Raw genomic sequence first — 63,286 nt, forward strand, 5'->3', positions numbered from 1 at the left:
CCCCCCGACAGGTAGGTCTGAATTGCCTCCAAATTGAGGGGTAGCTATCATGTTTTAGTCCATTCACAAACTAAAAAAGGACTGCATGGTTCTAAATTGCCTCTCCAGCCTGCATCCATCATCAGTTTGCAGTGCTGCTCATGCCTTCTCTTTACCTGTAGGAAAAACAATGAATCTTTTTAGCTTTTTGTGGTTGAAAAGTTGCCATACAAAAGTAGTCTATTATGCATTTTTGTTATGATTTTGTTGCCTGATGTTTTACAAAAAAATGCATTTGTAGGGGAAAAAGACCATGGATTTGAATCAGTTTCCTTCAGAAGTTGATTTTGATTTCCTGGATGCTGTTAATACAAGTCCTTCCTACCGCACTCAAGTACCTTTGGTTGATGCAAGTTTAGAAGGTGATGAGCACAATGGCGTTGACAATCCATCAAATGCTGACGCTACAACCCAAAATGCAGATGGTTGTCCGCTTAACAACCAAGAATCTACTATTGTTACAAAAGAGGTTGTGGAAGATATTTGGTTGACACCACCAGTGCCATACACAAGGCAAGCATTTTCCACTAAACAGGAAGCAAGAGAGTTCTACAATTCATATGCAAAGAGGATTGGTTTTTCTGTTCGTACTAGTACTACACGGCTATCAGGGGTGACCAGAGAGCAGAACAAGGTTCAGTTCGTCTGCAACAAAGAGGGGCGACAGAGGAAAACGAAGGAAGAGCAACCAGTTGCTGAAACTGATGATAGCAATTTTGATGAAGATTCAGATCCTAATGATTGCGATGAGGGAGCAGAAAAGAAGAAGAAGTTGGATGGCGGCAAAAAGAGAAAGAGGGAAAAGATGATGCATACAGACTGTAAAGCCAAAATGGTTGTCAAACTGATTGCTGGCAAATGGCATGTGATAAACTTTGTGCCAGATCACAACCATGACCTTGTTTTGAAGCCATCACTGAAAAAGTTCCTAAGGTCTCACAAGGGGATACCTAAAGAGGAGAAGGATTTCATTGCATTGTTGCATGGGTCCAACTTGCACACTGGTCGTATAACGCAACTTATGAACGAGTTTTATGGCTCTGCGCAGCTAGTTCCATATGAAGGAAAAGATGTTAGCAACTTTCATTCCACCATTAGGAAAGATGAAAAGTACAAAGATGTTCAGGAGACCTTGGACTACTTTAAGGAGCTAGAAGATCAAGATGCTGAATTCTTTTACAAGATAAAGCTTGACGAAGATAGCAGAGTTGAATGCCTGTTTTGGGTTGATGGAGCTGCAAGGCATGCCTACATTGAATTGTACAATGATTTGGTGTCTTTTGATGCTACCTATATGACAAACATGTATGATATGCCCTTTGCTCCATTTATTGGGATCAACAAGCATGGGCAGTCGTTCATGCTGGGGTGTGGCTTCATAAGAGATGAAAAAACCCCTAGCTATGTGTGGCTGTTTGAAACATTCCTAGAAGCAATGCAGGGCAAAGCGCCTGTGAGCATAATAACTGACCAAGATGGTGCTATGAGGTGTGCAATCGCGCAGACATTTCCAAATACAAATCACAGGAACTGTCGGTGGCACATAATGGACAAATTTACTGGAACAATAGGCCCTATCCTTGATAAAGATGAAAAATTGGAAGATGACTTCAAGGAATGCATGAACTACACCGTTAGTCCAGATGAATTTGAAGTAAAGTGGTCTGCTATGATCAGCAAATATAATTTGCAAGAGAATGTTCATTTCCAACGTCTTTATGCAATTCGTAGCAGTTTTGTGTCAGCTTACTACATGCATTGTTTTTACCCGTTCTTGCAATCGACTCAGAGGAGTGAGGGGTTTAATGCTGTGCTGAAAAAGTATGTGAACCCAAACATGTCGATTCTGCACTTTGTTAGGCAGTACTCAAAGATTCAAGACAAGTGCTTGGTGGCTCAAGATGGGCAGGACTTCAGAACTGATGATAAGGAGAGGAGAAGGTGGTCTAGATACCCAATTGAGAAACACGCGTCAACTGTGTACACTAAGAACCTATTCTATAGATTCTCAAAAGAATTTGAGAAAACTGCTGAATATGAGGTGACGCCTGAAGGTCAGTTCCAATATTTGCTTGTGCCGAACAACAATTTTGTCTACGGCTATGGAAAAAGGACATATCTTGTGACAGCCGTGGTGGAGGAAGAAAGTTCCTACTGTGAGTGCAGCAAGTTTGATAGGGATGGGATGCTTTGTTGCCATATAATGAAGATCTTAACAAGATTGGGAGTGAAGAATATACCACAACGCTACATATTGAAGAGATGGACGCAAGAAGCAATTCAAGGGGGTGAGAATGCTGAGCCTAATGCACATGTGCCTGCTGAATTCATAGCCCGTGGCATGCCTCTCAACACCAAAAGGACTTTGTGGTTCACCAATCTATCTACAGCTTTTGCAAGTTTAGCAGTTGAGGGGTGTGTTTCGAAGGAGACCTACACTGTTATGGGCAATCACATAAAGTTGATGCAAGCTGAAATTGCTGAGATCAAACAGAGGAAAAAAAGCAATGCTCGAAAGGCACGGGGCGCTAATCGAGCAAGGTCTGTCAACGCAGATGGGTCTAATGGTGCTGCTAATATGGGTATAATTGGTTCAACTGATACACATGTTGTGTTTGATCCTATGGTGCAAAATATTTCAACGCACCATGAAGCAGGTGTGACTGAAGACACAGGTGGTTTGGCCCCTCTCCCAGCAGGTGCATTTTTTGCTGCAGCAAAAAAGACATTTTTTATGTCTGCTATCCTATTAAAAAGGGGAGTTTATATCTGTAAATGGAAACCTTGTTTTTATTTTCAGGTGATGCCCCTGTTACCATCTATGGTGATTTTGATGGCGCTAGTGCAATGACTACAGGTGTCGGCAACCCCCCAAGATCAAAAGTCAAAGGGTGCAAGAAGGGGAAAAGGTTTAAAAAAGGGATGAATGCTGGATCAAAAAGAAAGAACAAGTGCAGCCTTTGCAAAAGCACTAACCATAATGCTGCAAAGTGCCCAACGAAAGAGAGAGAAGGTGTGGTGTTAGGATCTGTTGCTGTGGAATAGGCTTTTTTTTAAGAGAATGGAATCAAACAATAGCTTGGTGGTGCCTAAAATAGTTGCTTAAAATATTGCTTCAGTACAGCCCTGATACTATTACGGCATTATGTATTTTTTTCATATGCTAAAAAAGGACTGGGGGAATGTGTTCAATTGCCTAGTGCTTACAACTGAAATGCTATTGATAATGTGAGAAACTGCATACATACCCTTGAGTGTCATTTCCAGGTTTAGCATCTCTTCCCAGTCTGTGTCATTTTCATCATAGGTCACCCACTTGTGTGTCAAAATCTTTCGAATCCTGGGCATGTCACCCTCTTGGATATTGCACACTGTGCGCCCATCATAATACTCTGCGTTCATCAGCATGTGGAACCCGCAATCGTGGCTGAGTGTTGTCATAAAAAAATGACAAGAGGGAGCATGTAAGTTTTGCGTGTGTTGGGAGGGGGTGTGGGGTACATGTACAGCAGGCATGAAAAGGAAAAAAAAGAGTTACTTACTTGTTTGTCTGTTTTGGGATTGAAATATCCACAATTTCGTATTTGTTGATTGGGTTTTTTGCGTCAGGATAATATATCTTCCACAGAGATTTTATTGCATTGGTGATCTTGTTACAACATTCAGCCAGCTTCCCGTTTTCCAGATTCCTCATAGAGTCCAACACTTCAAACCTTTTATTGCGCAAATTAAGCACAATCAGAAAGTAATGTCCGGAATGTTCATCAGACTATACTAGCTTTTGTAGAACTGGGAAGAGAATCTGTAAAAAAAATATGTCCAGCATCATGCAAAAAATTCACCATTGCAGAGAAGGGCAGGTGTGGCAAAAAAAAAGGAAATAATGTGCAGAAAAAAGCAAAACACATAGATGATTTAGCTAAACACATAGATAATAGTGTGTAGTGTTATATACCAGTTGTCTGTGGTCCAGGTGGTTTGTATCCTTCTTAAACACTTGTGTTACGGCTGTCATCCCACTTTGGTTGTGCTGCAGAAATGTCTGCATTGGCATGTGATATTGCAAATAAGTTGCCTTCCTAGAGAAACAAAAATGCCTTCAGAACATTACTAAATTACTCGGGTGGGGGGGGGGGGGGGGAGGGGCTCACTGAAACGTGAAGTGGTAGAACATGTCTTGTGGCTCCCCTTTTCTTCTTGCCATTAATGACATAGATGCCGATCTCTGCGACAGTATTCTTTAGCTTCCCACCTGGTTTAACTGAGTCCGCAAGATGGCCCAATGAAGCGAAGTTGAACATGTAGTTTATTATGGGTTGCCTGTAAAAAAAAATCAATGTTGTAGATCATATTTTGTGGGCTATAAAAACTCTGTAAATAGGGATCAGAAAGGGGAGTTTACATACTCGCTGCTCTTCGACCTGGTGGACCTTCTAGCAAACATGCAAACGGCATCATATACCTTGCACACTTCCTTGCTGCACTTGAAGGGCATTCTCCTCGGATCAATCGGAACGTACGGGGATTGCAATGCTGCACCCAGTTTGAATGCTCTTCTCGGTGGAGGAACACACAAAGGTGTGATAGAAGAATCACCCTCTACTGATGCAGCAGCAGTTATCCCCGCTACTTGTGGGGTTGGTGCTGCATGCATTGTTGGCTTGTTGTTTGGTGCTGAAATTGGATTGTAGCACTTGTTTCTTGTAGGGTCTTCTATGCTTTGTGAGTTTGATGTTGAGCCTTTGCTTTTGCTTTGCTTTTGCTTGTTCATGAACCCGAATAGCTTCCGCTTCCCATAATAAATATTCCTCGTCAGGTAGGCCGTCCAGTGTTCATCTAGAATCTGAAAAACAAATAAAAAGGGAGGGCAAATATGTTAGCTGTGTTACAACATTGTTGCCTACTAACTTTAATTAGTTTTTCTACATATATAATCACCATAATTGCCCCCCCCCGCCAAACAAGTGTTAATCATTTTGCTTTCCTCCAATGTTTCCTACGGTGTCTCTACTTTTATTTGCAGGCAACTTAAACTAATCTAACAAGCAAATTGGTCTGTTAGGTTCAGCATTTTTGTGTTTAAACTTTAGCAATAACAGTATGAGGATCCATCAAAAAATGGGAATGCATCATGCTACTTAGTGCATTTATCGAGGCGATAATGTGTTAAGAACATGGCAAATTCAGTGTATTTGTCTAGATAAAACTTCTGAATTTTCAGATATGCAACTCAATATGTATTAACAGTCCGTAAAAAATTGAGTGTGTTTCTTGACCTGAACTTACTGGTCTTGCCGGTAGGAGGTGTGGGTGGGCAAGTCTCAAGGGGTGTGGCCTCTTCAATTGACTTCATGATATCAAACTCAGGGACGTCGACAGGGAAGTCCCAGGGGCGGACCTTGGAGCTGCTTGCTGACTCTAGTACAACATTAGCTCTCGCTTTATCCATCCCAGGTGTGCTGCTGGATTGTTTTGTGGTGTTATTGTTCTTGTCATCTTGAACTGCATTAGTTCTTGGAGTGGTAATGTGATGCTTGCTGACTGTTGGCACACTCTCCTTGGAGCTGCAACCTTTGTCAGTTGCAACATTGTTCTTGTCAGCTTTAGCTGCACTAGTTGGGATGTCTGGCAGCTTTAGTTTTGCATGTCTGGCATCAATGTTGCCTAGTTTCTGCACTACTGGAGACTTCTCTGGTGGTAAACATTTAGCTATTCTTTGAGGTGCTGCTGCAAAACTTCCTTGTACATTTTTTGTTGCAATGGACTGAAACCTTTTTAGCCTTGTGCTGAGTGGAACGAGATCTTCATTTTCTTCTATATATGGGGCATCCCCAGGTGCATCTACACCAGCAGGTTCATCCTCAAGGGGCGGTCCTGTGCTTCCATCATCGCTGTTGTCCTCCATACCATCTTCTTCACTGTAGTATGAATCCTCGGATTCTTCCTCTGTCTCATCTTCTTTGTAGTCTGGATCCTCAGATTCTTCTTCTTCATCATCGTGTTTCAATACCCTCCTGCGCTTGGGTCTACTAGTACTTGCTCCAGCAGTTTCTTCTGCGGCACACAAATCTTGGATGAATGTGCCTAGAATCTCTGTGACACCGCTGAGGGCTTTGCTTACAGCTTCGCAGATTTTCTTTTTCTTCAGCAAAAAAGAAAAGGTTGGATGAAATCATCAAGCTGCGTTCCCGTGCTGCATTAACCTACATAGACTATGAGCTTGGGAGTGTGGGGATGCTGCATTCCATTCTAAAATAATTGCTTTACTTGTAGCAGTAACCTACACAGACCTTGACATGTAACAAAAAATAGATAGATATTGGCTTGTCACACATACCGCTGCTGCTAGCTGTCTTGGCACTTTTGAAGTTACAAATCTGCTAATGTCATCCATCTGCAGACTGAAACCTGCCCCAACTGAATGATGAGATTGTTTCAACTGAACAAGAAAAGAAAAGGTGATTATTCAGTTTGGCACGTAATGCAGTGGTGTGTGTGGAAAAAAAGAGTGATGGAAGTGTAGCAGCACCGTCCAAATTAAACCGACTTAAATGCACTAACCATCATCTTAATACTTAATCAAGTTACTGTGCACTTAAAACGGTGTAACCTGACAGGCTGTCGGGTAAAATCCCGATTAAACTACTGTACTCCAGGATCACAATTGCACTTAGACCCGTACGAAGACGAGCACAGGTGTTACCAGCAACAGAAAACTTCAAATTAATTTACAACACCAGTTTTACATAAAAGTCTTAAATACAAACAACAGAGTTCAAACGCACAGCGGAAGTTTAGAACTGAGTTCGAAATACAATACGATAGCTACGACGACGATAAAAGGTGAGCTCCACATCCTGCCCACCGATGTGATGCCAACCTGCCCAATCTTCACGGGGAAGACGGGGCCCACTCGACGGTCCAACCCGGAGGAAGCGGCTGTCCAATCCAGGACGCACAGATCTCCTCGAAGTCCGCCGGGACACAACCTGCTCAGAGGGGTTACAACAACAACCCTGAGTATACTAATACTCAGCAAGGCTTACCCGACTCTGGGTATACTTAGCCCATTACCTAGACATGCAAAGCTTTTTGGCTCTGGAGTTCTTTTGCTGAAAAGCTGCTAGAAGTGAATCCTTACTTTCAATATTTTAGCTCCATTTAGTATACCAAGTATTACTAAGTTCGCCTATTCATCTAAAACACCCATGGTGGAACAGATTATCTTTTAACAACTTCCAAACCAGTCTTTTCCATTCCGTTTTCATTCCACTTTCTTACTACGATGTGACAAAGAGATCAAGGCTCTCTTAACCGCGAGTCACGGCGAATCGATCCGATTTAACCTTGCAAGGTGGACCTAACTCACACGACACAGGCAAGCCCCGTCGGGCCACTCGCGTCAACTGTTTCCACATTACCACGGCATCTGAACTACGCCTGCTAAAACCCAGGTGATGGGCCCCTCGCAGTGAACTCCCGGAGAACCCGGAGGCGGCATCCTATCCAACACCCACCAACTCCCACGCCCAGCGTAGCATGGCGGAATTCAAATCACCGCTGTAAGGTGGTACACAGCTTACCGGTTTCGACTACCTCCTACTTCCGGTATGTGGTTAGTATTGTTCAATCCTCGATCAGCACTGCCAACAACGGAACGGTCCTCAATCGACACAGGCGGAGCTAACTTTCCATCCATTCCATACCAAACCAACTCATTTCCGCCCGGTCTCCATTTCTCTTTACTCAACAATTCATTTCAAGCCAAAGCTAAGGGATCAAGATCCTAAACTCGCGAGTGACAGCAATCACTCGACTTCTACCGAAATCCTATTTAGCAAAGCATATCTATCGACACCTGCATACTAGTATAGGCCCACGGTACCTAGGGAAACATGCATACTATGGTTCCATTCAACTCCTAGAACATAAATGCACAATACTTAAATAAACATTGAATAATTTAAATTATGGTTATGCTCCGGGGCTTGCCTTGTAGGTCAGCGGGGTTAACTAGGTCTCCGGGGGCGTGCTCAATGACGTCCTCCTGCTGCGCTCCTGCTCGTGGCTCCTGGACCGGCTCAGCAACTAGCTCGTGGACAGCGTCGGTCGTGGCGTCTACATGAATAAAATATGTCATGCAACAGATAGGACACAGAGCAATGCATAAGTGTTTACGATGCGAAACCAAAGCTCAACATTTAGCATGCAGTGATTCTTCCCAAAACAGCTACTAACTTTAAAATAAATAAAAGAGCATGGCAAGGGCAAACTACAAGCAAAACCCTAACTTGCAAACATGATCTAGCAACACAATTTAACAGCGTAACGCGAAGACAGTAAAGCATGCCACGGAATTTTTCCGACAAAGAACGACGATCGAAAGCATTTGTCTTAACCCTAGAAAAGCAATTAAACAACAATTAGATTCACACACTTGCGTAAAGAACAAGCACCTGAAACTTTTTCAGTGAACAACACATACCAAGAGTAAGCTACTGCAATTTTTTCATAATTTTTAGAGCAACAGACAAAGCGGTAATAAATAAACTAGCTTAAGCACAAAACAAATATTAACAGGGGTGACAGTGACAAAGTGCATGTTCAAGAATTTTTCCTCTGAAGATCAAGATTTTAGAAACCTAACAAAATTGGTTTGGTATTTTTCGCATTTTTCTGTGAATTTACATGGATTTTTATAGTTCAGCTAAAACAAGAAAATGGAAAACATCTTTAAGGGGGGGGCTGACAGCCGGGGTCCACCCGTCAGCGACCCGGCCCACCCCCCTTCCTCTGCTTCGCACCCGCACGCGCGGGGCGCGGCCGGGTGGCTCGCGGCGGCGCTCCCCGCCGGCGGGGCGGACCGGCGGCGGCGCGGCGGGGCTGCAGGCGAGGCGCGCCTGCGGCTAAGGCGGAGCGGGGGCGCGTGCGGGGCTGAGCGCAGGGCGCGCGCGGGCAGCAGGGCGGCGGCGCACACGGGACAGGGCGGCGGCGCGCGTCGGCGGCGGCGTTCCGCCGGCGGCGGCGCAGGGCGGCGGCGGGAGCGGGCGGCGGGAGCACCAGGGGGCCAGGGCGGCTCTAGGGCGCGCGGAGGCGGCGCACGGGGAGGCGCAGGGGCGGCTGGCGGCGTCACGGGCGGCGGGCGGCGCGTTCTGCGGCAGCGCGACGGCGCTTCGACGGCGGCGGCCGCGGATTAGGGTGGGGAAAAGGCCGGTGAGCGAGGGGAGGTCGTATGGGTGCTCACCGCGGTTCAATTTGAAGCGGAGGACGGCCGGAAGGTGGTCGTCGACGAGAGGGGCGAAGCTCGGAGCGGAGCTTCAATGGTGGACGGTGGTCTGATGCGTGATTTCGGCCGGGTAGGGCTCGGCCGCGCTCGTGGAGAGATGGACGAGCTTCGGGGCGAGGTGTAGTGGGTTGGAGCGCGATGAATCGAAGCGGGGCGGCGAGCCGTGGCCGGCGCGACGAACGGCGGCGACCCTGCTCGGTTCTGCCCGCTTGAGCTCGACCTAGCTCCGAGGAAGAAGAATGGGGAACGGAACGGGAAGCTTCGGGCGTCCACGAGGATAAGGGCGCCGACGCCGAGGTCGGGCGCGATTGCCGACGCGTGGAGCGGCGCCGACGAGCACAGTCGCCGGTATGGCCGGCGAGCGCACAGTGCCGAGCACTGGAGCTGCACTGTTTCTTCGTTTAATGATTTTGGCTCGAATTTGACAAGTTGAAACTCAAAATTTCATATGGGAACATGAAATTTGGCCAAAACAAAAGTTGTAGAGGAAAAGAAGATCTACAACTTTCGTTTTGGGCGAAAGTTGATTTGGAGCTCGGAACAAGGACAAAAACGAGATCGAACACAGCTAAGTAGCTGTTTAATACGCGAACGTGATTAGCGTTAACGACGAATTCGAGTCCATGATTAGCGAGTTAACTCATGCTTAGCGAGACGATTAACACAGGGGTGTTACAGCCTTCCCCCCTTAAAAGAATCTCGTCCCGAGATTCAAGCATGAGAGAATTCAAACAAGCGGAAAGGGTTCGAAGATGTAGTACCTGGATGAGCGTTTAAGAACTCCGGATACTTGGATTTCAGAAATTCCTCCTTCTCCCAAGTCGCTTCATCTTCGGAGTGATTACTCCATTGAACTTTGTAGAATCGGTTGGTTGTGCGACGAGTAACTCGATCCTTGCGATCAATGATCTTGATAGGATGCTCAGGATAGGTGAGATCAGACTCTAATTGAATCGAGTCACTTGCCACAGCTTCAGTCGGAACTCTAAGGCACATTCTGAGTTGCGATACATGGAAGATGTTATGAACTGCAGAAAGATTCGCTGGAAGATCCAACGGATAAGCCACAGGACCGCATCGTTCCACAATTGGATATGGACCGATGTAGCGGGGAGCTAGCTTTCCCTTTATTCCAAACCTTTGCACACCTTTCCAAGGTGATACTTTGAGATAGACGTGGTCACCGACCTTAAAGACGAGTGGATCTCTTCTTTTATCTGCATAGCTCTTCTGTCGAGATTGCGCAATCTTTAAGTTGGCTTGGATAAGGCGAACTTGTTCTTCAGCCTCTTGAACCATGTCAGGCCCAAATATTGTTCTTTCTCCGGTTTCAGACCAATTGAGAGGTGTACGGCATCGACGACCATACAGTGCTTCGAATGGTGCCATTTTGATGCTCTCTTGATAACTATTGTTATAAGAGAATTCAGCTAACGGCAAGCATTGATCCCATTTCTGTGGATAGGTCAAAACACATGCACGAAGCATATCCTCCAAAATTTGATTTATCCTCTCCGTTTGGCCGTCTGTTTGAGGGTGATATGCAGAGCTACGAATAAGATGCGTTCCCAAGCAAGCATGTAATTGCTCCCAAAAACGAGCAACGAACTGAGTTCCTCGATCGGAAATGATAGTCTTTGGCACACCATGTAAACATAGTATGCGATCCATGTACAATTCCGCATATTGTTTGGTCAAGTACGTCGTCTTAGCTGGGAGGAAATGTGCCGACTTGGTTAATCTATCCACTATAACCCAAATAGAGTCGTAACCCTTTTGAGTTCGAGGTAAGTCGACGATGAAATCCATACTTATATCTTCCCATTTCCATTCTAGAATATTCAAGGGTTGAAGAGTCCCAGCTGGTCTGAGATGACTGGCTTTAACCATCCGACAGATATCACACTCCGACACATACTTGGCTATTTCCCTTTTCATCCGAGTCCACCAAAATCGTTGCTTCAGGTCTTGGTACATCTTGTTGCTACCCGGATGAATTGATAATCGTGACGTATGAGCTTCATCAAGGATCTGTTTTCTGAGTCCAAAATTCTTAGGCACCACTAATCGGTTCTTGAACCATAATACATTCTCAGTATCCTGGTGGAAGCAATTCACTTTAGGGTCTCCTTCTGATAGTCTTCTCTGAATTTCCTTCACCCCTTTATCTTGCTTTTGTGCCGCTATGATGAGATCGCGAAGAGTAGGAGTAAGCTCTAGATGAGCCAATGTGCCATGTGGTACGATACTCAAATTCAGCTTTTCCATTTCAAAGCAAAGAGATTCGCTTAATGGTATAGCTGAGATGCAATGACAGTGAGCTTTGCGACTCAGCGCATCGGCAACTACATTTGCCTTGCCAGGATGATAATGCACTTCGAGCTCATAATCTTTAATCAACTCAAGCCATCTTCTTTGACGCATGTTCAAATCAGCTTGAGTGAACAGATATTTGAGGCTCTTGTGATCGGTATAGATGTTGCACAATGAACCTAAAAGATAGTGTCGCCAGATCTTCAGTGAATGGACCACAGCTGCTAATTCAAGATCATGAGTGGGATAGTTTTCTTCATGACGCTTGAGTGATCGAGATGCATAAGCAATCACTCGGTTCTCCTGCATCAGAACACAGCCAAGTCCTGTGCCCGAGGCATCACAGTAGACATCGAATGGTTTTGTAGTATCTGGTTGGGCCAAGATTGGAGCAGAAGTGAGAAGTGTCTTCAATTTCTGGAAAGCTTCCTCACATTGATTACTCCAATAGAACTTGACACCCTTTTTCAGAAGTTCAGTCATCGGCTTCGCAATTCGGGAGAATTCTGGAATAAATCGTCGATAATACCCAGCTAAACCCAAGAAACTGCGGATTTCAGGAACTGAAGTGGGAGCTTCCCAATCGAGTACATCCTGTACTTTACTGGGATCCACAGAGATGCCCTCAGCAGATATGACGTGACCGAGGAATGGTACTTCCTTCAGCCAGAAGTCACACTTGCTGAATTTGGCATAAAGTTGGTGCTCTCTCAGACGCTGAAGTACTATATGAAGATGCTGGGCATGTTCTTCCTCATTCTTGGAGTAGATCAAGATGTCATCAATGAAGACCACGACGAACTTGTCTAACTCCGGCATGAATACCGAATTCATGAGGTACATGAAATACGCTGGAGCATTGGTTAATCCAAAGGACATCACCAAATACTCGTATAACCCATAACGAGTAGAGAATGCTGTTTTTGGTATATCCACCGGTCTGATTTTTATCTGATGATAGCCAGATCGAAGATCTATTTTTGAGAATACCTTAGCTCCGGCTAGTTGATCAAAAAGAATATCGATACGAGGAAGTGGATATTTGTTTTTGATGGTCACTGCATTCAGAGGTCGGTAATCCACACATAGCCTCAGCCCGTGATCTTTCTTCTTTACGAACAGAGCCGGGCAACCCCAAGGTGAGGTGCTCGGTCGGATATAGCCTTTATCCAGCAACTCTTGTAACTGGATTTTTAATTCAGCTAACTCATTCGGAGTCATTCGATATGGCCTTCGAGATATAGGCGCTGTGCCAGGTTGTAACTCAATGACAAACTCAATATCCCGATCGGGAGGCATGCCTGGCAAGTCCTCCGGAAACACATCGGGGTATTCACAAACCACTGGAATTACCTCTAGGATTTTCCCCTCAAGATGGTATATGACAGTGGCTGGAATTGCATGCTGGGAAAGATGAATTTCCATAGAACCATACATGGAAGAGTTGAACTGAAGAACACGAGAAGATGTATTGATGATAACGCCATGCTTCTTCATCCAATTCATTCCAAGTATGATATCTATCCCCTGGCTTGGAAGGACAATGGGAGTGAGTGGAAAATTTTTCCCACCCAAGCTAAGGGGAACATTTCGAACTACTTGGCCAGCATTTAATCGATTGCCAGGTGTCTGAATAATGTAGGGTTTCTCTAGGCATGTTACTTGTAAGTGAAGTCGTGCCACACATGCTTCACTGATAAAATTATGAGATGCTCCAGAATCAAATAGCACAGTAACAGAGCAGTGATTAACGGAGAATGTACCCGCCATCACTTGAGTGCCCTCCGGGACTTCCTCCAGAGTGGTGTAGTTCACACGACCAGTCTTGGCAGGTACAACCTTCTTTTTCTGATCTTTCTGGCTGGAACCTTGACTCAGCGCAGGAGTCTTGTAGTTATTCTGCCGAGGTGGCAGACGGCAGTCACGTGCAAAGTGCCCCAGGTTACCACAATTGTAACAAGGGTAGTTGGTGGGGCGTGGAGCTTGTAGCATTAGGGGCCTCTGCTGCTGTGTCGGGAAACGAGGTACCCACGGCTGCTGTTGCTGGGGTGGCCTAGCGACCCAACGGCCCTGCTGTGGAGGACGGTTTGAAGCCTGCTGATTCCCTGTCTGAACCAGCTTGTATCTCTGGGGTGCATTGCTGGAGGATCCAGCAGGTGCCTTTCTCTTCTTGTCAGCTTTGTGTGCCATTGTGGCATCTTCCTGCGTGATGGCCTTATTAACCAGATCAGTAAAGTTGTTGCATGTGGTGAGAGCTAGCTTGTCCTGAAGCTTTGTGCTGAGTCCCCTTCTGAAGCAATCCTGCTTCTTCTCATCAGTATCCACATGAAAACCGCCGTACTGAGATAGCTGATTGAAGGTTTGAGCATATTGCAGCACGGTGTTAGTCCCTTGTTTCAGGGCTAGGAACTCTGCCATCTTTCGCCTCATTAAGCTCGTAGGGATGTGGTGAGCTTTAAACGCTGCCACAAACTCATCCCAAGTGAGACGTGTACCAGCGGGAAGTAGAGCCTTATGATTGACCCACCATATTTTCGCAGGTCCTCGCAGCTGTTGCGCTGCAAAGGCGGCTTTGTCCAACTCTATGCAATTGAGGATACTGAACTTATCCTCAATGGTGCGAATCCAGGCATCAGCCTCAAGGGGATCATCGGCCTTATGGAACAGAGGTGGCTGGGTGGCCAGAAAACCGACATAGTCAGTTTCTGCTGGTGCTAGTGGGGGAGCATGTCGACCTCTGCCGGCATTGACCTGGGCTTGCACCAGTTGCCTTATCAACTCCGTCTGCTCATTGCAGTCGGCGATAAGAGCTGCAACAGCTTGAGCCAAAAAGGGAGGTTGTTGGGGCAGTGCCTCGTGATTGTCATTGTCATGGTTATCACCCATCTGCAAAAATAATCATTCCCCTGGTTAGCCATTTTGCTAGCAAGACTAATCCATGCAAGTAAAGAATGTGCATATATATTATGAACACACGGCATGAATCATTTCTCTCGCGAGATGGTTCACCAAGGGAATTAAATTTAATTGCTTCGGTTGGAACCGTCTCAATCAACAATTTCCGTCCAGAGTAGTTCTAACGTATGCAAAACTAACCTCGCTCAACAATGTTTCAGATTCGAAGACGATCAAAACACAACTCAAGGCTGAAATTTCACACAGTGACAGAAACGATCATTACGGGAGTAAAATTTTACAATAAGCAGCCACGCTGCTTCAGCTGGAATAAGGTTCAGTACAACCCAAGCCGTGCTACGGCAACAAACTAACATGGGAGAAAGGTTCACAAACGACCCTACAACACACCACTACGGGGTCTTACACGACCCGGCTACACACCACACTAGGAGGGTTATCCTACATGACTCGAACTACTGAGCCACAAAAGAATTCTCAACCCAAGGTTAGCCTAAAGCTCTATGTTGGTCATCCTACCCAACTATCCTACAGTGAGGCTGCACTGCAAGGGGAGAATCAACACTATCCATCCACGTCCTCACGGAGTCCCAGGTCCAGACTCGACTCCAGACACTCCCTCGATCTCCTCAGGGTCCTCTTCCTCTTCTTCTTCTTCTTCTGGCTCCTCCTCGGCTGCCTCGGCCTGCATATCTGCTGCTGCCTGCACCTGAGCCTGGGCGTCCTCAATCCACTCCTGGGCCTGCTGAAGCTGCCCCTCAAGGTGCTGCACCATCTGAGTCCTGTTCTCTAACTCCTCCTGCAACTCCTGAATCCTGATCTTCCTTGCTCTAGACTTGGCCTTCAGGGTCTTGATCTTGTCCTGGGTACCAATCATGTGCTGCTCATGGAGGTGAGCCTCTCGAGCCTTGCTCCTGCATATCGCATTTTCCTCGCGAAGCTGCTCATACATGTTGCTCAAAGCTGAGGAGTAGCTGAACGAGAGTGCTGTCCTGACGCTGTAGTCGGGCATCATGATGTTCAGGTTGCGGTTCACCCGATCTGTATAGGCCTGAGTAGTCTCATCCCTCAGAGGAAACACACTGTAAGGAGTATCTATCACCTCTGCATTATGCTTCTCTGAGAACTCCTCAATAGCCTTCCTAGCTGCAATCTCCCAGGAGTCTGCCAGCTTCCTACCATAGACAGTGAGCTGCCACGAGTCCCAATCCAAGCGAGCGGGGCAAGCAGGAATCTTCACGATCATCTGACAGCGCTCGGTGCCCAGCAAGCTAGACTCGTGTCCAGAGTACTGTGGGGGCTCAGTGTAGTCAAACGCCCTGAGCATCTGCCACAGCAGACGAGGAAAGTGGCCGGTGTGGAGGGCACTGGAATGCGCCCAACCCTCAGCGTCCACGATCACGTGCGTGAAGCTAGCCATCTGTAAGAACACATAGCACTAACGTAAGTCACAGTTTTCAAAAGAAACAGGTTTAAACTTGATAACGCAACACAAATAAATTTTTAAGAACACATAGTAAAAACATGGTGATCCAAATAAATTTTTTTGTGAAGCGCAACCGAAGGTAACAAAACAAACACACAACTCAGGAATACAAGATGCATGCCACGTTCTAGCGTTTCTCACCCAAACAAGTACCAAAATATGGTATACGAGAGCAATCGGTGGCACAATTACGTTCTCTCCCTATATATAGACTAGTCGTTCCTACGATCAAGGATTTTATAACGCGCTTACGGAGTTAGTTTCCTGCAGAAGAACACAGAGACAGATATAATATCCATTTCTGGACCCTTCGTGCCAGCACACACGAACGGCCCCCATGTGTCCTACGCCACACGGGTAACGCATATGCAGTTTCCCACATATTCATACATACATTACCATCCACTATAGAGATGGCACTCAGACGTTCGACGCTGAATGGGCAGCGCTGCATACGTCATAACAACGTATTCACTTCCCGTACACTCGCCTTACGGGACATCCAAGGGTAGACGTGTCCCAAGGGTCACGGTCATGGCCAACCGCATGACAGGTTTACATCTCGTAACATTGCCTTACGAAATGGCCGTGATCACAATCACACGACATGAAATCCGCACTCCATATCAGGCGGCAGATAGCGACAGGCTCGTTTGAATCGAGTCTTATCACCTCCTCGTATGCTCAACATACGGGACCCGCGCACGTATGAAACACGTGGGCTATTCTAAGGACTACCAGAATGCTTACCTTGCTTACCTCAGCGTAGGTGCGTCGTTACCGAAATAAGGTTTAACAAAAAGGAAAAGCTGGAAGTGCTGGAATAAAATAGATACTTAGTTGCCACCTAACTTATACAACATAATTAGGGCATACGAACTATCTATTCTATTCCTTAGCGCATCTAGCGTCAACTTTTCGAAAACCCGAAATCGTTGCAAGGTAGTCACCCCAGTGCAATTTAGAGCTCTGATGCCAGCTGTAGCAGCACCGTCCAAATTAAACCGGCTTAAATGCACTAACCATCATCTTAATACTTAATCAAGTTACTGTGCACTTAAAACGGTGTAACCTGACAGGCTGTCGGGTAAAATCCCGATTAAACTACTGTACTCCAGGATCACAATTGCACTTAGACCCGTACGAAGACGAGCACAGGTGTTACCAGCAACAGAAAACTTCAAATTAATTTACAACACCAGTTTTACATAAAAGTCTTAAATACAAACAACAGAGTTCAAACGCACAGCGGAAGTTTAAAACTGAGTTCGAAATACAATACGATAGCTACGACGACGATAAAAGGTGAGCTCCACATCCTGCCCACCGATGTGATGCCAACCTGCCCAATCTTCACGGGGAAGACGGGGCCCACTCGACGGTCCAACCCGGAGGAAGCGGCTGTCCAATCCAGGACGCACAGATCTCCTCGAAGTCCGCCGGGACACAACCTGCTCAGAGGGGTTACAACAACAACCCTGAGTATACTAATACTCAGCAAGGCTTACCCGACTCTGGGTATACTTAGCCCATTACCTAGACATGCAAAGCTTTTTGGCTCTGGAGTTCTTTTGCTGAAAAGCTGCTAGAAGTGAATCCTTACTTTCAATATTTTAGCTCCATTTAGTATACCAAGTATTACTAAGTTCGCCTATTCATCTAAAACACCCATGGTGGAACAGATTATCTTTTAACAACTTCCAAACCAGTCTTTTCCATTCCGTTTTCATTCCACTTTCTTACTACGATGTGACAAAGAGATCAAGGCTCTCTTAACCGCGAGTCACGGCGAATCGATCCGATTTAACCTTGCAAGGTGGACCTAACTCACACGACACAGGCAAGCCCCGTCGGGCCACTCGCGTCAACTGTTTCCACATTACCACGGCATCTGAACTACGCCTGCTAAAACCCAGGTGATGGGCCCCTCGCAGTGAACTCCCGGAGAACCCGGAGGCGGCATCCTATCCAACACCCACCAACTCCCACGCCCAGCGTAGCATGGCGGAATTCAAATCACCGCTGTAAGGTGGTACACAGCTTACCGGTTTCGACTACCTCCTACTTCCGGTATGTGGTTAGTATTGTTCAATCCTCGATCAGCACTGCCAACAACGGAACGGTCCTCAATCGACACAGGCGGAGCTAACTTTCCATCCATTCCATACCAAACCAACTCATTTCCGCCCGGTCTCCATTTCTCTTTACTCAACAATTCATTTCAAGCCAAAGCTAAGGGATCAAGATCCTAAACTCGCGAGTGACAGCAATCACTCGACTTCTACCGAAATCCTATTTAGCAAAGCATATCTATCGACACCTGCATACTAGTATAGGCCCACGGTACCTAGGGAAACATGCATACTATGGTTCCATTCAACTCCTAGAACATAAATGCACAATACTTAAATAAACATTGAATAATTTAAATTATGGTTATGCTCCGGGGCTTGCCTTGCAGGTCAGCGGGGTTAACTAGGTCTCCGGGGGCGTGCTCAACGGCGTCCTCCTGCTGCGCTCCTGCTCGTGGCTCCTGGACCGGCTCAGCAACTAGCTCGTGGACAGCGTCGGTCGTGGCGTCTACACGAATAAAATATGTCATGCAACAGATAGGACACAGAGCAATGCATAAGTGTTTACGATGCGAAACCAAAGCTCAACATTTAGCATGCAGTGATTCTTCCCAAAACAGCTACTAACTTTAAAATAAATAAAAGAGCATGGCAAGGGCAAACTACAAGCAAAACCCTAACTTGCAAACATGATCTAGCAACACAATTTAACAGCGTAACGCGAAGACAGTAAAGCATGCCACGGAATTTTTCCGACAAAGAACGACGATCGAAAGCATTTGTCTTAACCCTAGAAAAGCAATTAAACAACAATTAGATTCACACACTTGCGTAAAGAACAAGCGCCTGAAACTTTTTCAGTGAACAACACATACCAAGAGTAAGCTACTGCAAATTTTTCATAATTTTTAGAGCAACAGACAAAGCGGTAATAAATAAACTAGCTTAAGCACAAAACAAATATTAACAGGGGAGACAGTGACAAAGTGCATGTTCAAGAATTTTTCCTCTGAAGATCAAGATTTTAGAAACCTAACAAAATTGGTTTGGTATTTTTCGCATTTTTCTATGAATTTACATGGATTTTTAAAGTTTCAGCTAAAACAAGAAAATGGAAAACATCTTTAAGGGGGGGGGCTGACAGCCGGGGTCCACCCGTCAGCGACCCGGCCCGCCCCCCTTCCTCTGCTTCGCACCCGCACGCGCGGGGCGCGGCCGGGTGGCTCGCGGCGGCGCTCCCCGCCGGCGGGGCGGACCGGCGGCGGCGCGGCGGGGCTGCAGGCGAGGCGCGCCTGCGGCTAAGGCGGAGCGGGGGCGCGTGCGGGGCTGAGCGCAGGGCGCGCGCGGGCAGCAGGGCGGCGGCGCACACGGGACAGGGCGGCGGCGCGCGTCGGCGGCGGCGTTCCGCCGGCGGCGGCGCAGGGCGGCGGCGGGAGCGGGCGGCGGGAGCACCAGGGGGCCAGGGCGGCTCTAGGGCGCGCGGAGGCGGCGCACGGGGAGGCGCAGGGGCGGCTGGCGGCGTCACGGGCGGCGGGCGGCGCGTTCTGCGGCAGCGCGACGGCGCTTCGACGGCGGCGGCCGCGGATTAGGGTGGGGAAAAGGCCGGTGAGCGAGGGGAGGTCGTATGGGTGCTCACCGCGGTTCAATTTGAAGCGGAGGACGGCCGGAAGGTGGTCGTCGACGAGAGGGGCGAAGCTCGGAGCGGAGCTTCAATGGTGGACGGTGGTCTGATGCGTGATTTTGGCCGGGTAGGGCTCGGCCGCGCTCGTGGAGAGATGGACGAGCTTCGGGGCGAGGTGTAGTGGGTTGGAGCGCGATGAATCGAAGCGGGGCGGCGAGCCGTGGCCGGCGCGACGAACGGCGGCGACCCTGCTCGGTTCTGCCCGCTTGAGCTCGACCTAGCTCCGAGGAAGAAGAATGGGGAACGGAACGGGAAGCTTCGGGCGTCCACGAGGATAAGGGCGCCGACGCCGAGGTCGGGCGCGATTGCCGACGCGTGGAGCGGCGCCAACGAGCACAGTCGCCGGTATGGCCGGCGAGCGCACAGTGCCGAGCACTGGAGCTGCACTGTTTCTTCGTTTAATGATTTTGGCTCGAATTTGACAAGTTGAAACTCAAAATTTCATATGGGAACATGAAATTTGGCCAAAACAAAAGCTGTAGAGGAAAAGAAGATCTACAACTTTCGTTTTGGGCGAAAGTTGATTTGGAGCTCGGAACAAGGACAAAAATGAGATCGAACACAGCTAAGTAGCTGTTTAATACGCGAACGTGATTAGCGTTAACGACGAATTCGAGTCCACGATTAGCGAGTTAACTCATGCTTAGCGAGACGATTAACACAGGGGTGTTACAGGAAGGCCGCCCAATATTGCTGTTATTCTTTTGGTATACCTTCAGTTTGCCGAAAGAGCCATTGTGATTTCTGTCCAGCTTGATGACCTAATCAATAAGTGTCCTCGTCCAAACAGAGACCCTTGAAGTACTAGTGGGGACTTGTATATTAGGAAGATCTAGTGAGTCTGCATACAAAATCTGAAAAAGAAAAAGAAAAAAATAGATACAATGAGACTTCGTGCATGTATTAACTACAATAAATCTAGTGAATCTGCGAAACACGTATTACTGCAGGTGGAAAACAAAGTGAAACTTACAACAAGTAGAAGAATGCAACCCCTCACAAATTTTTTGTTGTTGATCTTTATAGCTGCATCCTTCAGCTGATTCACCACGGACTCACACCAGTTCAACTTCTTCACAACTGAGAGGACGACTAAGGCAGGGTAGCATCGAGGGCTTATTGCCAAGCTGGTCGGTGGGCACAAGAATGTTGAAATAGCTATCATCAGCCAGCCTCTCAGGTAATCTTCGTCTGCAGTCTTGCTGTTTTTCAGCATCTCCATTATTTGTTCAATCTTTGGTGCTGATCATTGAATGGTGTCACACTTACTCTGTATGGAGTTTATTGCGTCAACATCAAGCTCATACATCACCTTCCCCCCTTTATTTGGCAAATTGAAAATACGAGCAACCGAATCTGGTGTGACGGGAATTCTACCACATCCTGGAAACACTAACTCTGAAGCTTCGGGATCAAAACACTCAACAAAAAGCCAGTTTGCAAACTCAGCTGGTATTGTGGGGCATGGGATGTTAAGTAGTCCACCAAAATTGATATCGCATATCATCTTGCGCTGGGGTTCACTCATCCATACATCTAGTTTGACGAGTCTAGCGGGTGATGCCCTGTTCCTTGGAACCTTCACATAAATAGATAATGTTTTAGTGTTTATGAAAGACATATTCAATGAACTTTGCCCCTCCCCCCCTAAAAATGAAAATAATGCATGAATATGACTGCTAAATGAAAAAGGTTTAGAGACGTATTCAGTAGATTTTGCCGAAATCTAATGAACAAAAAAGCCTCTGCTAAAAAGTATTTTGCCTAATGAAACACAAGAATGTGACTCATGCTGAAGTGCTAAAAGAATTGGTATTGAAAACACAGTGCTAAATTGGAGTTGAATAATTACAAAACTACTTGTACGTCAACTTAAAAATGATAGAACTATAGAAAAATACAACTGCTGGTAGTTTGTATGTGCATGAATATGAATAATGATGAAAAAACAGTTGAGAGATATATTCAATGGATTTTTGCTTAATCTAATGAACAAAGATGCCTTTGCTGAAAAGGTATTTTGCCTAATGAAATTAATGAATATGCCTCCTGCTGAAAAAAAGTACTGAATTGGTATTGAGTAATCACAGAACTGCTTGCATATCAAACTTAAGAAAAAGATGCTGGGAAAAATACAAGTGATGTTAGTTGTATATTACCTAGTACTTTGCATGGTTCAGAAAATCATATTATTGCATAAGTCGGGATCATGTTATTGCCTAGTGGTGGAGATTATTTTTGCCTAATCAAAGTGCCTGAAAATGGATACTGCTGATAAAAACAACATGAAAACAGAAAATGCGAGGGGCATACAGCGTCAGATGATGGCGCGCGACCTTGTTTCTTCCTTGGCATTGTGATTGTCTTGGAAAAATAAGAGTTCCCTAGGGGTTCTGTACTTTACAAAGGAAAAAAGGGGTTAGTAGCTGAATCTATGATTTATTTTTACAAACATGATATATAGATATGTGAATCATACAGACATGATATGCAGATATGTGAATCATACAGATATGAAGAACAAAATATAGTTGCGTCTATGATTTCTTTTCACCAACACCACAAAACACACAACCGCTACAAAAGGGAAGGCCTGATTCAGGTGAGAATATCTACCTAATCCAGGAACCTATAGAACTGGATCCCCTCCCCCTACCCTGAAAAAAGCCCCCATGCCAAATGCTACTCATTCGCCTATCTGATTTTACTACATCCCCTCCTCCTACAGGAATCTAATAAAAAACGTTGCATCATGAACTTGATTCCTATCTAAGCAAAAAAATAGAGTCAAACTCGATTCCTATCTGATTATGAACTTGATGATTTTCAGATGGGGGAGGGGGCACACGTGTTTGCCTGACTCTGAACCAGCACAAACTGGCCTAGATCTCCCCCCAAAAAAGCCCCCACACCAAAATGTTACTCTGTGGATGACATCCACCAACAAAAAAATAGAGGTGAACTCCATCCCCACCCCAAAAGCCCTCCCCTGATCTTATCCCCCACAACAGATGCTGCTATATCCCGTGGATGCACTCACCTATCTGATCTACACTTCCGCAAGTTCGTTAACCCCCTGCGGAAAAATCAAATGCAAAAACAGAGACGACACCACGCTCCTCCGCTCCATCCCATACCAAAATACTACAGATCATAGATGCAATCGCTAAGGAGAGATGCTCCCCTTGATTCTTATCAGTCTCCTCCCTCCCCGCGCGGATTCCCATTTGCTTGGCTTGATAATCTCCACCAAAAACAGCCACGCAATCCCCGAAAAATCATCTCGTCGTGAAATCGAAAATGATGCGACGATAGCTGAAGAACAAGAGGGAAACTGACCTGAGATTTGTCTCCGATTGAGAATCCTGCTGATTCCCCGCTGAGGATCTGAGCTTGATCTGCGATGGGTAGGTGAATCGAGCGGTGATTCGAGAGGATAGAGGGGATAGAGAGGAACCCTAGAGAGAGAATGAGGAAGACGAAATGACCGGCGCGAGACCCGATGTTTTGAATAAAATTCCTCGCCGATTGTATAAGGTAGGGCCAGCCTGTCAGGGGCACGTGTGGCGCGCGCGACGCGTGATCGTTGGATGGCGACTAGGCGGTGGATTAAACCGGCCGTCCGAGCGGACGAAAAAACAGCCGGTCGGTATGAAGTCATTACCTAGGTAATAATATTGCAAAAAAGAAAAGAAAAGTGGAGATCCTGATGGCATTTGGCAACCAATCAGGTTGTGTGGCTATAGGTAATAATATTGCAAAAAAAGAAAAGTGGAGATCCTGATGGCATTTGGCAACCTGTTTAAGCTTCCTCGAAGAAGAGCTTCACTGTCGCGCCAGTGTCGGCAAGTACTGCCCCGAGGACCATGTAACGGGTCCTACGATGTCCTGGTGTATGTGTCCTGTTGGTGGTACGGTGAGTCGGTGACTCACCCACGACGGGACGCGTAACATGAAGGTTAATAGTGGTATCTGCGTTTTGGGAACCGACCGATGGGCTCATCGCGGTCACGGAGCGCTCGGGTGGCAGGCCCACGTCAGTGGCGGAGGTAGGATTTTGAGGTTGGGTATTCCCGGTATAAAATGTGTAGATACAAAATATATGAACAATGTAAATTTTAATGTAGTTTATACTATACTATACTATAGATATCTCACTAATTTAGAGTATATAGTATGCTAAGGGGTTTATAAACAATAAATTTTAGCCCAACACAAACTACACAAATGTACATACCTTATATATACTTGTTCTTTGACAAAATAAGTTGGGTATTCCTGGGAATACGGGGAATACCCCTGGCTCCGCCCCTGGCCCACGTATCCCGTCGGCTGACCGCTGGGCCTGGCACGCCACGCGCCCACGCCAGGCTGGCACGACGAGACGCGACGCGCACGTGTACGGGCAGCTAGCTGCGCGCGGGCGCGGGTCGGATCAGGGTGGCAGGTACGGGCGGATCGAGCGACGGGGACGGGATGTCCGCCCGCCTGCTGCCGCCGCGCCGCGCCGGGTCCGGCGCCGTACGGCGTGGTCCTCCGCCGGCCCCGCGGAAGACACCCCCCCCCCCCCCCCGATCGCACGGCAGATCTCGGCCGGCCCGTCGTGCCAGGCCCATCCGTCCGTCCGCCGGATCGCGAGGTCGATGGGCGCGCGTCTGGTCAGCTGGCGTCGGCTCGTGACGCGCGCGCACACGTACGCCCGCGCCGGCCTGCTGCGGCGTGCACATGACCACGCACGCACGTAGTACGTGTTACCAGTAGCCCAACAACAGCACGCACGCCGTCGTGGTCCGTGTACCACACCACCATGGATCGGAACAGGGTCTTTGTACTCTCGCTGTCTCGCAGATGGTACGACCGTACAACACGTACTGCCTTGAGCTGGACCCGGACGCGCAGTGTACGCTTCGTACGAGGTGGCAATTATGACCCGGGCCGCCGGCTGCGGGCTTGCCTCGCGCGGGCTCTCGATCGGAACGGATTGATGATGGATGGAGCCGACGAGCCGTCGGCCACAGGGGTGAGGAGGTGTGGTGGACGGACGGGAACTGTGGCCTGTGGCTGTGGGGGTGGACGAGAGCGACCGCGCCCCCCGAAAAGCCAGGATAGACGGAGCGGCCCGGGGAGGAAATCAGGGAAGGCGCACGTTGCGCGCGGCAGGCAGAGGCAGCTGTGGGCAGGTGCGGGCGCGCAGCGCCAACAGGGCACGCAACTGCCGCTCTGCTCACCTGCTCAGCGGGGCTAGGACTCACCACTGCACCGGTGGCCCTGCTTGCCAGTGCTAGCGGCTCTGTTTGTTTCCCCTGTCATACCATAACACACAATTTCCGAGAAAAAAATCTCACATGTATGGAGTACTAAACAAAGTTTATTTGCAAAATTTTTTCACGGATGGGTGTAACTTTTCACGACGAATCTAATGATAGTAATTAATCGATGATTGGCTACAGTGATGCTACAATTGTGGAGTAGAGCAAAGTTGTGGAGTTAGTTTTGTAAATTAACTTTATTTAGTACCCCTAATTATTGGTTAAAATTTTTATGCTACTTTTACTAGGCGCAACCAAACAGGCCAGCGCTGCTACTGCCGGTAGCCATGGCTCCTTCCTGCCGTCTGCCGCGCTACTCCTGCAGCCTTACGCGCGCGCGCGCGCGGTGGCCGACACATGCGCGAGCCGCTTGTGTCGCGTCGCGTCGTCGTCCTCGTTCGGGCGCTGCTGCCTGCTCGTGCCCGGCGCGTCCTCGTCCCGCTTGGCCGCTGCTGCCTCTGCCGGCCAGCCCGGAGCGCGCTGTAGCGGCGTACTAGTGCGTGCGCTGCGCTCTGCCGCGCGGGCACGGAAGCTAGCGCCGTAGCACGTGCCATGCCAATGCCAAATTGCCAATGCCACCACGCACAGCCGCACATGGCTGACACGAGACGAGACCGTCACCGTCTCATGGTGCGCTCTCTGCCAAGGTGGTGGTCGATCGGGCTTTTCGTTCACCCAATGATCGACGGCCACCCAGTACATACGTGACATCTCCTATCATGAAATAAGAACCCGGGAGCAGAAGCAGAGATACTAGTTAAGCAAATACTAGTATCTGGAGGAAGGCAATTAAGTAGCTAGTAGTAGCCATGCCTGGATATGATGGCGACATTACGTTGATGGTTCACGGCATTGATCATGGATGGCTGCTCTCGCTGTACGTAACGGTTCCATTGATAATCCACCAGCGCCCTTTTAGGTAAGCCCAGCCTTTTGGCAGGCGAGGCGATTGATCAGATCGATCGCCGCGATCGGTTTCCTTTCATCATCGACCCCCATCTCCTGGGGCTCAATCCAATCAAGACATCCAGTAGTGATCCCAGTCCAGACTCCAGACTGCTCACCACGTCACCTGCGGCGTGCTGCTGTTCAATGGTCAACCCAGGTTTTGGGACCATACCAAAGCCTCGACGTAAACAAGGCTACACTGCCTGCCGATCATCCTCCTCCTCCCTGTTTGGCAATGGCAGCGAGGCATTGCAACAAAAAGGCTCTGCTCGAAACAGAATCGAGAGGAGTTACGTTCTAGCTAGCTCTAAGGCCAAGCAATGCGGTGTTCGGCTAGACAGGCACTACTCGCCCTACGCAAGCTATGTCACGTTCCGACATAGCTGTCGATGGATCATCGATCGATTTGTTCCGGCCAGGCCGCCAGGCGGCCACACCAGCAGTGGGAGATGAGCATGAGCGCCGTGCACGCCGCTGCCGGCGGGGAAGCGCAATGGATGGCACTCGAGTGGCCCTGCCCCGGCCCGTCCCCGCACGGCAACAATGCTGGCCACGATGACATTTCGGGTGGAAAAGCGGCACGCCCCAAAGCTAGCTACGCGCATAACGCCATACCCGGGCACTGCGTCTTGCACTCATGGTGTCACGCACAAGGGTCGCGTATGTCCAAGGGGCAGCCTCGTCAAAGAAAAGGGGAAACCAACAAGTGCATGAAGACGTCTTGGCGGCTTGTACACTACAGTTCAGTAATACTGAGAGTCTGACAGGTCTTAGCATTTCGTTGCGCTGGATTCCTGCGCGTGGAACAGGGAAACAGTTAGTACTTTATAACGCGATTTCTCGCCCAGTTGAATGCGTTACTGTAGTGATTCCTGACGGTATTTATCTTGACTGAAGGAACTCGCTGCACTTTGCTTCACAATCTATTATATTATTAAAGGAGTGTTAAAAGAAGCCACCATATTCGCCGAGAGGGTCTAGAAATTCCCACATTAATCTAAAAAAGAGAAGAATTTGCACCGTTGGATTTTATGAAGATCTAACGGTTCAAACTAGCTCAAGAATTCATATCAAATACGATTAATAAATAGCTAATTTCGGATTAAAAATTAAGGAAAATTAAGACATCGCAAAGAGTCCATGCTGAATACTATTAGTAAATAGTTTAATTCGGAATTAAAAAAAAATAAGGAAATTAGGGCTTAATCAAAGAGTCCATGTTGAATACAATTACTAAATAGGAAAATTCTGAATTATCAAATTAAAAAATAGCATTACCACTAGATAAAAATTAATATTAGCTGAATAGCTAAATTTAAAATTAAAAGTATAAATTCTATTATATTATTAAGGGAGTGTTAAAACAAACCACCACGTTCGTCGAGAGGGTCTAGAAATTCCTACGTTATTCTATGACTGTCCAACTGTTGTCAGTTGACTAATTTTTTAGTATGTCATATTGTTAGTACCTGTTAAAAGTTTTGCAAACGGATTATGCGTTCTGGACTATTGAAGATGAGGGGGCATGGGTAATACGTGAGCTTGATGGAAAAACATATGTTTTAAAATTAATCTGGACTGTTAATACCTCTTTGCAAAGAGATAATGTTGACTTGAATTCCTAGCAACTATTGGTAGCTAGCAGCACGGTGGTCGCAGGCAACAGGCTGGCAGAGGGAGCCTCCGACGCGATGTGCCCCGGTGTCGTGGCACTACCCCGACGTGAAGGGATGTCGAAGATGGATGGACGGACGGACGATTTCGTGATCATGATGGAGTAAAAAAACGCGATGAGATGTCAAATACGATTAATAAATAGCTAATTTTGAATTTTAAAAAAAAGACATGACAAAGAGTCCATACCAAATATGATTAGTAAATATAGCTTAATTTGGAATTAAAAAAATAAGGAAATTAGGACTTAACCAAAGAGTCCATGTTGAATACAATTACTAAATAAGCAAATTCGGAATTATAAAATTAAAAAAATTAACATTGGCACACGACAAAAAAATTATTATTAGCCAAATAGATAAATTAAAAATTAAAAGTATAAAAAAATTGCATCAAATATAATTAATAAATAAATAAATGCAGGAACTAGAATAAAAAAATTATTGTTGATATGTGTAGTGATTATGAATCATATTAAGAAGAAAAATAGCTAAATAAATAGTATCAAATGCAATAATAAAAATCCAAGTTTGAGTTTCATGGCAAATAAAGTTAATAAATACTCCAAATTAACGAAGATCTAAATAGTATTTGTGTATAGGATTTACACCATTCGATTTAATGAAGATCTAACGATCTAAATTGGACAAAAGAGTCCATGTCCAATTTAATGAGATGCAATATTCTAAACTACCAAAAAGTGTCTGTATCCAATTAAAGTTAAATACAGAGTCCACATGACATAAAAACTCATGTTATCATCTATGTCTCGCATTAACCTTCCTTAAAGATGCAAAAAAAATAGCAGCAGCATAAGCGTGACAACACGACCATAGTTGTATTGTATTGGTACTATTGAAAGAGATAATTGCTTTGAAAAATCTTTGGAACGCCCTGCACTACGACGCGACCATAGTCTTTGCCCGACATTTCGAATCACAACTTTTTGAGTCTCAAGAATGTCATGCAATACATGCAGCTAAGGGTGGGCAAAATACCCGAAACCCGAAAACCGAACCCGAAAAACCCGAGCCCGAAAAATCCGAACCCGAAAAACCCGAACCCTAATTCGGGTTCCAACCCACAGTACCCGAAATTATTACGGGTAATTCGGGTACCAGATCACGGTACCCGAACTACCCGAATAACCCGAACAACTTTAAGCCCAAGTATTTTTCGAGTTCAGCCCAGCCCAGCCCACCAAGCCAGCAAGGCCCACCAGTCTCACCCCAACCCTAGCACCCTGCACCCCCGTCCCAAGCCGCGAGCCGCACCCGCCCCCACCCACGCACGAGTCACGACGCTCCCCAGACCCCAGCTCTCTCGATCCTTGCGGCATTGCCCCTGCTGCTGAGTGCTCCTGAGGGCCACATCTGCGGCCGTCTAAAGCAGCTTGGGCTACCCAAGCTGGAGGCCGTCCGCGCAGAGGGGGAGTGCGCGTTCTTGGAGCTGCAGCGCCTGCAGACGAGGGTGTGCCCGCGGCTGAAGAGGATCCCGCTGCGGCCGGCGCGCGGGCAGCAGGGCACCGTGCGGATCGAGTGCGTCCAGGTGCCCGCCGGCCGCCGCCGCCACGCCCACCGCCCGGGCATCCACCGGCCGCCGCGCCCACGCTCCAGGGGTCCGCCGGCCACTGTCGTCGCCGCCGCGCCCACGCTCCAGGGGTTCGCCGGCCGCCGCCGCCGCCGCCGCCGCCGCGCCCAACGCCTTGGAGCCCGCCGGTCGCCGCACAGGTGCGCCCTGCCCGCCGCCATTGCCACCGCTGTGTCGTTAATTCGGGTTATTCGGGTAAACCCGAACCCGAATTTTCGGTTACCCGAATTTTCGGGTTCTTCTTTTTCCAAGTTAATTTCGGGTAGCATTTTTGGAAACCCGAAATACCAGAAACCCGAACTACCCGACCCGAAATTTTCGGGTAACCCGAACGCCCAGCCATAATGCAGCTGCATGAAGCACACTAGATTCTATACAAAATCATTGCCGAACTCAATCAATCCATTTCTTCTGGAGCAACCAAACGTCAAGATAGGGACGAAAAAATAATGATGATGCGTAGAGTTTCACATATTGCAATCTATTGCAAGACCATTGGCACCTTATGATTGTAAGTGTGGGCCAATGAATACGCAGACGAATTAATGTGAGAAATATCCGCTAAAGAACCAATGTTTTCTCCAAACAAGAATTATCATCATAAATATTGCATATTCTTGAACAACTTTAGGTATACAAACTAATCTGATGGTGGTCAACAAAGAATTATGATTCTATGGGCATATAATAGTTCCATACAAGTAATAATCACTGGGATAAAGGGTAAAGCACCGAAACCTACAAATAAATGTGACTATTATTAGCTCAATCTAAATAGATGCATGGGAAAAATCCGGGAGTTAGTCATGTGAGGAATCAAATAGCATAGATAATTATTAACATTATTATCCCCATCTAATTTTCTATAAGTACACACTAGGCATGGAACACAAATGTGATCGATACCTCTAAAGAAGTATAGAGAAAGAGAAGAGAAAAAGATAAAGAAGTACCAAGATTGAACGGGTAAGGAAAGTAGAAAAAGGAGAATAGAAAAAGAAGGCAGGAAAAATGAGTAAATGAGGGCAAAAGAAAAGTACAAAAGTGAATTTATTGGTTTAGTCTATAAATAATATCATTAGAATGAGAAAAATATTAAATTATAGCCATGTCCTGCTGGACATTTGACATCTTTCATATATTCATGAAAAAAATAGAAGAAGCGGTTCTACCGAACGGTTTTAAAACAGCTCTATATCCATAAAAAAGCTGCTCCATCAAAGAAGCCACAACTGAAATTATTTTAGCCACAGATACAGGCCTGAAGCCCTGCTAATCTATCTCAAAGTCGATTGGCTACAGTACAAAATCAAATGATTCAACCAAATGTATGTTGTCGATGCTACTCTTCGTTCAGAAAAAAAACCCTGAGACACAATACTAAACAGGAAACTTCTCCATTAGATGCATCAGATGCGATACACACTAATCGATTTCAAATATACTGAGGAACAAAATAGAAGACAGAGAAATCAATAAAAATTGCTAGAGAAAATGAAAAATAAAGAAAAGAGTTAGAAACAACAGCAAAGATATATATGGAACTATCTATCACCGAGATGACAAAACTCTAAAGTTGACCAATATATACAGTCATATGGGCTAAAAACAAATAAATTGTGCAGTAACCAAAGTGGGAAAAATAATAATAGGTTCGGTTAAATAAAAAATTTAAAACATATATGCATTAATATAGCATGCATATATATAAGTTCTGCATAACATTTATTTACCAAAGCCAGCAGGAGGCCTCAACTTATTTTTTAACATAACTTTTTTTTGTCTAATCCATGATCATTTTTATTTTGCTCCGATGATGAGTCAGGTCTAGATCTGCTAGATGCTACTTAAGTGCTCTAACAACTACACTAGATATATTTTTGCTAAATATTAATCAAAATATTGCAAGATACAAATCGAACTCCAACATCTAAGTTACAGATTGTTGGCAAACATAACTATTAAATACATATAAATATATTTCATAATTATAAAAAACTTTATATGAATACAATTATGTACAATTTGCTCCGTATTCAAGGTGATCCAAAATTGAATTCAATCCTCAAATTTTTAAAGAATTAAATAAAAAACTAAATGAGAGGTAAATAAATTACAAAATACATCTCTTCTATCAATGTAAATATTTTTAAAGAATTAAATAAATAACTAGCTACCCGCGCTATTAGCACGGGCCACCTTGCTAGTTCACTTGGAATTAACGGTTGTAGTTTTTCCGATATAAATAGCAACTTATGTAGTATCTTCTTAAATCAGTCAATGTCCCATATTAAATTTGTACAATACTAACATTATTTAGTTGCTGAAATTAACCACTTGAAAAATAGAATACCAAAGCCACCTAATCTGTATTCAATGGCTATTGGATACATCCTCTTCTCATGGTCATCATAATATAATGTCCCTTGCCGCCCGCTGCATATCGACCTCTCTCTAAGGTCGCACACTAATGACCAAAACACCGTGTTGGAGATGAAACCCGGTCGCTAACCTTGTCTTAGTGGGTAGTATGTTCAAATTGATCGACCCAAAATCTATGGCAATTTCAATCACCTAGAGGTCCAAGTTTAATTTACACTTTTTTTTTTCAAAACACCCAGGTCATAGTTCTCTTTTTTCACTATGCGCTAGTACAGTGTAAACCTCATCCAGAGGAGTTCGAAAGGAGACGATACTCCACGCTTTCCGCCTTTTGCATTCGTGAAATGAAATCAATTCGCCGTGGACCCAACAGCCTCCAGGCAAACCAACCACTGGGCCTACACAACAGGGATGTTTTCCACCGCCGCAGTCATATGGTTCGCGCAGTGTATACACCAACAACAATAAAGAAAAGACCAGTACATACGCGTATACGTACACGTACGCTGCGCCCGACGTATGGACGTGTGGAGGCGTGTACAGCACCATGCAGGCCGCATGCACGAGGCGGGAGCCACGAGCCAGGGCCCAGGGGAGGACGCGCGCGAGCGAGGGCAGCGATGCGGCCTCACGTCCACGTGGCGCGTATCCAGCGACTACCAGTGCCAGCCTGAAAAGGAGGCAAAGTACAAGGCTGCGCCCCTCTGCCCTGACACGTCGCACTCCTGGCCCCGCCGCACCCGCGTTGACCGCAGCCCTTTCTGTTTTCAAGCACGCATTTCTTCTCGAAAACATCCAAAAAATGTGAAAGAACATGCTGCAGTAAAGAAAAATGTGCAAAGCATCTGTAATAAAAACATAGAAAAATCTGACCACATGATGAAAAATGATGGAAAGCACGCATCAAAGGAGATCGAATAGGGTGCTAGCCACAACTAAAAGCAGTTCAAACATGGGTGACCAGCAACATGCCTTTTGGTTTTATTTTCTGCCATTTCACACCATTTCGCCCCCTCCCAGCCCAATATGTTCATCCACCATCCTCACCTTCTTAAGTACTGCCGCAAAAATTACCATAACTAGGCTCCCCCTAAAAAAGACAAACTAGCAAAAAGGAGCTACTAAATGACATGCACCACCACCACGATTCCACGAATTCTATCCATCCCCACCACTTTACCTCGAGAGGATTAAAGTAGAAGAAAATAATTGAAAAGAAAAAGGGTGAAAAAAATTGGAAAGGGGCAGTGCAAGAGTAAATTTCCAACTCCTCCATCCAGCGGTGACAAGCCCCTCGCTTGACTCGGTCAGCCGCCTACCCCCAATGCGACGGTGGGCCCATGCAGCGCTTCTTCGCCTCGCCACCGCCGCCGTTGGCCGCCGATCCGACGGTCCAGTCGCTCTCGGACGCGGCGCTGCGGTGGGGACCGAGCACCGTCACCGGAGTGTCCGCGCTCGCCGCGCCGCGCACCGGCCCGACGCCGCACGCCGCCGCCAGCACCTCGCCGCACTCTCGCAGCTTGTCCTGCTCAAGATAAACGTGACAGAGTTAGCACGAAAACCAACTGTTCCTGCAGATACCGAAACTGTAGTTAAGCACGGGGGGCCGGCTGTATTTTGTCCAAATCTTGAGATAGTTTACGGTGATCACATTGGCCTTGTTTGGCAACGCTAGGATTCTAGCGCGCACAAATTCCGAAAAAGAATCTCGCATGCATTGAAGCACTAAATGAAGTCTATTTGCAAAACCTTTTTAGAGATGAGTGTAACTTTTCGCGACGAATCTAATGACGGTAATTAATCGATGATTTGCTACAGTGGTGCTACAGTAACCATCATCTAATCGCGCGGTCAAAGGCCTCATTAGATTCTTGACCTCATTAGATTCTTCAGGGTCACTAGCGCGGGAGTTCTGAAGTTGGTTTTGTAAACTGACTTTGTTTGACACTGTAATTAACAGTCAAAGTGGCACTATTCACTAGCGCTAGAATCCTAGCGCACATCCAAACAAGGCCATTGTTAATTCCATAAGTGAAAAAAGAACAAGATTTTACTAGGCGGTCAATTGAATGGCCCCCATCCGCTCCATTCCCCTAGGACAACAGGTTAAAGAAATATGAACAGCGGTAAATAACTGGAATGCCACAAGCCGCCAAGTCCCAAAGGATCAGTTGGGGAGTGTTTGACGTGACAGGGGTATTTACGTGGATTAGTGGGGGATTAAAGGGACTTAGCGGAAATAGTGCTCACGCTATTTACAAAGGGGCAGGCGGCGACGCCGGCTTGGAACGCCTGGAGGTTCTCGGCGGCGACCTCCCCGGCAGCGGCGAGCACCGCCGCCGCGGCCGATACAGAGGGCGAGAACTCCGCCATCTTGACCTCTGCAGAAGGCACAGTAGCAAGAGTCAGTAGAACAGAAGGGGGGCAATGTCGAGGGGTATCTCTTGGTTTTGGATGCCATGCCATGGCATTGGCACGGGAGGGCGTGGGCGGCGCACGTACCGGGCTGGGCGCGGACGAGGAGGTCGACGGCGCGCGCTTTGACGGCAGCGACCTGTGTCGGGTGACAGGGCGCCGGGTAGCACGCGGAGAGGAAGAAGCCGAGGAAGGCGAGCGGCGTGACGGAGCGCGTGCGCCACTCCAGCGCGCCCAGCACCATGCGCACCATGCGCCGCACGGACGCCTCGTCGAACATGAACTCCTCATCCCTCTGCAACCCGAGGCAGCACAACACCACAACACGGAGTGTTTGAACCAGTGATCTCCAGATCAATCCCTTGCCGAATCGCAACCAATAGAAAACAAATCTAGTACCTGGATGTCGGCGATGGAGACGGCTGCGACGCGCTGCATCTTGGCGGCGAGGGAGAGGCAGCTGATGGCGAGCAGCCGCGGCGCCCACGGCTGCTGCTCGCTCTGCACGGAGCAGAGAAGGGGATATCAGATCAGACCGAATTCCCGGACAAATCTTAGCAGAAACGACACCAGTCTCGCGCGAGTTCTTACGGGCAGTTGGCGCTTGGAGAGGAAGCGATCCACGTAGTTGAGCGCGAGGTAGGCGACGCGCGGGTGCACGGCGAGCTCCCCGCCGAACCGCACCTGGACCGCACCACACGGATTGAGATTTGAGGCCGATCGGGTCGGGAAACAGAGGAAACCCCAGACGAGGAACCCAGAGAGCAGAAAGAGCGAATGCGGCGGCGGGCCCGTGGCCCCACGTACCTTGGAGATGAATCCGGTGGCGTCGCGGCGAACGGCGGAGGCCGCGGCGGAGACGGAGGGCGCGTGGTGGCCCTCGGCGTCGAGGAGGCTGGCGATCGGCTCGTCGGCGGGGCTGGTGAACGGGTTCTCGAGGTCGAACTCGTACTCGTCCTCCTCCCGCAGCTCCCACTCCCCGGTCGCCATCTCCACGGCGGCGCCGCGCCCGCGCGGTTGGAGGGGAAGGAAGCCCAGCCGAGGAGAACACGCCGAGAAGCGGGAGTGGTGGGATTTATGCGGCGGGGGATGCCACCACCATTGCTGCGGCGCAGGGCTAGTACTAGCTCTGTCTTGTTGGGAGACGGCCTTTAATAGCAAGGGGGTCGGGGACAATGGTACCAAAAGGTGGGGATTAGGGGTTCTTTTTGTAAAGATCGGGAGGAGGAGGCGAGGAGCCGCGGAGGTGGAGGCAGGGTACAAGAAAGCCTGCTGTTAGGCCCCACCTGTCCGTGAGATCAGTTTGGACCTCGCGCAAGCTCTGTTGGCAGCATGTGTCTTCGCTTCGACAGCTCAGATACCCACCACGCAAGAAATTGGCCATCTCTTGCTTGAGATGTTTATGCGGCTAAAGAGTCTAAAAGCAACTCCAACAGATTAATTTTCAATTTTTTCTTTTTCACTTTTTAATCATAAAAGAGATTTAGGGGAAAACATTTAGATCCAACAGATTGATTTTTCATTTCCCCCTTTTTCTCTTTCCCCTTTATTTCCCTCCCCTCTCTTAAAGGAGAATTCCACCTTCTCCCTTTCCTTCTCTCTTTCTCTATATTATTTTCTAGTCACAAAATCCACATGAATGAGAAGATCCTGGCCACTCATGAATTAAAGGGGAAAGGGAAAAATTAATTTGCTGGAGCACATTTCCCCAATAAATTAAAATTATGATGAGGGATTTTTCTATAAGATGAAAAATGGGAAAGGGGCTGTTGGAGTTGCTCATGAGAGCTTTATGGAGAGTTTTATGATATTAAATATCATCAATTTTACTAACATGGCAAAAAGAGAGAATAGTAGAGTTTCATGGGATGTGAAGAGAGTTTCATCACTATTAAATTCATATATCACAGTTACCTAGTTCTCAATCTAGATAACTGTGCCCATGAAACTTCCACTAAGACTGGCCTTACTATTTTCAATTGTTTTTAAACAGAACAGGCAGGAGAACAACCTGTTATATATTAATAAGAACAAAGAAAATCAGAAGGCTACAAAGCTGCATAGGAGTTAGTACATAGTAATAGCGTAAAAAACATGTTCGCAAGTAGACTCACACACTACAAATAAGGTGTGCCAGGTGCTTCGCACTTTGTGTACATCCCGCGTATTTGCATGGCTAGTATTGAAAATTTAAAAATTTGCATGTCGTTGTATCCTTACTTAAAGATTATACTATTTTTTTCACCATACATCACCATGTCTATTATCGTAAATTATGTCTTGGTTTAAACAATTCAAATATCATCTACCTATAATAACAATTTGATTTGTTGAGCTTTAATAATAGTATTCGTATAATTATTTTTATTTTGGTCTTATTTTGATTGATTGTTGTTAGTTTTAGTTTTTATTAATAGTATATGTTTATAACTGATACATATCTGAATTGTATTTATATTCAATTTTTCATAATGGCATTGGTGGGTGATTTTTAATTATGCATAGGGGTATTTTAGGCTAATTTTTATTATAATGGCAGTGATGAGTAATTTTTATTTTTCTATTTTTCTTCGATTAACGTGAGAATTTCTAGACCTTCAAAGCGAACATGGAGGTACAGATGAAAATACGAGCGTGGCACTCCATCCATACTTCCCAGCAAACAAGAATGACTAAGGATTTCACACTCCCGCGCTGAACTGCATGTGTTTCGGTCAAAGTCGACCACTACTCATGTACTGAGGCTGTTTATTTCCAATTTATGGGGGTGCAGTGACGGTTCCGCCAGCCAAGTAGTAATATCAGCACAAATATGCCTGATGGACCTGCACTCGGAGAAGAGGTGCATTCCAGTCTCAGGAACTATGCGGCAAAGTACGCAAGCTGGATTATGCGGCCAACCTCTCGCCTGTAGTCTATCCACAGTCCAGATTTTATCTTAACCGCTAGTCAACTGAAGAAATTGCATTTCGGAGGTGCCCAAGCCGACCAAATGATTTCGTTGAGGTTTGAGTTGATCACCTCTATGAATTGCGCATGGTAAACTGAGCTTATCGAGAACTCGTCGGATTCATTAAATTTTAATGAGATTTCTTCCTGGATGTGCAGCATGAAGTTTACCTCTTGAACAATCTTCTAAAGCTGCACAAATTCTGCAAGAAGCCTGATCTGGTTCCTCACCTATTGTTTTCAAAAAAGAAAAAAGAGACGAAGTGCCTTGTATTACTTTAGCAGCTTTCCTGCCGAGACCCAGCTTTAACTTGAGGCCCGTATTACCATGGTAGTTCAATTGCAAACCTCACGTATTTTGTTTTCGTCTCGGTGCATCGCGAATTTTGTTGGTGACGATATTTCGTACTCCCTCCGTTCTCTTTTATTTTTCGATGTTATTTAGTTCAAATTTGAGCTGACCAACGTCATATAAAACGGAACAAAGGACTCACCTTTTTTTTAAAAAAAAAGATCGGTGAGATTTTTCCAATTTTGGTGTACACAAATCACATTCATTATGAGTTTCTTTTCCATTATTTTTCACACTAGAAAAACAAAGTAACAGCAAGATCACACCTAGTATCGCGGCAATAAGCGTGCAACCATTAGCAAAGGAAAAACGGCACTCCTAGCATCGGTATCGATCTGATTTTTTTTGGTTGGACAATCCATCAGAACATTGATAAATAATAGTTTCAATGTCAGAATACAACACTTGCAATGTTAAAAAAAATGAGAAAATAGTAACTGCAATATCGGTGCTTGTCTGTTGCCATGGGCGAATCCAGCGGTGGGTCTGGAGGGGCTCGAGCCCCTCCTAACGCTGGAAATCCTATGAACCCCGCACCCCCCCACAAATTTGAGAAAGAAGAATGAGGAAAGTAGAGGTCGGAGGAGGAGGAGAGCCCCCTCTGGTCTCAATCCCGCCTCATCGATATTGCAATAGTGTCAAACATCCAACGATGATTGATATCAAACGTCTGAGCCATAGCATTAACAAATAAATAATATTAACATAAAGCCTCGCTAACTGGGCAGACCAGTAGCGTCTTTTAAATTTTAGAGTGCAAGATCACCCTGGGGTTTCGTATCAGTTATTCTCTTCCACCACAAATTATTGTAACCGTACTCTACTTGTTAGTATCACACCCAAAAGATTATTCTCTCACAATGTTCTCGTGCAAATGGGCAAGAACCTTTTTGTCGGTACCCATGACTGAGGTACCCCTTCTTGCTGTGTCTAGGCAAGGGCCTTGAAGTTATCCTTGACTACGTCCAAACAGCCGGGACCCTGTGGTCCGGAGTCCTGATCTCTCGGCAACGGTTCCGGACTTGCCTCACGACTGGGAAAGATTCGGGAACGACGCGTGTCCCGGAAGAGGCGGGCAGCCCGAACAGCCGGGGGTCCGGACCTCTCGGGGGATCCGGACCCCCACGAAAGTCCCGGACCCCTCGTGGGGTCCCGGACCCCCTGTATGGTAACCGGACCCCTCGCTAAGGGAAGAGGTCGACGCCCTGCCTCGGGGTGGTCCGGAGCCGACACGTGTCTACAAACACGGACACGTGTACAAGGCCGCTTGGTCTCCATACTAAGCCTCACCCACCACTGCATTCATTATGGTAGGTGGACGCCCGCATTGATGCAGTAGAAGGCGAGGCGATTCTTTGACCAGGGGGCACTATTGATCGCGTATTACCAAGGTGCATAGTGGAACCGCTGGCGCCGCCCACGCCGCGCCTGTCAGTCTGCCATAACAGATGGATACGACAACTCGGCTCCACCCATTATGACGCCTACATAATAGCCTCAGCAGGTCACGCCGCAAGCTACGTTCCCCCAACGGTCACCTTGCTGACGGGACAAGAGAAGACCTCCTTTCGTCAGAGAGCCAGCAGGGCATGGAAGCATATCGGAGGAAAGATTCGTAACCACTGTAGTCATTTGAGTACTCTGCGCAGTATGCTGCACAGCACGTTGGACCCACTTGTCGGGGCCCCAACGTCCAATGTATCTGCACCCCCTTGGTCTATAAAAGAGGGGGGGCGCCGCTAGAAGAAATCCTCAAGCGGGGTGAAAGCTAAGACCCGGCAGAGGATAGGTTCATTCACAACCAAGAACAATACTTCTCCCAGTGGATGTAGGTTATTACACTCCGGCGGCCCGAACCACTCTAGATCGTGTGTTCTTGCGTGCCTGCTTCAGTGTTAGATTAGCCTAACTGCCTAGTACTTCCCCGAGTTCTCCCTCACAGGGAATAGGCGGGTGCGTTCCGCCACCTGGCTGTGGGTACCCTAGAAATTCCATGATACTTTTTATTTTAGCATTGGAATGGAGCTTTTCTCTTACTAAAACAATACGAGCACGTGTCTGCGAGCGCACGCTAGTCCGGTTGGTCTGGCTGTGCGCATCGCAGGCACACTTCGGTGCATGTTGAAAATATATTCCTTCATCTATTCCACGCCAAACCACATATCTTAGGCCAGCCAGTGTCATGTGTTCTAAGGTGCCACTGTGTATAGGTGGGGTGGAGGTTTAGGAGATTTCTCGGTCTACGGGAGATGATCTTCTTATTAACACAACTAGGCGTACAGCCCGCGCATTTGCGCGGCTAGTATTGAAAATTTAAAAATTTGCATGTCGTTGTATCCTTACTTAAAGATTATATTATTTTTTTACCATACATCACCATGTTTATTATCGTAAATTATGTCTTGGTTTAAACAATTCAAATATGATCTACCTATGATAATAATTTGATTTGTTGAGCTTTAATAATAGTATTCATATAATTATTCTTATTTTGGTTTTATTTTGATTGATTGTTGTTAGTTTTAGTTTTTATTAATAGTATATGTTTATAACTGATACATATCTAAATTGTATTTATATTTAATTTTTCATAATGGCATTGGTGGGTGATTTTTAATTATACATAGGGGTATTTTAGGCTAATTTTTATTATAATGGCAGTGGTGGGTAATTTTTATTTTTTCTATTTTTCTTTGATTAACGTGAGAATTTCTAGACCTTCAAAGCGAACGTGAAAGCTCCGTTTATTAGCTAAATAATAAGATAATAGATACCCTGGGCACTGTGTATAGGTGGGGTGGAGTTTTGGGAGATTTTTCGGTCTTCGTGAGATGATCTTCTTGTTAACACAGTACCCTGAAGCCATCATACCCCGTATGTTGAGTTTTTTTTTACGAGCTCATGTTGGATCCATAGTTACAGGATTCGGGGTCGATGCCTCGTCCCACGACCCGGGAACGCCGTTCCGATTCGAAGGTCGAGGTCGAAGAGGGTCAGTGTCCCATTCAAGGTTGGATCGCGTTCCGGTTTGAGAGGGGTCACAGCTCCATTACTAGCATATTTAATTGGGATAAGAAGGTTAAGGACAGTGGATTGGTGTGGTTTTTGTTAGATAATGAGCTGAGAACGTGTACTATGGTCTAAATGTACTCTTTTTATATATTTCTTATATGCTTGTGCAGATTAGTTTCTTCATTAGCAGCACATATATATAGTTTTTGACTTTTTGTCCTTTTAAAGACGCATCGACCCGAAGATATCGACCCGGATGAATCAGGGTCGCGTTCCACATAATAATTTATCGTTCCATAGAGGTATACCCCCTTCGTACCACAATTTTATAAGTGACGACCCTCGACCCCGTTCCTCGATACGGTCGACCCAGAAACTTTGTGACTATGGTTGGATCTATAACATCGGTTGTGTGCTAGTAACAACTCAGCCAAGCGAACAGAGCGCTGAGACTATGCTATCCCTTTTCTTTGATCGGGCGGTATTCTCATCTGATAGGATAATGACATGTCTCTCTACCCCGTTCATCTCTTTTGGTAATTTCATTACTTCCGTCCAGTATTACGCCAACGTGGCACGTGGCTAACACTAGACATGGCACGACGCGATGGATCGATGGCCATGGCCCGCGCCGTGTGAACTGTGAAGTGAAAGTTGCTGCAAAATTCATGTGCACGCATCACGTGCCTTCTCCGGAAGGAAGCAAGCAGCGAGGCGTCCGGTGAACAGAGAGTTTGCCGGGACTCGACGGAGGAGAACGGGGCGCCGCCGTTGCAAGGCCTCCGTGGATCCGAATGACATGTATGCCCATCTCGGCAAGAACCGGAGCAGGGTCGTCTCGTCGGCGATGCGTTGGGATCGAGCACGACTGCACGGTGACATCAGGTCGTGTGCAACTGTCCACGCGACACGCTGTGCTCGTGAGCCCCTTGCTCGGACGCGATCAGCTGCCAGCTGGACGTGTATGTTTTGTTTGTCTGGGTGCGCATACGCTGGACGACAGCCCAAGCATTGGTCATTCGGCGTCGTGCACAGTACATTTCATAGAAATACAGAGCATTTCCTGTGTGCCCACGTGTCGTCAGTGTGGCGCGGATCTGTGGCTTGACCCAAGTAGCTTGACCAATGACCTGTGGCGCGGATCATGTCGCCACCACACCCACACCGGTCCCCACGTCCCGGCGGCCTGCAGGAGGGCAGGTGCTACGATGTCGATAGCACTGGCGTTGAAGGGCAGAAGGGCTCAAGACAGATGTGATCGCTGAGACGACGGCTCGATCGCCCCAAATACCCACCGGGTTTCAGGCCGCCTCCGCTAGTCCGACTGACCATGGCCGCATGGCTTCAGAATTCATTCGCGGCTGCGGCGTCGCCGGCCGATTCATCAGTCGCCCTGTAGCACGGCGAAGGCTCCGGCCTCCTATCTTTCGTCGTTGACTGGGCCAAGGAACAGCAGTTCTCCACGGTCATTTCCGAGTAAATTCCCTATATGCCACTGAGAAATGTAACTCATCCCCTATGTGCCATTGAAAATTAGAACATCCCTTCAATACCATTGTTTTAAATTTTCCATCCCCTCTATATCATTGCCGTCAAAAACTCAGTGACGGTAATGGCATATAGGGAATGCAAAAATTAAAACGATGGCACATAAGGGATGAAAAAATGTCCATCCGTTAGTGTTTTTTTACGGCAATGGCATAGAGGGGATGGAAAATTTAAAACAATGGCATTGAAGGGATGTTCTAATTTTCAATGGCACATAAATGATGAGTTACATTTCTCAGTGGCATATAGTGAATTTACTCGTCATTTCCCTGTAGCACGGGCTGCACTCGGACTCGGAGATCCAGAGATCTCCGCTCGCAACGAGACGCCGTTCGCGCTGTTTCTTCTCCCCGGACGGAGGCATTGCCGCCCGGCAACGCGTGGATACCCGTGTCCGGCGCTCTTGGACCCGCGTCCTTGTTCGCAATCCATATCGCTCGCAGCGCAGCGCGCAGGGTTCGCAGAGGCAGGGGCCAGTGAGGGAGCCGAGCCAGCCAGAACTGGGTATCTCTGCGCTCGATCCATCATCCATGCGTCATCTACCCGTCTACCTCCCTCAACCGATCTTTCAGGCTTGCAAGTTTGCAGCGCAGGGTATCTCCGAGGCGTCGATCGCCTCTGCCTGAAAGATCTCGGTCTCTCCTGCTTCGTCTTATTCTTCGTTACCTTTTTTAAAAAAAGAAAAGAAGGATTGGTCTTAAGTTTCAGTTGTTTCGGATATGCTCGATGTGCAGAGCCAATAAAGAAATGGGAGTGCGGGATTTGTTCTCACGCTTCATGGTTTCCATTTTTGTTTAAAAAAACAAAACGTGGCCTTAGGTTTCCCTGATACCGGAAATGTGTGACTTGCAGGAGTGATATGAGAACGGGGAGAGGTTGTGCTGAATATCATGGGCAAGGATTTGTATGAGAAACTTACAAGGGTGCAGAGCTGAAATGCAGTACCCTTCGCGTGCAAGCGGCGGACGTCAGACAAATCTGCAGTGCGCATAGACCCTTCCATTCATTTTAGCAACGCCACGCCACCCTTGTGCGGGTAGGTGCGGTAAAAGGCCCAAAATTTTGAACTAGAAAATCTAAGAATCGGATCTTAAAATAGTCGGACTCTAATTTTATACAATTTTGAACTAAATAATTTAAGGGTCTTGTTGGATTGTGAAGAGACTATTTAGACCATGGCCCATTACCACCCCTACGTGCAGGTGACAGCTACGCTTCTTATCTGAAGAACATGGCCGCCTCTTGCACACACGGCAGGTAGTTCTCCTCTTTGCCTCTCGCCAGTCAAAGTGGAGCAGGAGGCGCGCCCTCGCAACCGTGAGATGAGACTACGAGACAGATCCGTCAAACCATGATAAAGGTCTCTGGGATGTAGTACATCAGAAGACTTGTGGTTGTGGGCATTTCATCCACTCCAATGCTGCATATACATCTAGGGCGAGCCATCACGCACCATGCATAGACCAATGTAGGAGGAGTGAAGGAGCCCATGTGAAGAGCACAGGCTTGGAAGGAAGCCAAAAGGATGGACAGCATGGAGGAATAAAGGTTTCGGCAGTGCGGCCGCTGGAATGGAGTGGTGGTCAGGTGGTGTCTTGAGTGTTAAGCTCGTGTGCGACGCGAGCCTTTCGTTTTTTGTCATCAGTTCCTGGACTGTGTCATGAGGCGCGATCTCGCGTGAAAACTTGACATGGAAACCAAAGCTCACCTTTAGCACTGAATGCATTGCTGACGAGCTTGGGAGTTTCCAGGAACTCTGCGAAATTGAAGTTTTATTTGACACGTTGCTCACCTAGAGATGTGGCCAACAATGTGCTTTGTGCAGTGGAGTAGTCATCCAGTCAGATGAGCTGAGAGAATGGACGAGGGCACGAGAACGCCATACGTGTCAATACTGAACACTATGATCCGGTCGACAGTTCACTATCTCATTCTTCGAACCAAGCGTCCTGTTTTGTGTACTATATATCATTTGCTACTTCATTTAAGCAGACAAGATTTCAGCAGGAGCAGCGCCAACACTCCAACTCCAATCTAATCCACCGATTTGTTTGCCAGTTGGATTGGATCATATCCAACGTCGAGCTGTATATTATCTGATAACCCATGTCTCCTCCCATTCCCAGATCAGATTTGATACGCCACGGCCACGCACATGGGCGGCTGCCTGAAAAGGCGCGACGGACCACGCCGGAGGCCCCCAGCCAGGGTCTCGCCGGAGCGGCGCGGTGGCGCCAAAGCGCCGGCAGAAGAGCCCCGGAGAACATTCCAAGCCGCCTTTCCTTTCGCTGCTCCTCTCTTTTCTCAAAGCTCTTCCTTCGCAGCGGCGTCGATCGCGCCATAGAGCGCTGCGACCAGATTACCACAAGAGACCAAAGCTTAGCCATCTTTCCACGCCATTAGGGGACGGTCTCGGCTCGACGGCTACTGCAAGTGGAGTACATGGCAGGTCCAGGGACAGAAAGGCTGCCCCATCATTCGCTCTGTCCTGGCTTGGCTTCGCCTGCTTTTGTTTCTGGTGGCTAAATTCACGCTAGATATATGCATAACCAGCAGCGACAGGACCACAGCCCAACTGATTAGCCAAATGCATCTGTTTGTTTTTTTATATTTATATGCGCTGCATGCACGCCAAAGTTCCAGCCTCCACAACCAATTGCGACATACATTTTTATCTGAATTTTTATGAATAATCGCCTGCAACCACTTCCAACGTTGCAAGAGATCTAAACTGCTAGAATTGCGGCCTCATCATTCGCACTGTCTTGGCATGTATAACTTCTGAACCTTTTTTTAGAACAAAAAAAGGCATGTAACAGTGCGTCAGTATGAATTACATTTATGAAAAAAAAACAGTGTGAACTGACAGCATGTGTAATCTCGCATGAAGCCTATGAAAAAAGGGCAAAAAGTTGAACGCAAAAGAAGTTGCTACTATAGCAGGAAGGTTGCCTGATATTCTGATTAGCACCTTTGCCTAGTCCATTTCGTTGCGAAACGGAAGGTCCAAACGAACCGACGCAGCAGGCGTCCGTCCATGATCGTTCGCGCCTCCTCGGCTTTGCGCGGGCGTGGCAGGGGCCTGCCTCTGCTTTGCCCGATGCTCGTCTACGCGCCCTTTTGCATAGGTGCAAGAGAAAGAAAGGGGCGCAGGGGAGCAGGAGGAGAAGAGACCACCCCAAATGCGGTGCGCTAGCGCTAGCTCTCAAGGCCACCGTGAAGAACGAAGCTTTTGCTTTTGCAATCCCTTCTACTCCTAGCTTTTCCCCAGGCCACCTCCATGTCTCAATGCCGGTCAGTCAGTCTCAATCGCTGCCGCGTGCTCAGTACTCCGTCCTTCACCTTCAGTGGTGTGCGAGTGCGAGCCCCTACACCAAGTGTTCGGAAGTGATCAAGACTCAAGAGGCTGCACGGCCTTTGCACTTTGTGTACGTGCCACTACTCCGGCAAGTACGCAGTAGTGGCAGCTTAACTCCGGATGCATGTCAGCTGAACAAAGTGACCGATCGTTCATAAGTTCTGAACGTGCTGCACGGTCCTGTGCGTGTCGATCAAGGGGGTTACTTAACTGAAACCGTACGGAAGACAATGCAGCAATGACGCAGCATTAACCCTTGGGTTAGCGCTGCCAAATCTCTTGTCCTTTGACGAACTGGCCTGACCTGATCAAGTGACAAGTGATAGCTGGAGGAGACACGCACAAGCAGCAAAGAGCTGCGCAACCAGTGGCCTACGTGCTAGTAGACTAGCTAGTAGACTGGCACACGGCGTGGCACGCTGCCTGCAAATCCGACGATAAGGAGAATGCAAGGTCAGACGGCGATGGATGGTACCACACGAAAGCACATCACTATCCGCCTGCGCCCGGGCGTCGCCTGTTCCCTGTATTCCCTGGCCATCACCACATCATGCACTCTGATCACTCGAAAGGGTAGGCTGCCCCCGCTGCGTACTCGATCGACCATCGGGTTCAAGGTCTGAAGCCGGGGGTTCGTTAGCTGCTAGTATACCCAAGTGGCCGGATGCTATTGCGATGCAGAGCCTACACGACGGGTGTCGGGCGATATGGTACTGTACGTGCAGGCATGATGCAGCAACGAGAGCCGGGGAGGCGGGGAGCGATGTGGCCTGGCCTGTGGGTGAGCCGTGAGGTCCCCCGCCCATCCATCGACCAGTCTGATCGATATCGATCCATCACTCGCCGTCTGGCAGTGGGCGCGCGCGTGGCTCGGCGGCTGACCTCCGCGCGCTGTGGGTGGTGGGCGCCGCCGGTGACTTGCGTGCTCCATCCCGCGCGGCAGCGGCAGCGGCAGCGGCGGCGCCTTTTTCTCGACTCCCCATGCGGAGACGGCACAATCATTCGGTGGTGCGGTGCGGTGCGGTGCGGCGAGCCATTCGCGGGGCCAGACATGTAAAGCACGGTGACTCGAGTCAGCTGGCCCTGCGATCTTCATGGAGCCGGCATGTCCGCCCGCCGGCCGCGTGCGTAGCTCGTGCGGTCGGCGACGTGCCAGTCAGTGCCACTCGGCGACGTGCGAAGGTTTTGGGTTTTGGTCGGGGAATAGAACCGACAGGCCCAAAAGAATAAGCCCATTTTTGGGTTGGTTGTTAATGGGCCCGCAGTTGAAGGCAAGCAGCCCATACATAGCTTCATGGACCGTATGAGCCCATGGAACAGCAGCAGTTGCGTTAAATGGGCTTGTTCTGCAAGTAACGGACCGATACGAGTCAGGGGTGCTGCCCCGCCAGGCCGAAATCGAGCGATGGTCTCCAAGTCAGGTAGGAATGCAGGAGGGTCCACAGACCTTGCGGACGCACGCTCAGCCTTTTTTTTTTTTTCGCACGCTCAGACTTTTTTTTCTCGCACGCTCAGACAGAACCTGACGCTGAAGACCTCTCCTCACGGACCACGGTGTCGTCCACATCAACCTCGCCGTGGCCATGGGAGTGGGACATCGCCTCATGGGTTGTGATGCTTGCATAAAGGCACCCGCAATGGTTATAGAGAGTGACTCTCTATAGTGTTGTCCAGAACAGCTATAGAGAGTGCTATAGACTATTTTCTCAATAGGTGAGCGGTAGCACGTCCCAAAATCACATCAAATCTTCTTCCCCAGCCCCTCGTTTCCCCGGGCTGTGTTGACTTCCAAAATTTCTCTCTCCAAACTTCACTATTTATATATCACATTAAATCTTTTACTTTATGTATGGAGCATTAAATGTAGATAAATAAAAAAACTAATTGTATAGTTTTGATGTACACGACGAGACGAATCTTTTGAGCCTAGTTAGGTCATGATACGACAATAATTACCACAAATAAACGAAAAGTGCTACAGTATACCATAGTATCCGATATGACCTTTTTACCAATATTTTACAAATCTAAACACAGCCCCAATGCCCCAATCTGTTTGGTGGGAGACCACATAGTAGGGCTCACTTGCGTCGAACCTCGTGTTATCGGCTTCCGCTGCATGCAGCGATAGCTTCCTCTCTCTCTCCTTATTTTTTGATTTCGGAATGGTAACCTGGCTGGCTTATAGAGAACCCATAGCGACCCTTTGCGGGTGCCCTAAAACTAGGGTCCTTCGGTTCCTGTTTAGTTCCTAAAAATTTTTCTATAGTATCTGTCATATTAAATCTCCGGACACAAGAATGGAATATTAAATGCAGTTAAAAAAATAACTAATTACACAGTTCAACTATAAATGACGAGACGAATCTTTTAAGCCTAATTACTCAATAATTGTATATATTAGTTGTCAAATAACAACAAAAGTGCTACAATACCCAAATTCAAAAATTTTCGCGAACTAAACACACTCTTAGTTGGGAAAAAAAATTATGTGCTGCCGGGCTGTAAACTGTGCCCCGTGCAGCCTGCCATAGATTGGCGACACGCGTCGATCTGGCGCTCCCCCCGGCCTCGGATAGGATACCACGTGTTTTTTAGGAAGGCTATACTCGGCTCTACTGCGCCCCCATACCCGCGCTCGGCTCGCGGCTCGTCCGTCGCTAGTCTGTGCTCGCAGCGTCTCTCTCAGACGCACTCGTGTAATCTGCTTCGCTTCTTACGGCCAACAACCAGAGAAACCTGCGTTTACTGCTACGGCCGTACGGCGATGATTTGCCGCAGCTGTGAGGTCGAACCGAGGACGGCGACTGCTTTGAGATGGAGCTCCATCTCAGCAGCCCCGGCCCGAGGTCAGCTTTGTGCCGTTGGTCGGCCTGCTATAGTGTTATTTGGAGCTAGAGTTGATTAGAATGCTGCTTGATTCTGTTCTCTTATTTAATACAAGTTCTATGTTAGAGTATCTCCAAGAATTTAAATAAATTAGAGTAGCTAAATTCTCATTTGACTAGCCATTTAGCTAACCATTTCACTTTCCACGGGTGAGGCAACCAACAGTCTCTCTAAATCAAAACTCAACATGGTCCACCATGCCGCAGGCAGAGCTCGAGTGCTCGACGCTGCACCGCAGGCCAAGCTCGACGGCGCGTCGTTGCCCGCCCATGTAGTGCCCATGCGCCGCGCCACAGGCCGAGCTCGACGCTGCTCCGTCGGCTGATCTTTTCTTCCTCCCTCTCTCATGCTCAGCTTCTTCTTCTTCTTCTTCCTTCATACACCATTAACAGAGCTCGAGCCCAGGATGACAACGGGATGACAACGGCACTCGACGGCGAGGGCGGCCGGGACGACGCGGGGGGAGCGGACCTTGGCACCTACGCGGGAGGCGGAAGAGGATATGGCGAGCTCGCGGCCGGCACCTGCTGCGGCCCGTCGGCGGGCGCGAGCTCCGCCTCCGCGGGTGAGCTTTCCCGGCGTGGGTGCGAGCTCCTGCTGCGCACGAGTTCCGCGGCCGCGGGCGCGAGCTTCGCGGCTGCAGGCCGGATGGGCAGATATCGGACCCGCATCGTCGCCGTGCAGAGCTCTGGCCCGGCCGCGCCGGGCCGCCACGCTCCGGCCCTGCCGCGCCGCCGAGGAGCTCGGGACCGCCGCGCTGCCACAGATCTCGCCCCGCCGTGCCGGACTGCTGCGCCGCCGATTCGGCCGCCGCCACGGACCGCCGCGCGAGCCCCGCCTGCAGCGCGAGCGCTCCGCCGCGCGTGAGCTCCGGCCGCCGCGCGAGCGCTCCGCCGCGGGCGAGCTCCGGCCGCCACGCGCGGCCGCAAGCGAGCTCCGCCGCGAGCGCGAGCTCGGCTGCCGGGCGGTGCGAATAGGGAATCCGGCGAGGGAATGGGGGGAGCGCGCGCGAGCGAAGAGATGGAGAGCGAGGGCCGCTCGGAGAAGAAAGCGAGGCGGCGGGAGAGAATAGCGACGATGATAGCGACTGAAGGAGATAAAGAGTTGTTGACATTTTTTCTTCTCTTTCTTCAAATTTATCTGGCCAGATCAATATACATGATCTGTTGGAATTGCTCTTACTAGCTAAGATCAGTGAGGGTGCTCCGCCATGAGCTCCATGTACACATCGAGCGGAGATAGCCGCACCCATCTAACGCAGCGTGACGTTGATGAACTCCAATGCAAACTGCTATCGATTTTGAAGGCTACTCCCTCCGTCTGAAATGTATTGTATTATATAGTTCAAATTTTATACTCAAATGTAAGACATTGTAGATTGAGAGTGGATCAAACCATCTTAATTGTACATCATTTTCGAGTCTTTTACAATAGAAAAACGTGCATGTAGCCATGTAGGGAGAGGTGCATATGGAAAAGGTGTATGAAAAAGAGCACGGTACTTTAATTAGCACATATTTAATTACTCAAATAGAGTTCCAATGCTTAATAATTAGGGGTAGGAGAGTCTTTTCTCTATCCCTATAATTTGTTGGAAAAATTCTAGAATGACCTACATTTCAGGACAGAGGGAATACCTCGTTGGCCGTTGGCGCGTGGTGCACGTGTAGATGTGATGGAACAAATATGCGAAACCGGCCCCTAGCTACTAGCGGGATTGAAAACTCATCAGAGCGAGCTGCCGTGAGAGCATCTCTAAGAGACTCTTGTAAAAGTCTCTAGATAGGTAAATTTTTACAAAAAACTCCAAAAAAAAGTGCATCCAACAGCCTAGCTATCACCCCCAGTCGGTATCCAGCTCGGGAAAAGGAGGCCATCGCTCGGCATCTTTCGCGACCGTGCTCGGCTCGCAATCGCTCCTCGACCCTCATGCTCCCTCCCTCCCGCGCGTCCCTCCCGGGTCCCGGCGCTCCCCTCCCGTGCTTCCCTCCCGGCGAGCTCTGGGCGGAGAGCGAGCTCCCGGCGGCGGAGGGGCGGCGGAGAGGCGGCGGAGGGTGGAGCTCTGGGCGGGCGCACAGGCCACCGAGGTCAGTAGGAAGAAGACCCCCGCTGCCCCTGCCTGCGCGCAGGCGCTCCGACGCCCGCGGAGGAGGGTGCCGTCGGCGGCTGCAGGAAGAAGGCCGTAGGGGCCGGATCTCAAGGCTCGGCGGGGATCCGGCGGTGGCTCGGCGGGAGGCGCGGTCTGGCGACGGCAGCGGGTGTGCGGGCCTCGCCAGCGGCGGGAGGCGCCGTGGCGGAGGTGCGGGCCTGCGACGGCGAGCTGCGCGAGGAAGGGAGGGAGGTGTCGGCCATGGAGACGGGGGCGATGTGAGGGAGAGGGATGACGCGTGGGCCTCATGTGTCAGTGTCTGTTTGTGTGGAGAATTGAATAAATAGATTGCTAGGCTGTTGGAGTGTACAATAAAATAGAGAGACAATCTTAGTCAAATGACTAGCTAAATGGGAATTTAGCTAATGAAATTGGAGAAGCCGTTGGAGTTTCTCTGAGCACGGACGAGCCGCGAGCCCGCGACCCGCGAGCATGACGCGTGCTTGAGAGCCGGGGCCCCACAAGCGCTGGATCTCGTAGATGTACGCGTGTCACGAATCTAGAGAGGGGCTGCACCGAGAGCAGTTTGCAGTCCGGCTGCACAGAATTTTTTTCCGAGGTTTGGCTCGGTTCAGATGTTGTTCATTCAGCGTGTCATTAGTTCAGCAAGCAAGCAATCAGGTAGGCCCGAACTAAAGCTGCCAAACGCGACCACCGTCCGAAGGCCACGATGAGTGCGGTCTTTTGGACGTGCACGGTCGGGAGCCTTTAGTTAGTGTAGACGCCTTTTACACACGCAAAGCAATGCGGTCATGCGGAGGCAGCCTTATAGGTGGCCAAAAGGGCTGCCCGGGCACGGCACGGCCCGAGCACGACGAGGCCCGGCACGGCACGCTGGGAACGGCGGCGTTGCTGTGCCGTGCCGTGTAGTGTCGTCGTGCCGGCATCCCGGCCCAGGCACGGCCCTACGAGGGCGCCGGCATGCCGTGCCGTGCCCCAGGGCATGCCAGCACACCAGGCTGAGGTCGGCAGCGGGCTGCGCGGGAGTGATGGCGGTGTCCACTGGCCGGGGAGGCGGGGACAGGGGGCGACGAAGGCAGCCGGGGGTGGCGGCAGCGGCCGGGGCTGACGGCGGCGGAGCGAGAGGAGAGTAGTGTCGAGAGGGGGAGGGATGGAACTGAGGGGGCGGCGGCAGGAGGGAGACCAAGGGGGCGGCCGGCGGCTTTGGGGGCGTTGCGGGATGATGGGGCTGTGGGAAAATGATTTTGACTTTTATATCTAGATTTTGTAAATTATGATGCAAGATGGGCCATTAAAAGGCCATGTCTGTTGGTGTTATCGGGCCGGCATCGGATCAGTCCATTAGTCGTGCCGTGCCCATGCTAGTGACGTGGGACGGACCTGCGGCCCAAGCACTATATAGACCGTGCCTCATGTCGGCACTAGCACTATGGTGTCATGCCCGTGCCATGCTAGTGTCGTGCTTTTTCGGATCGTGTCCGTGCTGGCCCATCGGGTCTGGGCCCATTTGGCCTTGGCCAACTATAGGCAGCCTGCGCGTCGTCTGGTGGTCTCGTGCAGCCGTGCATCGCTGGGCAAGCCGGCCGGTGAGCCGCCCTGCGCGGTGCGGACCATCGCATGGCGCCAAAACCTTGAGGTGCATCCCCGCCGACCGCGTCCCGGATGCTATTGCGATGCAGCGCGGCAGCTGACGAACATCCTCCTCAGCGCTGACTCGCTCCCCGCCGTCGGCACGACCGTCGACCCCCTGCGGCGCCTTCCGTCCCCGGTGGGTCAGCGGCAGCCATCTACACTGCAAATTCTGCCTATGCAACGAACCCGCCCTGCGCTCGACAGTCGACACTCGTTGGCGTAGGCCAGCCGCTGCCGAGCCAAAGCGTGCCTGCCATCTTGGTGCGTGCCGGTGGCTGACCATTGGCTTCTTCTCACAGCTCAGCGAACGCCACCGCGGGACCTAGTACGTGGCTACGCCAGGTCCTGCGCAAGCCGCCGGCGCTTGGCGATCACCTGTCGTCGTTAGTGAACACGGCGGAGCTGATTGATTAGTGGGGAGTGGCGATTCATGCTTGCCAATCGCCTGAAGCGCTCGGCTGTATCGTATCGCGCCATGGAACACCGCCGAGAACAACGGCCAGCGTGGGGCTGTGAGGCTGTCTTTGAACCGGCACCACTGGTAAAAAAAAAAGTTGGAATCTGCAATCCCGATTCCCCCGATTCTCTGAATGATAACTTGTCGCTGAATTGAAGTTTCTGAAGCATACTAGAGTACCCTTTTTACTTGCTGAGATGACCTTGCCTGCACTCAGTGGGCATTGTCGCTATACATTTGCAGGCACGGTACGAAGCAAGAACCCCTGTTTCTCTGTGCGCGCGCACACACACACTACCGTTGATGATTCTGAAATCTACTGGGATGGGGACCCAACTCTGGACAAACAAATGTCCAGAGTTGGGTGGCATCTGAACGATCACCATCTCCTGAACCTGGGCACCTGCATTACATTCTCAAGAGTTCCAGATATGTGATGGCATATAATATCCAGTGTTTTTGTTGGAACAACTACACATACTTTGCCTCTTCCTATAAAACGATACAGGTTCCTGATCTCAAGTCTGAAACGGGATTTGCCTTGTGGTCCGATCAACAATGGAAGCATGGACCATTAGGAGAAAGAAAACAATTGAACAGTCTCTATTTATCTGCATCTGTACTACCCGTGGCCAAGAACTTGGGAATCAAGGCGTGAGATCATACAAAGTGCAGCGCAAATTCGGTAGCGGGGCAGGGCGGCGAACCCTGACACCCTGAGAACGACGAGTTCTTCTTCAGAATTAAAAACAGAGTAGCTGTCTTACACGGCATCACACATATATTCCCCTCTCCTCACTGACCCTCTGGGCCCACTACAATGGCTCACGCGCACTTTTAAATTCCCGCTTTCATCTTCAGTTGACGCCTGCTCCTGGGCGTGACATCACCCCCCCCCCCCCCCCCCCCCCCCGCCGAAGGCGCGGATTGTCCCCAAGCCGCAGCAGTAGGAAAACGCTCCTTGAGCACTTAGTAATCCTCCCAAGTCGCCGAAGTAGCCGGGATGTGCGACCATTTGATCAGCACATGTGGGATCGCCGCATTGCCCTTCTTCACCAGACGACGATCGAGAACACTTTCTGGTTCCACGTCCACCGCCTACAAATCAACCTGAGATGGAAGCTCAGAGTAAACGGGAGTATAGTCTGGACGAAAGGGTTTCAACTGAGAAACATGGAAGGTAGGGTGGATTCGGCTCTCCTCAGGAAGTTCCAATTTGTATGCGGCATTGCCTACCCGCTCCAACACTGAGAAAGGACCATAGTATTTCATAGCCAGCTTTGGAAAATGACGGTTCACCAGAGAGGACTGAGCATAAGGCTGTAACTTAAGCAAAACTTGATCCCCAATCTGATACTCCACGTCTGATCTGTGCCGATCGGCCTTTTGCTTCATTCGGAGTTGAGCTCTGGATAATTGATCCCTTAACAAATTGGTCTGTAACTGTTTGTCAGTGACAAACTCAACAATGGAAGCAGGAGGACAGATGTTAGCATCAACCAAAGCACCAACCATAGGAACATAGCCATATAATGCTTTAAAAGGAGTGCACCCTAGAGAAGAGTGGAAAGAGGAATTGTACCAGAATTCAGCCTGTGGTAGCCAAGACTTCCATTGCCGGGGAGATGCACTGATAGAACAACGCAGATACATCTCCAAACATTGGTTCACCCTCTCCGTTTGTCCATCGGTTTGGGGATGGTAAGCTGTACTGTATTTCAACTTGACTCCCTCCAATTTGAAGAGTTCAGTCCATATAGCACTTGTAAAAATCTTATCTCTGTCAGACACCATAGACAAAGGCATTCCATGCAACTTAATGACATTGTCATAGAGCACTCTGGCAACAGACAGGGCAGTATATGAATGTTTGAGATGAATAAAATGAGCATATTTGGTAAAACGATCCACTACCACTAGGATAACATTGTAACCGTCCACTTTTGGAAGTCCTTCCACAAAATCCAGAGAGATGTCCTGCCAAGCCCCTTTGGGAATAGGCAAAGTTTGGAGCAAACCAGCAGGGTGGGTGTTGGAGTGTTTGGCCTGCTGGCAGATGGCGCATTGTTGCACAAAGTTGATCACATCCCTTTTAATCCCTTTCCACATAAACATTCTGTTAATTCGGTGAAATGTTGCTTTCTGCCCTGAATGTCCTCCCACTGGGCTAGCATGCATAGCAGCTATTATCCTGGTCTGGATGGCTGAATTATTACCCACCCATAGTTTCCCATGTTGTCTAATCAGTCCTTGATCCAAAGAAAACTCCTGCTCATCAGGACTTGCCAGACTGAGCTTGGCCAACAATGACTGAGCCTGTGAATCAGTCACATAAGAATTGACTATCTCTTGAAGCCATTGAGGTTGAACAGATGACACAGCTTGTATTGCCAACATATGACCCACGCGTGAAAGAGCATCTGCAGCCAAATTTTCCTTGCCTTGCGATACACCACCTTAAATTGAAGGCCCATAAGCCTAGTCATTGCCTTTCTCTGCAACTCAGAGTGCAAGTTCTGTTCAGTTAAATATGCCAGGCTCTTATGATCTGTTCTAATAGTAAACTCCTGTCTTGACAAATATTGTCTCCACTTCTCCACAGCCATAATTAAGGCTAGAAATTCCTTTTCATAGATGGACTTAGCTTTGTGGGATGCACCCAAAGCCTTACTAAGGTATGCAATGGGTCTATCTTTTTGCATGAGGACTGCCCCAATGCCAATGTCAGAGGCATCTGTTTCTATGACAAAACTCTCCTGAAAATCAGGCAGAGCCAAAACTGGTGTAGTGATCATTGCTTGCTTGAGATTCTCAAATGCAGTTTGGGCTTCTACTGTCCATTGGAATTCCTTTTTCTGTAATAGCTGAATTAAAGGTTTAGCCAGACAACCATATTCTTTGACAAATCTTCTATAGTAGCTAGTAAGATCAAGGAAAGCCCTTACCTCAGTCACTGATTTGGGCACAGGCCAAGCCAACATAGCTGCAATTTTATCCTTGGCTGTAGTGACCCCTATCCCTGAGATGACATGCCCCAGGTATTCCACCTGTGTTTGTGCAAAAGAACATTTTCTTTGTTTCATGAATAGCTAGTTTTCTCTCAAAACTTGCAAGACTTGTTCCAAATGGATCAAATGACTCTCCAAATTAGGGCTGTAAATGAGAATGTCATCAAGAAAAATCATAACAAACTTTCTGAGGAAGGGAGCTAGAACCTCATTCATCACACACTGAAATGTTGCAGGGGCATTGGTCAGCCCAAAAGGCATCACTTTAAACTGGTAATGACCATGATGTGTTTTAAAGGCAGTCTTATACTCATCTTCTTTCTTCATCCTTACTTGATGGTTACCTGACTGCATGTCTAACTTAGTAAAATAGGAACTACCAGCCAGCTCTTCGATGATTTCCTCAATCAGAGGCATAGGAAACTTGTTCTTGATTGTGAGATCATTCAATTTCCTGTAATCCACACAGAATCTCTAGCTTCCATCCTTTTTTCGGATCAGCAATACAGGTGAAGCAAAGGGGCTAGTGCTTGGGACAATTAAGCCAGCATTAAGCATTTCTTTGACTTGCCTTTCAATCTCATCCTTGTGAAGAGGAGAGTATCTATATGGCCGAGCATTGACTAGGATAGCATTGGGAAGCAATGGTACAGCATGGTCATACACTCTTTCAGGGGGTAACTTGTTGGGAAGCTCAAACACATCTTGGTATTTGGCCAAAAGCTTTGTCACTGCTGGGTGGACTGAGGGCTGCTCGGGGTCATCAGTTTGTGTTAGAAGCACAAATGCCCAAATATCATTTCCTTTCCACCTTGGAATCAGACTTGGTAGAAGAAAAGGTTGATTTAGTAGAAAAGTGCAATCTCTGCTGTTTCTGTTTGCCTTTCTCCAACACTTGTTGTTGCACTTTGGCTAGCAGTATGGCTTTGTCAACTATATGTGGTAACTGAGATTGAACAGAAGAGGCAATCTCATACTTTAACCCCTTGTTAAATTGAGAGACAAAGAACAGCTCGTCAAATCCTTCATGGTGCATGCAGATCTCAAACTGCAGATTCTCAAAAGCAGTGGCATACAACTCAACAGTGGACGTTTGAGTCAACTCCAATAACTCCCCAAGAGCATCCCTATAATAAGAAGCCCCAAATTTATCTTCTACAACTTTAATTAATTGTGCCCAATTAGCAAGACCATGTTTCTTCTTATAGATTTGTAACCATTTGGCAGCATTATCATCCATGTGCAACAAGGCAAAGGTGGCTTTCATGGTGTCAGAGACAGCATATAACTTGAAGTAATCTTCACACTTAGACTTCCAAATGTGTGGATTAGAACCATCAAAACGAGGGAATGATAATTTTGGTACTGTGTGTTTAAAGCCATAATGGTCATCATCGTGCCCCTGCTGACGACCACGACCCTGACGGGTATGAGCCACAGGAGGAGGAGTACCTGGACGACTGCGGTGGAAAGGGATTGTAGTCGGATGCTTCTGAATCAGTCGGACTTGGTGGTTCACGATCTGATCTGCGGGTGGAGTCCAAGGTTAAACGGGCCACAGCTTGTCCTGTATTCTCAATCTGCTTAGCCAAAATCTCCTGATCTCGTAGCATCTGTTCCACGACCTTGTTCATCATGTTGTACTGTGCTTCCAGTTTGATCTACGTACCCAGAATATCATCCACCTAGGAGAACAACAAGTCGAACTTGTCGTTGACACGCTCCCAACGCAGTTGCTCTGCCCTGGACGCGTCCTCCATTGCGGAGAGCACGAACTGGGTCTGGACCGAGGGACGGGGTGGAGCCGTGTTGGATCCTGCGAAGGCGAGGCGGGGAAGCCGGAAAGGGACGCTGACGAGGGCCCCAAACGCGATCCTGAGGAACTACGACCTAAGCGGCGCGAGACAAATCGGTGTGGTCGGCGGCGCCGGAATGGCTAACCGCCGATTTGCGGTGGCCGACGGGCTCCTGGGCGTGACAGCATCTTAGTACTCTGAAGAAACGCGTTACAAGTTCAGAATCATCAGGAGGAAATGCCAGTGACCAATTACTAGTAGAATATACAAGCAGTTCAGGGTAAAGAGATCAGCGCAAAGATGGAAATACAATACCACAATGACCAATTCAAATAATGAAACTACCATGGCAAACAAGACAAATATATGATATCAAAGATCAAATTTAGAACAAACTGAGTAAAAACAACACTTATTTAAACTTATTTGGAATACAGCTTCCACAAAATGCACAATGGACCAAAGAAAACAGGCGTATTCCAGTACAGATTGCTTAGAACATTCATCCAGCATCTAATTTAGGTAACAAAAGTGCAGAAAACAAGTCTTCATATATCATCACAAAGAAAAGTAGAAATGTTACATGCTATTTCGAGGTCATCCTCACTGAAGATTGAAAGAAGAGAATAGGAAATGAACCACAAGCACATAACAATAATGATGCAAACATGATCTCTATGATTAAAACTAGAGTCAGTTCATCGATTCAGTACACATTTGGTGTGAAGTCAGCTGTCTGCAACTCAGCAAACCACTCATCAGAACAGAAATTAAGGCTCCACATGTAACATCCGAATCTCATAAATGAACATTTTACAGGACATATTGCTGAGAACATTCACCCAACCTCCAGTTTTATGAGATAAAATGCCCAAAATTTGTCATCCAGAACCAGAATATATGAATCCACATTACATTAGCTTGGGTACTAATCACACAGAATACTACACTATATAACTATATTTTACGGATATATATATGTCCACTCGACGAAAATTGCAATATCCATCCATCGTCCACCTCCCTCAACTATACACCAAGCAGCAAGAACCTGACGAATAATAAAATTGACCACTGGCGCAGCAATGCAAAGATCCTTAAGCCTAGGCATCTGCAATCATTAGGATTCAGAAATGAGAAGCGGCTCTCCACTCCATGAGCAGCCTAGTCGCCTAGGAAGAGGAGGGCCCACCTTCAGGAGGCGGCAACGGCTGCCCCTCCGCCGTGTAGATGACCGCGGGCGGCGGCGCGTACATCATCGGCGGGAACGCCTGCATGGGGTGTGGGACGCCGTAGACGCCGCCGGCCGCGTGGAGATCTCCACCTGGTACCTCGCTTCCTCCGCCACCGACCATGTGGTAGACCGGGCGAGGCATGTAGCCGCCCTGCGCAGACGGGTCGAGGTAGTGGACCGGCGGCGGGAGGGGGAAGTAGTACACGGGCTGCGCCATGTACGGCGGAGGCGGGGCGGGCCATGACGATGCTCCCTCCGCGACGTACGGCGCCTGGCGCGCGGGAACCGATGCTTCGTCTTCGTCGCCGTGTTGGCGTGGAGTCTCAGCGGCGTCGGACTTGTTGCGGGAGGCCGCGGGGCCGGGGCTGGGCTCGTCAGACGCGGTGTCGAGGCCGAAGAGGTAGTCGGGGACTTCGGAGATGATCGACGACGCCTCGGATCGGCCGCGCTCGATGGGGTGCGGTGCGGGGGCGTTGAGCGCGTCGACGAACCACTGGTCGGTGGAGGCGGCATCGCCGGCTGTGCCCGAGAGGATGGAGCCGAAGGCGGCATCGGGCGCGGGCGCGAAGAGGAAGACGCGGAGGCGGAGCGGCCTGGCGGCGACCGCGGCCTCGTCGTGAAGGCGGTCGAGCTCGTCCATGAGATGGTCGACGTCGTCGTCGGAGCTGACGGAGATGAGCGAGTCGAGGTCGTCCTGGGGCAACTGGTACTTGAGCGACGGGCGAGGCACCCCCGGGGCGAAGAGGGCCGGGGCGACCTTGGCGAGCGCGGCGACGAGGGTGGCGAAGGAGGCCGCGGCCCGCGGGAAGGAGACGATGCGGGTCTCCCCGCCGACGTAGCGCAGCTGGCGGTCCCCCGGGCGCGGCAGGATGCGGCCGCCGAAGCTGCACATGAGGCGCACCTGCAGGCCCCCGTGCGCCTGCGCGGGAGGAGCGGCGGAGGTGGGCGCGGGGGCCGGCGGGAGAGGCGGCGGATGGAGGTGGGTGTTGCCGGCACCGGCGCGCGGGGTGGAGGACGCCGAGGAGGAATCCGGGTGGTGCGAGGACGGGGACGTCATGGGAGGAGGCGGCGGCGGCGGCGAGCCCAGCGGAAGGGGGGCAGAGGTGAGTGGTGAGTGGAGGAGGCGGGCGGTGGTGGAGGGGGCGCCGAGGCGGACGCGGGATTGCTAGTCGCGAGGACGCATCGGGATTTGGGAATCGCCAAGTTGCGAGGAGGGAATGAGGGGAGGCACCAGGAAGAGGACAGAGGATGGGGAGAGAGAGAGACGACGACGACGAGACGGGCTTCTCTATTCAGCGCTATTTAGTTGCCACCCCCATAAACACTAAACACTGTAAACAAAAAATCACATCGAACGTTTCAACACATGCATGCACGAAGTACTAAATGAAATTTATTTACAAAACTTTTTGTATGGATAAGCTGTAAATCGCGAGACGAATCTAACGAGCCTATTTAATCCATGATTTGCAAAAGTGATGCTACAATAATCATCCGCTAATTATTGATTAATCATAGATTAATTAGCATCATTAGATTCGTCACGTGATTTACAACTCATCTATGCAAAAATTTTTATAAATAGACTTCATTTAATACTTCCAATTAGCAAGATTCTGTCGCAAATTTTTTTTGCATTTCATCTAAACACACCCTCAGTTTGGCATGTCCATTTCGGTGGTTCAGTTTTCGAATTTTGAAATTTGGAGATCGGAAATCCGAACCCCTCCCGGCCTTCCGGGATTTGCAGGATTCCACGAGCCAAATTGGTTTCTTTTTTTATTAAAAATATTCCAGTTCAAGATTAGCATCCCGGAGTCGTGTCTGTCGGTAGGTTCGGTTTGCAAGATCGAGTCGGGCCGGACACGGTAAGGGGCGTAATTATTGACCCCTAGAGGCTAGAAGGACATTCCATTCTTGGATCTGACAGTTCCCTCGGTAGCCGGTAGACAACAGGCAGCATTTGGGGGCATTTGGCTAAGCTCACAACATGGAGGCAACTCATGCTCAAAAAAAAAAAAATGGAGGCAACTCCACAGCACGTACTACTCCAAATTTTAAAAAGAGTAACGAAAGTCCATGAAATTTGAACTTCTCCATGCGAGGCAGGAAATTTTGAAATGTAAGCATAGACAGAAACCACGCTGTTTTAAAAAAAAAACAATTGAAAAATGAGAATATTCAGTTGGCCACTTTGACGCTTTGTTGTTTCTCGTTTTTTCGCCAGCAATGAACAGTGGTTTTTGTGCGATGGCTTTGGTGGCGCCCATCAAGGGTTCGGATTTGCAGCGCAGCTGGCCACCACCCATCCCTCTACCGTGCCAGCAAAGGAAATTGTAGCTGCGCTGCACGGGCACGTTTAACAGAACGCGCTGTGAAAGTGCACAAGCGCCGCTTTTTTTCCCCCGTGCTTGATGCCTTGGTACGTTTTGTTTCCTCGCCCCTTTCTTTTTTACGCATTTGCTTAGGGTGCTAACATGAATTGATAATGCACCTAACGCTCCAGAACTCCACCAATGCTGCTGCCGGTGCATGATCGCAAGTTCGCAACGCATGTATATCTATGGCGCAACCTATGCACGGAGCAACTTTGTTGATGGAAAGTCAATGCACATTGGTTTGTTTTATTTCTTTGAAGGGGGCCCAATTTCAAATTAGTCATTTTAGTCAAATTCAGAACGCGAAAGGTCCGGTGGCCAGTTGGCTAGCCCGGGCCCGGTAGCGTCGCACTCTCAGCAGGTCTTGAGTTCGATTCTCATCAGAAGCGAATTTCATGCTGCTGAGAGAAAAATAAAACCCCTCGCTGTGCTCGCTGCAAGGCTTGACCCTCATGGGCATAGGCCAGGATTCGGGGGGTTTCTCTACCTGGGTAAGCCGGTTAGGCTTCCTCTAAATGAAAAAATGGTGGGGCGTTTCACACCCCCGGTAGAGTTTTTTAGTCAAATCCAGAACGCGACGTAAAGAATCGCAAAAAAAAAAGAGAACGCGACGTAAAGAAAACTGTAGCTAACTTCACTTTTGCGGAACTAAAAAAATGTGTAGTTTACAGAAGACATCATTTCAAGCGTGGGGGGAGGGAAAAAAAAACTAACCACGATGTTCCAGGGACAACCGACGAAATCAGTGCATTTCAAACTTGGTTAGAATATTTTGCTTCCTAAAAGTTGATTTATCAACATCACGATCTAAGCCCATCAGGAGAAGTTAGGAGACGCGCCCATTCATCACCCGTCCCCCGTAGCGCGGAAGGTAAGTTCCCACATCAAAAGAGAGAAAACCCGCATTGTTATGGACAAGAATACAAGATATATCAAAGTGATTCCCAGGGGGCTTCTTGATGAAACAAGCATCGCAATCGTCATAGAAAAGCTACATCGACTTGGGGTCCAAGATGAATCCGAGCATACCAGGGTATGTGCTTGCTTTATCTGAATAAATATGGCTTAAAAGTAGGGTTTTCACCTTATATCTTTTCATATGATAATCATCAAGTTGGCACTTCTTTGTATCTGTTTCTATAATATCCATGCCAATTTGCTTCAAGGTAGGAAGAGGTGCATCCCCCAATGGCTCAAGATTAGGTGCTCAGATAACGTTTTCTATTCTCGATGACAACTACAACAGATGCGTTTGTATGACATAAAAATAGGAATTTCACACCTGTTTAGACTTATCCATCGTAATTGCCCTTGTTTAGTTGCATAATTAAAAATTCTAAATTTTTTCTAGCACCTGCATGGAGACTTAAATCTAGACGAAATAAAAAACACATTGCACAGTTTGCTTGTAAATCGCGAGACGAATCTAATGAACCTAATTAGGCCGAAATTAGACACTAAATTGCTATAGTAAATAATCTCTAATGACAGATTAATTAGGCTCATTATATTTGTCTCGCGATTTACAGACGAGTTTTGTAATTAATTTTGTGATTAGTCTATATTTAGTACTTCAAATGTAGAAAGATTTTCTTTCAAAAATTTTACACGAGGCAAATAAACAAGGCCTTGATCATTTTCTTAGTAAGTGTATACCTGCAAACGTTTTTATTTAGGTGGCGTGGGTAAAATAATTGTGAAATTATATTCCAATTTTTTCGGAGCTACTGTACTATAGTACTACTCCCTCCGTCTCTAAATAACTGTCGCTTTCGCTTTCCGAGAAAAAACTTTGATTAATTTTATATAAAAATATATTAACATTTATGATACATAATTAATATCATTAGATAGATTTTTTAATCTAATTTTTTAATAAATTTATTTGGAGATATAATTATTGTATATTTTTTCTAAAATCGAGTTAAACTTGTGGCACGCACATCGACGGCGACAGTTAAAAAGGAAAAGAGGGAGTACACTGAGTTGAATAGTTGATGAACGGTTGAGATCATCATCTAAAAAGCGGGTCGCTTGGTGGCAATAAACAAACGCGGAAGAAGAGGACAATCATTCGCTCCTGCCGGCATTGGTACGCTGGGGGTGCCCGTAATTATTTGCTGCTGACCTGGACAGAATGTCCCATCCGGGTCGTGGTGGGGCTGGGAAATAAAATATCACCCGTGCTGACTTGGCGCCAGCTGGTTTGCCAGTGCCACGGGCAGTAGGTAGGCCCCCCGCCCTGCCCCACGGTAGGTGGTACCCACTTCCTTCCAACCACTCGCCCGCTGGTTCGCTGCTGCGGCGGAGGGGCTACGGGAATGGGCCTGATTCAGGCACCGGGCCGCCATTGAAGCCCATTACCTGTGAGAAAAGGCCTATGTCGATCACTGTTTCAAAAGTATTGAGTCGCTGAAGGCCTATCGAGAAGGCGGGCGAAGGCGGGCCGCGA

The 63,286-nt window shown here is 48.2% G+C and overlaps 3 protein-coding genes across 4 annotated transcripts; 1 reads left to right on the plus strand and 2 right to left on the minus strand.

Annotated features, from left to right (window-relative positions):
• The first annotated feature begins 292 nt into the window (after positions 1 to 292).
• On the plus strand, positions 293 to 3,084 carry LOC120662870 (protein FAR1-RELATED SEQUENCE 5-like). The gene is made up of 2 exons (XM_039941929.1): positions 293 to 2,738; positions 2,840 to 3,084. The coding sequence occupies exons 1-2, from the start codon at positions 293 to 295 to the stop codon at positions 3,082 to 3,084; spliced, it is 2,691 nt and encodes an 896-aa protein (XP_039797863.1).
• Positions 3,085 to 32,605: 29,521 nt separating this feature from the next.
• Positions 32,606 to 35,293, minus strand: LOC120661649 (cyclin-D6-1-like). The gene is made up of 6 exons (XM_039940557.1): positions 34,919 to 35,293; positions 34,703 to 34,795; positions 34,511 to 34,612; positions 34,199 to 34,406; positions 33,947 to 34,077; positions 32,606 to 33,221 (listed from the first exon to the last, which is right to left on the minus strand). Exons 1-6 carry the CDS (start codon positions 35,099 to 35,101, stop codon positions 33,012 to 33,014), a joined length of 927 nt encoding a protein of 308 aa, XP_039796491.1. The 5' UTR covers positions 35,102 to 35,293; the 3' UTR covers positions 32,606 to 33,011.
• A 22,103-nt stretch (positions 35,294 to 57,396) lies between these two features.
• LOC120661650 lies at positions 57,397 to 59,733 on the minus strand. Of its 2 annotated transcripts, none has more exons than XM_039940559.1 (2): positions 58,415 to 59,733; positions 57,397 to 57,419 (listed from the first exon to the last, which is right to left on the minus strand). In XM_039940559.1, the coding sequence occupies exons 1-2, from the start codon at positions 59,511 to 59,513 to the stop codon at positions 57,412 to 57,414; spliced, it is 1,107 nt and encodes a 368-aa protein (XP_039796493.1). In that variant the 5' UTR covers positions 59,514 to 59,733; the 3' UTR covers positions 57,397 to 57,411. The 2 variants fall into 2 exon arrangements, with proteins under 2 accessions (XP_039796493.1, XP_039796492.1); XM_039940558.1 differs by lacking the exon at positions 57,397 to 57,419 and adding an exon at positions 57,948 to 58,333.
• Between the last annotated feature and the right edge of the window lie 3,553 nt (positions 59,734 to 63,286).

The sequence above is a fragment of the Panicum virgatum genome, chromosome 2N, assembly GCF_016808335.1.
Source record: "Panicum virgatum strain AP13 chromosome 2N, P.virgatum_v5, whole genome shotgun sequence".
NCBI lineage: Eukaryota > Viridiplantae > Streptophyta > Magnoliopsida > Poales > Poaceae > Panicum > Panicum virgatum.

Coding starts and splice junctions, on each gene's coding strand:
- LOC120662870 (XM_039941929.1), top strand. CDS start 293: ATGGATTTGAATCAGTTTCCTTCAGAAGTTGATTTTGATTTCCTGGAT. Junction 2,739..2,839: donor TTTGGCCCCTCTCCCAGCAG/GTGCATTTTTTG, acceptor TTTTATTTTCAG/GTGATGCCCCTGTTACCATC.
- LOC120661649 (XM_039940557.1), bottom strand. CDS start 35,101: ATGGCGACCGGGGAGTGGGAGCTGCGGGAGGAGGACGAGTACGAGTTC. Junction 34,613..34,702: donor TCTCCAAGCGCCAACTGCCC/GTAAGAACTCGC, acceptor TGCTCCGTGCAG/AGCGAGCAGCAGCCGTGGGC. Junction 34,407..34,510: donor TCTCCATCGCCGACATCCAG/GTACTAGATTTG, acceptor CTCGGGTTGCAG/AGGGATGAGGAGTTCATGTT.
- LOC120661650 (XM_039940559.1), bottom strand. CDS start 59,513: ATGACGTCCCCGTCCTCGCACCACCCGGATTCCTCCTCGGCGTCCTCC.